The sequence below is a fragment of the Ranitomeya variabilis genome, chromosome 2 (genome assembly GCF_051348905.1).
Source record: "Ranitomeya variabilis isolate aRanVar5 chromosome 2, aRanVar5.hap1, whole genome shotgun sequence".
NCBI classification, from domain to species: Eukaryota; Metazoa; Chordata; class Amphibia; order Anura; family Dendrobatidae; genus Ranitomeya; species Ranitomeya variabilis.
This window is the reverse complement of record NC_135233.1, coordinates 270,021,779-270,093,867: the sequence shown is the minus strand read 5'-3', so window position 1 is coordinate 270,093,867 and position 72,089 is coordinate 270,021,779.

Below are 72,089 nucleotides of genomic sequence, written 5' to 3'. Positions count from 1 at the left end.
AGCCCCTCCTAAGTAAGCCCGACCCTGTGACACATTGGTCTACGGACCACGTGTGCCCCCCTGTGGGCATGACAAATATTTGCCGCAAATGGAATCTTTTGAGAAAACTTGGCAAATCGAGTAAAGTCAAATTTCAAAAGATCCACTCATCACTAGGTGTAATAATTATTCTTGCGTCTATTTGATTATATTTATTCTAAAGAAAAAACTAAACCCATTGCATCGCTCCCTCTTCTCTCTAAAACTGTGGCATGTGGTAAACACCATTATCTGTTTTTGCTGCTCACATTCCATCATGCCACCTTGTTATATGTAATTGAATTATGGATCACAAGTCAACCATTACACAGTGAGATGTCATTAGACTCATTCCTTTCAGCTTATTCAATTTAACAAAATGGAACATTGAAATGGAAGTGCTCTATGGCATGGAAATGGTAATGATAGTATCTTAGCTCAAACTCTACAACTAACTAGCAAAAAAATAAATATTGCCTAATGCTAATGGTGTCTGACAGATGATTTGTATACCAGGCTCCATTTAATGGGAAGAATTGTTGAACTGAACTTATAGTCATACAGATCACTGAGAGCTTTAAACATACTTATGTCCAGGAATATTAAGAAAATCTGTTAAGCTAAAGCTGGAGTCTAACTCTACGGAACCAATTTTGGAGGCTAAAAGAAATCCTACAGATATGGTTGCCTAGCTCTGCATATTTAGTAGTCATAAAGTCCCCATAGCCGGTCCACCTGGAAACTTGTATGGAAGTGCCAACAGTATAGTATGATTCAAATAAAAAAATACCAAAACATGGGAAGCCAGGACAGCCCATAATAAAATCAATTAACAAACTTTATTGATATAAACAATTATAAAATCAATTAAAATCATATAAGGAGAGTAGGCAGCAGAAATCTCTTTAATCTGAGGCCAAAATATACAGACAAAAAATAGTGTCCCTCTCCACTCTGCGACGCGCGTTCTGGCTGATGAGTCCTCAGTCATAGTAGTAACGCATCCTCTAACATCACTCTCTCCGTCCACCCCTCTAATGCATCAGCGATGGACAGCGACTTATGACGTCGGACCCTGAACCCACCAATTCCTGCCTATCGTTGTCTGTCAAAGCTTTAATTGCATTGATTTGTTGTTTTTCCACTCCATATCCTATTGTGGATGAATCTGGCTCCATTTGGACCGTCACTCATTCATACTTATATAAATTTCTTCTGGATTCTACTATTCTAGGATATTGTTCTATTCCTGACCTATTTACTTATATTTTCATATGGGATTTTTTTGGTTTATCCTTTCATCAGCTATTTACTCTACTATTCCCCTCATGCCTGATACCGCTACTATTATTTGTCTGTATATTTTGACCTCGGATTACAGGGCTTTCTTTTGTCCTCCTCTCCCATTACAATTTTCACTGATTTTATTATAATTGTTTAATCAATAAAGTTTGTTACCTGATTCATATATGGGTTCTCCTTGCTTCCCATTTTTTGGTATTTTTTGATTTGGGAAAAGCGCTGTGCTTGTTATGAGCTGTTTATAAGTTTTTATATGCTTCAAATAAGGATAGGCATGATTTTTTTATGTTATATATCACTTGATGACATGGATCCTAGAAGCCATTAGTCCAGATGCACTGTTGGAATACAGCATGGACAGATGACGATGTTGCGAGATGAACTAGTAGAACCAACAGAGGTAGTAGAGGTTCAGTTCTATGGCAGCTGATGGAATGAAGTCTTTTGTGACTGGGTGGTAACTGTAAGAGTACTGTAGTAGACCAAAGGAAAGACAAAGAAGCACTGTAGACTTGTCAATGAAGTAGAGGCCAGTAAAGTAGAAGAGTTGAGTGATGTAGCAGAGCACTGAGGAATAGCAGAACTGGGCATGTCAGGAGAATCACTTGAAGCAATGTAGCAGGGCTCAGCAGAACAGCAGACACTGTATAATGAAAAGGTGCTTTAATTACTTGTACATTGCAAAGATGAAAATGTACAGAATCTGTTTTCCCTTTCTTAGTAGAAATTGTGCTATTGGGCACCTGTCAAATAACACAGCTGCACTGAGTAACTTAACTGTGAGAGTTGACAGCTCTTTATCGCGTATGTTAGCTTCAGGTACAGAAGTGATGTATAATGACATCTGCCCAAACGAAAGAGTTTCCATCTGTGTACCACAGTTTGTTAGCAGCACTATAACAATCATATTTTAACTCAATTGTTTTCTTTGTTTTATTGACTAATGACCACTGTTTGTCTATATGAGAAATATAAAACTTCTAATTTTGTGATCTCTTCCCTTACATGTGTTTGTGCATTCTTAATCAAACTATCTGCATTACAAAGAAGATTATTAATTAATCAGATACCAGAAACTTTTCATACAGTGGCATGTAAAAGTTTGGGCACCCCTGGTCAAAATTATTGTTACTCTAAAGTTGAAAATAAAATTATGTCTAAAAGGCCTAAACTTAAAGATGACACATTTCCTTGGTATTTTAAGCAGAAACAATATTTTCATCTTTTACATTTTAAAAATTACAAAAAGTAAAATGAAATGATGTAAAAGTTTGGGCACCCTGCATGGTTAGTACCTAGTAGCACCTCCTTTTGGAAACATCACAGCTTGTAAACGCTTATTCTAGCCAGCCAAGAGTCTTTCAACTCTTGTTTGAGGCATTTTCATCCATTCTTCCTTGGAAAATTCTTCCAGTTCTGTGAGATTCCTGTGTCGTTTTGCATGCACTACTATTTTAAAGTCTAGCTACAAATTTTCAATGATGTTCAGATCAGCGAACTGGGAGGACCATTGTAAAACCTTCAGCTTGCACTTTTTCAAGTGGTCTATTGTGGATTTTGACGTCAAAATCAGTTTTTCTTTTCTAATAAATTTGCAAAAATTACTACATTTCTCTTTTTTCAGTCAAGATGGGGTGCAGAGTGCACATTAATGACATAAAAATGAACTTTTTTGAATTTACCAAATGGCTGCAATGAAACAAAGGGTGAAACATTTAAAAGGGTGTGAATACTTTCTGTACCCACTGCACATTATGGGGTGCTCTTCCCTGTTCGCCTCTTGAGATAGGACAGCTCCCAGCCCGACATCTGACGCATCCGTCTGGACCACAAACTCCTTTGAGAAAACAGGTGCTACCAGCACCAGCTGTTTACACAGGGCTAGCTTCAGTTCCTGGAAGGCCGTCTCAGCTTCTGGAGACCACTTAGCCATAGCTAACTTTGTCCCTTTAAGGGGGTCCGTCAGAGAGGCGGCTACCATGGTGAAGTTTGGGACAAACTGGCCGTCATTGACCACAATGCCCAGGAATGCCCTCACCTGCTTCTTTGAGAGGGGTTGTGGACAGCCCTTGATCACCTCAACTTTTTTTATCTGGGGCTTTATTTCACCCCTGCCTATAACATAGCCCAAGTATCTCGCTTCCTCCATTCCCATGGCATATTTCTTCAGGGTTTTTGAAAACCCAGGGGCATTGGGTAGGCATCGGTCTTAGAAACCTGCTCGATGATCTTCGTACAACTTGGCAGCTCTGAGAAGAGGTCCCTGTTCTGCTGTAGCAACTCCGGACACTGTTGCTTTTGGGCACGTGACAGTGTCTCTGCCACCTTGACTACTTCCATATCCACTTCAGGCTTGGCTATCAAATACGGAACTTCCACAGGCTACCTACCTTGCCACGGCTTACTCAGATTGACGTGGTATACCTGGTAGGGCTTCCTTCTCCCCATTTGGTGGACTTTGCAGTTGACATCTCCAACCTTTTCAACTATTTCGTAGGGACCCTGCCACTTGGCCAGGAATTTGCTCTTCACCTTAGGTACCAGCACCAGTACTCGATCCCCAGGGTCTAAGTGTCTCACCCTCGCTGACCTATTGTACACCCTTGACTGCCTCTTTTGTGCTTTGAGGAGATGTTCTCTCATGAGGGGCATTACATTGGCAATCCTCTTTTGCATCTGGGCCACATGCTCAATCACACTCCGGTAGGGTGTAGCCTCCGCCTCCAACATCTCTTTTGCTATGTCAAAGAGTTCACATGGGTTTCAGCCATACAACAGCTCAAAAGGGGAGAATCCAGTAGAGGCAGGACTTCTCTGATAGAGAATAGAAGGTATGGTAGTAGACAGTCCCAGTCCCGGACGTTCTTCTCTAAGACCTTCTTCAACATGGCCTTCAAGGTTTTATTGAACCTCTCTACCAAGCTATCCGTCTGTGGATGGTAGACTGAGGTCCAGAGTTGTGTGATTTGCAGGGTTTTTCACAACTCCTTCATCACCTTTGATATAAATGGGGTCCCTTGGTCCATCAGGATCTCTTTAGGCAACCCCATTCTACAGAAGACATGGACCAACTCTCGGGCGATACATTTGTCAGAGGAGTTACGAAGTGGAATGGCCTCCAGGTATTGTGTAGCATAGTCCAGTATCATCAGAATATACTGATGTCCTCTGGAGGACTTGACCAGGGGTCCCACTGGATCCATGGCTATGCTATCAAACAGTACCTCAATAATAGGCAACGGCACCAAGGGGCTATGGAAATGGGCCACTGGGGAAGTCAGCTGGAAGGTGGGACAGAACCTACAGAAATTCACAATATCACGGTGACAACCGGGCCAGTAGAACCTCTGGATGATCTGTTCCTGGGTTTTCTCTATGCCCAGGCGACCACCTAACACATGTGGATGGGCCATGTCTAACACTGCATCTGTATGACCTTGACACCTGTAACTGCTCAATTACCTCCCCTCTCAGCTTAGTGATGTGATATATCATCTCCCCATTCTTGGCAAAATGTGGGTATTGAGTGTCAGCCCTCAGCTCTGGGGCTACACCATTAAGTACCATTACATTATCCAATGCCCTTTTCAGAGTTAAATGCCTGAGTTGGGCAGTCCTAAAGTTCCCCTGGACATCTCCAGCTCAGGGACTTTGGCCTCAGTGGATGCTGGCTAATCCTCATCAGCAACAAGCACACAAAATGGAATCCTGCCATCTGCAGCCTGCGACAAGGTTTCTTTGGGAGCAACCTGGCTCTTGTCTGGACAACCAGACGTTCCACCTTTTCCCCACAAGTCCCAAAATAACACAAAGTCCTGCCCTATTACAATAGGGTGCAATAGGTCCTTGACGACGCCAACCTCATGGGACTCGGTGCCACAGTTTGTTTTTATGACCACCTTGCCCATAGCGTAGTCCTTTGCATTGCCATGGATACAGCGGATGCCCAGCCTCTTTCCAGAAATCAGTCGATGTGGAACTGTGGCCCTCACTAGGGTTACCAATCTTTCTGAGTCCAGCAAACCAGTCACTTGCACCCCGTTTACTGTCACGGGGCATGCCTGCGGCCCCTCTCCCGTTTAGGGGACAGCATTGCAGGCCAGGTATGCAAAGTATGAGCAGCGCCATCCTGTGCTGCAGTCTATTGGCTCAGTGGTCATGAGACAACAGGTGGCTAGGTGGCCAGGAGTAAAACACATCCAAAAAATTACACTATGGGAAGGGACCTTGGCCACTAAATCAGGTGATCTAGGTTGCCCCCTAGGTGTGGCTCTAGCTCCCCTCTTTTGGGTGTCAGCCCCGCTTTGGGAACTCCAGCATGGGGATGCTATGACCCCTTGCTTTGCCAAGAACCTCTCGACCGCCTGGTGCCTCTCCACCAAGCTCTTTAGGTCATCGGCATTACGGGAATCTCCCTGGGCAACCCAGGATTGCACCAGCCTGGGTAGGGAGTGTACTAGTCTGTCCAGACGACCTTCTCCACCATCTGTGCCGGGAAGGAGGATTCAGGTTGCAACCATTTCTAGACCAGGTGTAGGAGATCAAACATTTGGGACTGGGGAAGTTTGTCACTGTGATACGCCCACTCGTACACCTGTTGCACGATTCCTAAACATGCCAATATCTCAGCCTTTAACTTGGCGTATTCTTTTGCGTCCTGCAATGCCAAGTGATAATACATCTTCTGCGGTTCATCTGTCAAATATAGCACCAGATCCTTGGACCACTGCTCTGGAGGCAATTTCTCACGCTCCGCCACCCTTTCAAATACCACCAGGAATGCCTCGACGTCATCCCCCGGGGTCAAATTTTGCAACGCTCTTCTTACCGTCTTCCTAATGTAAGAGTCATCAGGTGGACTTTGGGTTGGGTCACTCGTCCTGCCCTTAAGGGTGGTTGCCAGGAGCTGCATCTGCTGATGTTTCTCCTGCTGGCTCTGCAGGATCTGCTGCCACTGCTTCTACTGGCTCTGCTGGAACTGCTGCCACTGCTCCTGCTGGCTCTGCTGGATCTGCTGTAACAACAGCCTGTTGGTCTCTTGCTGTTGCTGCTGCGCCTGGACCTGGTGTTTCAGCGGTTCCTCCATGTTGTCAGATTTCTCTCCTGCAGCTGCTTTCACCCAGGACATGGGATTTGTGCCTGTGCTTCTAGCACCAAGTGTAGGAGTCCGTACTCACTCGGCTGCGGTTGAGGTAAGCACAGGAAGCGGTATTGCAGAAATGCAATGCAAAGTTTATTAAAATGGCATAAACTGCTCTGGATAAGAAAACAAATGAACAGCCTTTTCTGGCACAAAGTAACAAACAGAAAAATAAACAGTCCATATAGTACTGCAGGTCCACCCACTCAGGTCAGTGTCTTTAGCACACACACAATGGAGGTCTCCACACCTCCAGCCACAGACACTGAATGAGGCGATTGGGCTCCATTTTATTAGCCAAACCACACCCCTGGGTTTGGGATATGTGAGCGGTCATTCCCACCTATCTCTTATGAATGCTCGTAAAACCCGGCCCTGGAATGGCCAAATAACTCTATCAGTACAATATGTGCTGGAGCATACATACACATATCTCCCCTCCAGGACTCGTCCAGCTCCCATCTTACAATAGATAAAAAATATATAAAACAGCATCAGCTAACTGTGCGATTGGGTGCCAAGCCTCCCAGGCAATTACCAAACCTTATATGAAAAATGAAATTTAGTCAGTACTCCAAAAACAAAGTTCAATGTTATAAGACTTTAATAACCCATATAATGACATATTGGTTTATTTTCTGGACCTTTCCAAAGCAAGATAGAATAATAGATAGATGACAATGACAGATAGATAAAGGGGCATAACGATCGCAATCACAAACAGTCCGACTCTCTGCCCATGCGGGAGGGTGGCCCGCCAATGCCATAAAATATTTCAGCTGGATGTGTATTTGTAGATGGACATTCAGCCGAAATGTATTGTGGTGCAGACCACAGCTGGGACCCTGCACTACAATATATGTTGCCGGCAAATCAAAGGCTGGCAGCTGACGTCAGAATACAAGTCACTGGCGGCGCATGGTAGTGACTTCATGCATTGCCCATCTCTTTCATGCTGAAGTCAGGTGACCGCTTCTGCACAGGCTATAGAAGAGGATGTCACATGTCGTAGGAGTAGGGGAAGGCGAGTAGAATCATTTGGGGTTTTTTTACATTTATTGGAGAAGGGTCGCAGAACAGGGACATTACAGCTGGAAGAAGCCCCGAATGGGGCACATAATACCAAGGTGGGGGATATTTATTACTGAATGGGGCCCAGGATGGGGGGCATTATACCAGGATAGGGGACATATATAACTGGAAGGGGCCAAGGATGAAATACATATATTACTGGATGGGAACCAAGATATGAGGGTATTATACCAGGAATGAGGACATATATTACAGGAAGGGTCCCAGGATAGTGGACATTATACCAGGAAGTGGCCCAGGATGGAGGATATTATACCAGGAAAGGGAGACCTTATATCAGAAGGGGATATTGCTAAATGGGGGGCCAGCATATTTGTTTCCAAAAGATCTGGATTGCTACAATGGCCCGTATATCTGACAAACATGTAGGTGGAGGCCCAGGTTCACATTTTGCTTGGGGCACATTGGACTGTAGCTATACTACTGGATAGTCAGAGAGTGAGAGATAAATTTTACATGTAACAGTGAAGTATATGTAAGAAAGTACAGTCTCCTGCACAGTTGTTTTATGTATCTGTATTACAATAATGTCAAATGCAGCTACAAAATTTATCAATGGGGCCTGCATACTGCCAAAAAATGTAAAAAAAAACATGGTGTTTAAAAATGTTTCCATAGTAGGATGTTAGTAGACTATAAAGATATCTGCTGCTCCATGAAGGGTTAAGAGCCAGGGAATACACACAAGAAAATAATGGCATGTGCCATTGAATGTTGGTAATCAGAGTCTGACACTCATCAAACACTAAAACCAAACAATATACAAGTTGCAGCTGAAATAACCGTAACTTTACATGAATCTAATGACTTTGCATAAGACGTTACGGATTAGAATGGCTCACATACATGGACATTTCAAAGAGGAGGCAGTCATTATCATCATCAGTTGATTGAGAATCCTAGGAATTGCCTTCATTTCGGATTCGTCCAGCATTTAATGTGTCTTCAATGTAAACCAGATTTCAGTAGAGTTTGGGCTCCAGTCCAGGAACATTCAGATGAATCCACAGGACAGCCGAAGTCTGCAGCAGCATCTAGTGGTCATCACGAGGAACCGGCCAGCAGACATTCCTACTCTATCCAAAATCCTGTCTTTTGGGGGAAATACGGTGAATGAGCTCGGTTGCCATGGCTATACAGCTCTGATCTTCCCTCTCATTGATTCCTTTTTTTCATTCATTCTCTTCCCACAGAGGAGGACAACTCATAATTTTTAAACATAGTGATTTTTTTAAAGCTTGGAAAAGCAAACAATATTTCGGCCTTTGGTTCACATTCCGTCCTGCAGTGTTACACATTTAGCAATTAGAACTGAGGATGCTCGTGGTTACAACAGGGCTTAAAGGCCAGAAATAGTCAAATTGCTAATAAATAGCAACTTCAATGCTAATTTCCACAGCACAACCATCATTGTCAATAGCAGAAAGTCCAGGGCTCATGTTAGTTATCAGAATATGTGTAAATTAGGATAAAACCATGATAGTATAAAGCATCTTCAAGACTGGGCTCTGGGATTAGATACACAGTTGAATGGGTTGATTATTAGATACTTAGGTTGTGTTGGTGCCCTGGGTGTCACCAAATATGATATTAGTCAATAAGACGCACGTGATTGGATTGGGATCGGGTGTTAGGCCGGAGACACACTGGCATATCACATCCAATGCAAGATGCATTTGTCCGATTTAATCTCAAGTGTGAGCGAGCCCTTAAAGTAGCATTGACATGAATGGTAGGGCCTATAACATAACAGCAGAACAGCGTCCAGAGAGTCCCGCTACCTCAGCTTTCCTGCTTTCGCCACATAATACATCCTTAGAGACACACAGGCACCCAACCCTTCCCATGGTGTAAAAGGAAACACGAATCTTCAGATGACGCCACCTTTTTTCAGGTCCAATATTCATATGACCATTGTAGATACGGTGAACAGGGCTTATGGTGTAACCATTGTTTTAATTTGTATTTGTTTATTTCATGAATCAATATTACAAGTGGGAATAAGAAACTGTAATATATCTTCTGCTCCTCTCTAAATTCTCATTTCACAGGTAAAATGTGTATTCAGTGAAGACAGATTGTTATATTCCTGAGATAGGAATTGGCAGTTAGTGCTAATAAGATTCTATGAAGAGGGGAGAGACGTGGAGAAGTTCCATCCCCAACACTCATTCACGGGGTATCCTTCAGCGATTGTTATATTCCTAACAAAGGAGATGACAGTTAGTGCTATTAAGATTCTATGAAGAGGGGAGAGACGTGGAGGAGAAGTTCCATCCCCAACACTCATTCACGGGGTATCCTTCAGCTTTACAAGACTCCTGACCGATCATCTGTTTAATGAGGCAAAACCCAAGATAAAAGCAGCAAAGAATAGCCATGTAGTAAGTAAGTATATAGTAATAGTACTTGTAAATGACACAAGGAACAAATATCCCCATTGCAACAAGTTGTACCCACTCAAGATAATTTATAATTTTAGTACTTCACTTTTCTATGTGGCAACAGAACTCAAAACAGACAGGGGCAGAGGAGGACCTAGACCTGACTGTTGGGCGCCAGCCCGTAGAAAGCTACAAGAAGCACAGCTCAAAAAGGAGGGTATAGTAATGAGACCACGGATGGCCTAGCTGGATGTGTATCCTAATCCAGTGTAGACAGCAAAGTATTATGCTGTTTATGAGGCACTCGGTGTAATTAGCTGCGCATGAATCAAGATTCACTTAAGCGACAATGAGAAACATTAGCGACGTGCTACATCTAAAAGGCTGGAAACACGATATGAATGACAACGGCATCCTCGCCTATTGTGTGCACAATGCTCGGGTTAGACAGGAGGTAGTCTTCACACATATTGCTCTGTTAATATCTCATTTTATTTTTCACCTGCATTTGCTCAGCATTTATAATACAGAATAAAACAAAGGCAGAAACATAATGATTAAATACCCTGCAGTAAATAAATAAACAGCATAGTGCATGAAAATAATGTACTGTAATTAGTTAACATGTTTTGTGCTTAAAAAAAAAAGCAAAAGCCATCCCACCACTACACGGTGACCGTATTTTTGACAGTCCTAACTCGAATATTAAAAACCTTAACGTTTGTCAAGTGACATGTATGTGGATAAGGGCTGAGAAGGACTGAGTCCAGCTAGTGGACACACAGCCAAAGGAGACCACATCAATAATGCCCAGCTCATGGAAAGGCAGGCCACACCTTTATATGTACATGATGCAGACCAACAGAAAAATGTCAAAAAAATTTTTTTTTAAAATGACCATTACGTCAAAACATAAATCAGGTCTGAACAGGTACTTACCTAGAATCGCCAACTCATATACAATGAAACAGATAAGGCAGCACTCTGTAGCACTATAGTATGCGAACATAAAATATGAAAATTGAATTGCATTACTGCACTAGAAATATGAAAAATTGAGAATACTTAGTGCATGAATTGGCCAATCTCCACAGAGATATAGACTTTAGTCCATGAGAGGATTCACACTAGGTTCCCAGAGAGATGTCTAAGATAGGATTGGCATTAGGTCCAGGCAACGAGAATCGCCTTAACGTGGCTGCTAGGAACACATGAATTGGCCAATTCATGCGCTAAGCATTTTCAATTTTTCATATTTCTAGTATAGTAAGGCAACTCAATTTTCATACTTTATTTTTGCATGCTATAGCACTGCAGAGTGCTGCCTTATCTGTTTCATTGACAGTCAGAAAAAAACCCAAAGATATGACTGGGATATAAACTGGTGTGCATGCAGCGTGTAAGCGCATGTTCACACTAGCCACTGAACAGAATTTTTTTTTATAATATAGAGCAGAGGCCTGTCTGTATATCTGTCCAGCATTTATAATATATAGAGCAGAGACCTGTCTGTATATCTGTCCAGAATTTATAATAAAGAGCGGAGACCTGTCTGTATATCAGTCTAGCATTTATAATATATTGTCAGATACTACAAACAGTCGCGCTGCATCTGGCTGCAGAAGGTCTCTGTGTTTGGTATTGCAGACACCTTCTGAATCCTTCTGACTTTTCAACCCAGTGGCAACCTCCCTCGGGCTCTACTTGACATACCTGGACCTGGGTGTTTATAGACTTCCAGTATGCTTCAGGGAGCCGTCTGTGACATTCAAATTTACCCTTGTGAAGGTTTGGAGCTATAGCAGTTGGCTTATCTCCTAGTGCTGTTTGAGGACGTCTGGTGTTATCTCTCTAGAGTCTGCTCAAGCTAAGATGCTTCCCCCTTGTTTGTCTCCTTTCTTCTCTTTAGTGTACAGTGGGGACTGACCAGTGCCTATCCCCCCTTCCCTATTCAGGGCCTAGCTCTAGTGATATACAGGGCTTAGGTTCCTGCTCGGCGATTGGTGTGGAACCAATATAGGGACCGTAGGGGAGGCAGGGTGCTACTAGATCTGCCTAGGGGGTCTCCATTTCTCCTTAACCTAGCATTTGGGCTTGTTTCACCTTGCATACAAGAATACCTTAATATATATGGCATACAATGGAACCTGCTAAAAAATTGTACATCTCAGGTTAATGCAAAATCACTCAGTATGCCTCCATGTAAAATCAGTTTTATATAGAGCTATAAAGCTGCAATTATTTTTATTCAACCCAATCATCTCAAATGAAGTTTGTTAGCAAAATTTTAACCTTTCTGCTGTTTGCAGTACCTCAAACAAAAATGATTTGAATACTTGAAATCAACTAATATAACAAGTAGTGTTGAGCATTCCGATACCGCAAGTATCGGGTATCGGCCGATACTTGCGGGTATCGGAATTCCGATACCGAGATCCGATACTTTTGTGGTATCGGGTATCGGTATCGAAACAACATTAATGTGTAAAATTAAGAATTAAAATAAAAAATATTGCTATACTCACCTCTCCGACGCAGCCTGGACCTCCGCGAGGGAACCGGCAGCGTTGTTTGCTTAAAATTTGCGCGTTTACTTCCTTACTTGAAGTCCCGGCTTGTGATTGGTCGCGTCGCGGTCACATGGGCAACGCGACCAATCACAAGCCGTGACGTCACGGGAGGCTGGACACGCGCGCATTTTAAAATGCGCGCTTGTCCTGCCTCCCGTGACGTCCCGGCTTGTGATTGGTCGCGTCGCCCATGTGGCCGCGACGCGACCAATCACAGCAAGCCGTGACGTAATTTTAGGTCCTTCATGATTTTAAAATTACGTTCTGGCTTGTGATTGGTCGCGACGCGATGCGACCAATCACAAGCCGTGACGTCACGGGAGGCAGGACAAGCGCGCATTTTAAAATGCGCGCGTGTCCAGCCTCCCGTGACGTCACGGCTTGTGATTGGTCGCGTCGCCCATGTGACCACGACGTGACCAATCACAAGCCAGAACGTAATTTTAAAATCCTGAAGGACCTAAAATTACGTCACGGCTTGCTGTGATTGGTCGCGTCGCGGCCACATGGGCGGCACGTGACCAATCACAAGCCGGGACTTCAAGTAAGGAAGTAAACGCGCAAATTTTAAGCAAACAACGCTGCCGGTTCCCTCGCGGACGTCCAGGCTGCGTCGGAGAGGTGAGTATAGCAATATTTTTTATTTTAATTCTTTATTTTAAACATTAATATGGTTCCCAGGGCCTGAAGGTGAGTTTCCTCTCCTTCAGACCCTGGGAACCATCAGGAATACCGTCCGATACATGAGTCCCATTGACTTGTATTGGTATCGGGTATCGGTATCGGATTAGATCCGATACTTTGCCGGTATCGGACGATACTTTCCGATACCGATACTTTCAAGTATCGGACGGTATCGCTCAACACTAATAACAAGTGGTTTCATTAAATTCAACACAAAATACCTTTCAATAACTACTGCAGTATCATATATCTGTATTCTCTTCATGATAAGTGTCTTTAGTATGTAGTATAGCCCTTTGGGTGTTATAATCTGCTGAAAACATGCTGCATAACCAGCTTCTGGCAATGATCCTGAGAAAGCGTATCCATTCTTCATGGGCAAAGACCTCCAGTTCGTTTTTGGATTCAGTGACCAGTACAAAAATTGATAAAGGGAAGAAACAAAAAGATAGCAGAGGCATTAAATGTTCATATAGATACTGTTGGAGCAAAGTTCACAAGTTTAATTCAACAATGACTACACTACCTTGATGTGGCAGAAAGATGAATTTATCACCAAATGCAAAAGATCCCTTAGGAGGCAGGTTGTCAATTACCCTTGAGTCACTGGACAAGATTGGCAGTAAGATTTGGTGGCAGCAGGCGATATAGTCTCAGTTTACATATTAAGGCACATCTGGAGGAGAAAGAATAAAACATGCTGAAAGCAACACATGCCTACAGTGAAGCATGCTGGTGGCTCAGTGATCCTCTGGAGCTTATTTGCTTCTTCCGGCACTGGAAACCTGCAGTGTGTGGGGAGTAAGATGGATTCAATCAAGTATCAGGAAATTCTAGAAGAAAATATCATGCCTTCTGTGAGGAAGCTGAAGCTTGGGCGTCTTTGAACTGCCCTACAGGACGATGATCCCAAACATACCTCCAAGTCCACCAATGCTTGAGTGAGAAGAAGTACTGCCACAGTAACCAGACTTAAACCGCATGTAAGATGTTAAAGAGCAATTCCTATTTCCAAGATCCTATCTCAATATGTAGTAGGTATAATAATAATATTTACAAACACCTCCAATTAGAGGTATTTCTTCGGATTTGCTATATCACTTACCCCATGTGCAAGATATTGCAGTAGTTTAGGTATACATGATGACAACTACTAACAACTAACCAACTGTCACTATATGAGTGGTCGTAACTAGTGATGAGCGAATATACTCGTTACTTGAGATTTCTCGAGCACGCTCGGGTGTCCTCCGAGTATTTTTTAGTGCTCGGAGATTTAGTTTTTCTTGCCGCAGCTGAATGATTTACATCTGTTAGCCAGCATAAGTACATGTGGGGGTTGCCTGGTTGCTAGGGAATCCCCACATGTACTTATGCTGGCTAACATGTAAATCATTCAGCTGCGGCAAGAAAAACTAAATCTCCGAGCACTAAAAAATACTCGGAGGACACCCGAGCATGCTCGGGAAATCTCAAGTAACGAGTATATTTTCTCATCACTAGTCGTAACCATGATACTTAAACTACTGCAACGCCCTGAGCATGAAAAAAGAGACATAGCTATTCAAAAGAACTATACTACATTTCTAATTGGAGGTATTTGCTAATATTATTATTATTAGGCTGGGTTCACATTATGTTAATGGTGTCCATTAGACGGACTACGTTACACAGCGGCATAACGCGGTGTAACGTAGTCTGTTTAACGCCGCCATTGACTCCAATGTCAGACACATCACTAGCGCCCGCCCACAATGGGCGTGCGCTAGGGATGTGCCATCATTGAGTGACGGACCCTGAGATGCGGACTGCAACATTTCCGGGTCCGTCACTGCTAGCACAGATAGAGCTAGCAGATGCTCTATCTGCGCTAGCGTGCTGCCATACCGGCACTTATGTTTACAGCAGCCCGTTACCATATGTGTTGAATGGGCTACTGTAAACATAATGTGAACCCAGCCTTAAGGTACCGTTACACTAAACGACTTACCAACGATGACGACCAGTGATACGACCTGGCCGTGATTGTTGGTAAGTCGTTGTGTGGTCGCTGGGGAGCTGTCACACAGACAGCTCTCTCCAGCGACCAACGATCAGGGGAACGACTTTGGCATCATTGAAACTATCTTCAACGATGCCGAAGTCCCCGGGTAACCAGGGTAAACATCGGGTTACTAAGTGCAGGGCCGCGCTTAGTAACCCAATATTTACCCTGGTTACCATTGTAAAAGTAAAAAAAAAAAAAACACTACATACTCACATTCCGATGTCTGTCACGTCCCCCGCCGTCAGCTTCCCACACTGACTGTGTTAGCGCTGGCCGTAAAGCAGAGTACAGCGGTGACATCACCGCTGTGCTCTTCTTTATGGCCAGCACTGACAGTCAGTGCGGGAAGCTGACGGCGGGGGACGTGACAGACATCGGAATGTGAGTATGTAGTGTTGTTTTTTTTTAACTTTTACAATGGTAACCAGGGTAAATATCGGGTTACTAAGCGCGGCCCTGCACTTAGTAACCCGATGTTTACCCTGGTTACAAGTGAACACATCGCTGGATCGGTGTCACACACACCGATCCAGCGATGACAGCGGGTGATCAGCGACCAAAAAAAGGTCCTGATCATTCCCTATGACCAACGATCTCCCAGCAGGGGCCTGATCGTTGGTCGCTGTCACACATAACGAGATCGTTAGCGGGATCGTTGCTATGTAACAAAAAAGCGTGATGTTGCAACGATATCGTTAAAGAAATCGTTATGTGTGAAGGTACCTTTACACCTACTACGTATTGGGATAAGATCTTGGAGATGGGAATAATCCTTTAATGGGATTTCAAGAAGTAATTTGCACAACACTGTAGGACATTGCAAAACATTGTAGGACTGTAGTTCCTAGGGAACTCTTCAAGAAGCTGGTGTCAGGTTATGCATCACATTTGCAACAGGTGCTAAAAAGCAAAGGATTCTCTTCTAAGTACTAAAGACATTTGTCATAAGAGCTGAATAATTCTGAGACGGCAGTCGTCATTAAAACTGTCATTTATTGTTGAATTTGGAGAAACCCCTTGTCCTTTTACTTGTCTTGAGCAAAAAAGCAGAAAGTTTGTAAATTTGGCTAAAATACTTAATTTCCAATGGGGCTTAAATAATTTTGATTGCATCAGTTGTATGGGCTGTCACAGATTGATAGTGGCAGAGATGTAAAATTATTAAATGCTACGATTACAATTAATAGGTTTTTAGTGATAATAATGAGTACAACTTATATAAAATGAAATCTAGGAATATACTGAAGGAATCTGAATGTATATTTTCACAATGTTGCACTACTTTACTGTATGCAGACATATCAGAGGAGAATTATGTAACTGCCTTACATCTCTATGCCTGAGGGTGGATCTCTTTTATCTGTCTATTTGTTAATGTGCTTTTGCATGTATTGTATCTTCATGTCTGGCAACCACTGCTGCAGGAGACTTTTGTCTGCTCCTTTGGTTATCATTGTTTGCTTGTCTTTGCCAAACCATGGGGATTACTTGTAATAAGATAGACATAAATGGTAAAATATAGAATTAAAGGGAAACTGTCATGTAAACAAATGCTATTAACTTGCTGATACTTTATGGGGTTATTCTTCAGGTTAGTAGCATTCCTAAGTTGTGCGGCCTCCACATGGGTGAGAGCCCAGCTGCTAGAAGGAAACTAACTTTATTCCTACCAGCAGCCTTGGGCTATCAGTCATACAGGCAGATTCGGCACAGTTTCTACTCAGGTTATAGTGAGCAGCGGCTGTAACCAAATCCCAGCACTGACTGACAGCCAGCCGGCTCTGAACTGATTCACTGCTGAGCCGCCTAGCAGCTGTACAACTTTAAAATGCTATTAACCTGCAGATTAACCCCATATCTCTAGGGTAAGTGTTTTGGGACATGACAGGTTCCCTTTATATCTTTTCCTGGGTGATTGTACAATTTGGTTTAAAGAGGCATTATCACGCTCTCTCACTGTTGCATTTCTTTGTAGAGATGAGCGAATCCGAACTGTAGAGCTCGGAGTTCGACATCTAGTGTCCGCTGCTAAACTCAAAACTTGAAGAATAAGAAAGATTTTTTTTTTCCAGCTCCAAAATTCAGGTCCCCATTAATTTCAATGGGATTCGGGTTCAGGTTTAAGTTCAAGTTCAGTTCTGGCACCTGAACCAAACTTTGGACAAAAATTCGGTTGGATACCAGAACCCAAACTTCCACAGGTGCGCTCATCCCTATTTGTTTGGACTTTGTATCTTGTAATTATTCTTGCTGTACATATTTATATACTACATGTGCATATTTACATAATAAATTATATTACTCATTGGGCAGGATTCATCATTGCACTTTTTGCCAGTTTCTCTGCTTGAATATCTCTCAATTAGGGACTTTTTCATTTGCAACAACTTCATCAGACAATTTGAACCTTTTCGTAAAGTTGTCTTTTCCTGCTTAGTATTTTAGGTAGCACTAGAGTTCTAGTTCTCTTCCTCTCTGAAGAGACAATTTGCATAATTAGCAAATTTCCCAGAGAAGTATTGTGGCTTTAAGTTTCCTCATCTCGGCATGCTTAGCATGTCAGTCTCTGCAAGGAGAAACGATACTTCTTGGATACCAGTGGGACGCCTTTCACACAACCAACCCAGATCTCCACTTTGCGATGAGGGGCAGTACCACGAAACACAGTGTCTGCAAATTGAGATTCTGGTTTGGCTATTATCCTAAGTCATGTGACAAGGCTCTTTAAAGGGTCAACATTGATTTATTTGGTGTAAAACTCATAGAGAAAATGTCACGGGGAGACTAGGTGGGCGAGAGCTAATAACCCGGGCCCCTGCAATTTCCCTCAGACTAGGGAAATCCTGACTGACCCTCTACCTGAAGTTTATTACACTGATGGTGTGCATGTCCAGGCCTCGAACCTCACCCTGCCTCCTGTTTCAACCCTAGGCTGAGAACCTCCGCCCACCACCCAGTGAACACCAATACCCACAGTATGCACAGACAAGGATAAAGGAAAATATACACCATGCTGCAGTCACTCAGGAATACACTATAAATGTGCAGGGCAAAATAAACACAAATATAGGAAGGAGTAAATAAGACAAAGGAAAATACACTATCAGCTACGATTCTCCAACAACCAGCTCTCCACTCCAGACCGAGATAACAACGAACAAGACAGAAGCTATAATCGGCAATGCCCAGAGATCAGCAGAACTATTTAAAGGCAATGGGCAAGGCCCAGCTTGCAATCCGAGGATCAGATAAATTAACCCCGGAACAGCTAGATAAAATCTAGCCGACGCCAATGAGTAAATAGTGGTCAAAAGCGGAATTACCGCTGTCTGTCGGACGACCTGGTCTGAACAGCGTCCGACATGACAGTACCCCGCCTTCTACGAGGGACCCCAGGGCCCTCATGGCTTATAGGACCCGGCTTGTCTGGATGGCGATGATGAAAAAACCTGACCAGCCGATCCGCATGAATGTCCGAGGCTGGTACCCAGGACCTCTCCTCAGGCCCATAACCATGCCAGTGTACCAAGTACTGTAAAGTGCGGCGCACTACACGAGAGTCAATGTGACGGGGTGTACGGCAGAGCAAGAAGGGACAACAGGCCAAGGGATGATTCCACAGATTTATTATCAAGAACGCTGGAACAACACATGCAGGTAGATCTACAGAGTCCACAATTAGTCCAACGGAACAGGTTCGGGGGCACCTCCCGATAATCCTTGTGCCAGCTAACAAAGCAATAGTCCACACGAGTCCAAGGGATCCCAAAACAATCCCACGAACGATGAGATATGTCCTCAGCTCAAGTCTCACCCCAATCGCTTCCGCAGTCACAGATGGATGTGGGGTCTTGCCTCAGCTAAGAATCCCCACTCCTTCTCCTTTAAGGTTCAACTCACATCTGATCTCAAAAATAAGAATGGATTGTCTGAGCTTCTGGGATCCACCCAAGAAGGGGGGTAGGGGTCACACCTTCTATTCAATGGTTGGGTCCACCAGAAGATTCTATGCTGGTCGGCTCCGCTTAGTCTATGTAGTATGTACATTTGACTAGCCACCTGCTGTGAGGAAGAATGGCTATTCCTTCACTAGTTGACAAAGCTTAATTACATTATAGCTTAGGGCTGCAAGTATTGGGGGAAGGAGACATTTTGTTATAGGTGAACTACCAGCACAAGAAAATACATAAATTACAGCTAATAGAAACCAGAGAACAGTTACATACATCAAATGGCTTATTATTCAAATACAGGACAGGGAAAAAGTACATATCATGACAATCCCTTCCCCTCCCAATTTGTGTACGTACTAGGGACCTCTACAGGTCGCTGGTTAAGTACACACAGGCAGAGCGTAACTTACATGTGGCTTCATGCAGCCACGAATTGGCATCGTAGCTCTCCCACATCATTGCTTAGGAGAACATCTGCAGGCAGACCACCCATCACCACAACCACACATCGCCTGACCCCAAAACCAAAGTTCAGATCCACAGTGGCTGTGGGAATAGTCCTCCATTGTCCACCAGCCAGTTCAATGACAATCCCAGGTCCTCTATGGATTGCCTCAGGTCGAACGACTCGAGGATCAGCCAGTGTGAGGAAAGCTCCTGAGTCACAAAATCCAATAAGTCTCTGTCCATCCAGCATGACCTCCTGCAAGTGCTTACCTCGATGAGCAGAAGTCATCATAGCTGCGGGTCGCACACCATAAACTCCTAGTGGTGCAACATGGGTGGGTGAGGCACTAGGCCAGTCCTCACGTAGTGGTGACACGTCTTCCTTCATGGCACTTGGCTGTACATAATTAATAATACGACTGGGTACAGGATCAATCCTCATTTGAACAGCTGGGCAGGAGGCTTGCAGATGCCCCGGCTGCCCACATCGATAGCATCTGTGCTGAGTCTCACTCCATCCAAGGCGTCCTCTTGGGCGAGGGGTAAGGGAACCTGGAGGACGGCTCCCACCTGAAGGTGCTGTAGGGGTTTGAGGACGACTCCTCCATGGGCTGGCTGGGCATGAGGCCTGCAGATGCCCCGGATGCCCACAACCATAACACCTGCACTCTGCTACTTCCTCTCCTCGTCGTATTCCAGAAAATGCAGTAGAAGCAACTGGAGGCACATTTACACGGGTATCAGCATGAGGTGGTGGCTTAGAGGAACGGGGAACAATGGGGACAGAAGAACTGGGGGCCACCGGTGTTGTGGAGCTGGTAGGCCTCTCTCGATCCTCTAACAGAACCCTGCACTGAGGCTTGATGGAGAGAGCCTCATCACCGAGAGATGCAGCTTCTTCCACTGTTGCTGGTCTCTCACGCACCCATTCCCTGATCTCAACGGGGCACTGGGCAAAGAATTGTTCTTTTAGGATAACCTGGAGAAAGGTGTTCCAGGTTAAGGCCTCCTCTGCCTCCAGCCAGCGATGACATATTTGTTTGAGTCTATGAACATATATCTTAAAAGACACTTCCCCATCACAGGCTAAAGTACGGAACTGAGTCCTGTAAGTGTCTGGTGTCACAGCATAATGTTCTAGAATAGTTTGCTTAATCTCCGCATACTCACAGTTCCCCCGAGGGTCCATAGCTCTATAGGCTTCGGCAGCTCCACCCTCTAAGAGCCCCACAAGATGCCTGACTCGCTCCCTTTCCGGGACTTCCATTAATCGACACTGATGCTCAAAGTCCTGGAAGAAGCCCTCAATGTCGCCTGCAGCCTCATTAAACGGCTTGAAGTCTTTGCGGGACACTCTGGGGAGATCCCTCATGGTTGGTGCTGGGGTTACAGTCTGTCTGGAGCTTCTAGCTGCTTCCAAAGCGATCTGCCTCTCCAGCAATGCCATCTCCTGAGCTCTGTCCTTGGCTCTGTGAATGGCCTCCCTCTCCCTCTCCTGAGCTCTGTGAATGGCCTCCCTCTTATCGTCTATGGTGGCCTCCTCTCCCAGCAATGCCATCTCCTCCTCGTACCACACAGCCCACTGACTTTTTTGGGTATTTACCTCCGGCTGCAGTCTTTCCTCCATTTGCTGTGAGGATCCTTCCTCAGCGTCATCTTGCAGGTGAACTCCTTCCAAAGCCTCAATTAGCTGCTCCTTGGAGAGTCCTTTAAAACGGACTCCTACTTCATGGGCCTTTGATTGTAGGCTCCCCAATGTCCAGTTCTTGTACTCTGCGGTGCTGGTTCCCGATGTTGGGCCATTGTCCTCCATTCCATCTGCTCTGATCCCGCTGCTGCCACCAGTTTGTGATGGAGTGTACGGCAGAGCAAGAAGGGACAACAGGCCAAGGGATGATTCCACAGATTTATTATCAAGAACGCTGGAACAACACATGCAGGTAGATCAACAGAGTCCACAATTAGTCCAACGGAACAGGTTCGGGGGCACCTCCCGATAATCCTTGTGCCAGCTAACAAAGCAATAGTCCACACGAGTCCAAGGGATCCCAAAACAATCCCACGAACGATGAGATATATCCTCAGCTCAAGTCTCACCCCAATTGCTTCCGCAGTCACAGATGGACGTGGGGTCTTGCCTCAGCTAAGAATCCCCACTCCTTCTCCTTTAAGGTTCAAGTCACATCTGATCTCAAAAATAAGAATGGATTGTCTGAGCTTCTGGGATCCACCCAAGAAGGGGGGTAGGGGTCACACCTTCTATTCAATGGTTGGGTCCACCAGAAGATTCTATGCTGGTCGGCTCCGCTTAGTCTATGTAGTATGTACATTTGACTAGCCACCTGCTGTGAGGAAGAATGGCTATTCCTTCACTAGTTGACAAAGCTTAATTACATTATAGCTTAGGGCTGCAAGTATTGGGGGAAGGAGACATATTGTTACAGGTGAACTCCCAGCACAAGAAAATACATAAATTACAGCTAATAGAAACCAGAGAACAGTTACATACATCAAATGGCATATTATTCAAATACAGGACAGGGAAAAAGTACATATCATGACAGTCAACCACCTTGGAGACTTCAAATTCCAGGTTACCATCCACCAAGACTGGAGGTGGCATAGGCGCCGCGTCCACAGAACCCACCACCTTCTTTAGAAGAGACCTGTGTATCTTATACACCGTAGGGAGCTCCAGTCGGTACGCTACTGGGTTAATGACGGCGGTGACCCTAAATGGACCAATAAACCGTGGACCCAATTTAAGGGACGGTATTTTGAGTCTTATGTTTTTTGTGGATAACCACACCCAGTCATCCACACTCAGGTCCGGACCTGGCACACGCCTACTGTCAGCCACACGTTTGTACCTAGCACCCACACTCAACAGGCGCTGTTTAACTCTCCTCCAGACTGACGACAATTGTGCTCCTAACTGGTCCTCCTCCGGAACGCCGGAAGAGCCCCTCTGACTCAAAGTACAAAATTGAGGATGTAGACCGTAAACACAAAAAAACGGAGACTCCCCAGATGACTCCTGGCGGTGATTATTGATGGCAAACTCAGCCAAAGGAAGAAAGGTAGACCACTCCTCCTGGTTATCAGAGACAAAGCAGCGTAAGTACTGTTCCAATTTTTGGTTCATACGCTCAGTCTGACCATTTGACTGAGGATGAAACGCCGAAGAATGAGACAACTTGATCCCCAGCCGTGAGCAAAATGCTTTCCAAAATTTTGCCACAAACTGAGACCCCCTATCAGACACGATGTCAGACGGAACCCCATGAAGTCTGACCACCTCCTGCACAAATACCTGAGCCAGAGTCTTAGCGTTAGGCAACGAAGGCAAAGACACAAAGTGCAACATTTTTGAAAACCGATCAACAATCACCAAGATGACCGTGTTCCCAGCTGATGAGGGCAAATCAGTGATGAAATCCATGGAGATTTCCATCCATGGCTTACTAGGTACCCCCAGAGGAAGTAGTGTGCCAACAGGATGGGAGCGGGGCGTCTTAGCCCTAGCGCACGTGGTACAAGCTGACACGTATGAGACCACGTCCTGTCAGATCTTGGGCCACCAAAACCGACGTGACACCAACTCCAAGGTACCTCTAACCCCTGGGTGGCCAGCCAGGACAGCATCATGATGCTCCGCCAACACCTTTAAGCGGAGATGAAGCGGTACAAAAGATTTGTTGATGGGAAGCTCAGATGGTACCTCCTCCTGAGCCTCGGCAATCTCAGCCTCAACCTCGGTAGTGAGAGCCGAAACCACAACACCCTTTTGGAGGATAGGTACTGGATCCTCCCGAGGTTCTCCCCCCGGAAAACACCTGGACAGAGCATCTGCCTTAGTGTTTTTAGACCCCGGTCTGTAAGTGACAACAAAATTGAACCGTGTGAAAAACAATGCCCAGCGAGCCTGCCTGGGAGACAGACGCTTGGCAGACTCCAAATACAGCAGATTCTTATGGTCGGTAATAACAGTGACCTGATGAATCGAACCCTCCAAGAAGTGTCGCCATTCCTCAAAGGCCAATTTGATTGCCAACAACTCTCTGTTGCCGATATCGTAGTTACGTTCGGCGGGCGACAGTTTCTTGGAAAAATAGGCGCACGGACGCAAACCGCTCAAGGATGAGCCTTGTGACAGCACCGCCCCCACACCAACCTCAGATGCATCGACTTCCACCACAAAAGGTTTCGATACATCTGGCTGCACCAGAATGGGGCCCAAAATAAACATGTTCTTAAAAGATTCGAATGCGCGCACAGCAGCCTCAGGCCAAACGGAGAAATTGGTACCCTTTTTAGTCATGTCAGTTAGCGGTTTAGCAATGGTGGAAAAATCCTTGATAAATTTCCTATAGTAGTTAGAAAACCCAAGGAACCGCTGAAGTGCTTTCAGGTTATCAGGCCGTTCCCAATGCAACACCGCTTGCACCTTAGCGGCGTCCATTTTAAAACCAGAAGCAGACACAATATAGCCCAAGAAAGGCAACTCCTGTACCGAAAACACACATATCTCCAGTTTTTCATACAGCTTATTCTCTCTGAGAAGCTGTAACACCTGCCTGACATGATCTAAATGAGTATCATAGTCGCAAGAATATATGAGAATGTCATCAAGGTACACAATAACGAATTTCCCCAAAACATGCGAGAACACATCATTTATGAAATGCTGAAACACTGCAGGTGCGTTTGTCAACCCAAATGGCATCACCAAATTTTCAAAATGACCCTCAGGGGTATTAAAAGCCGTCTTCCACTCATCACCTTGACGGACTCTTATGAGGTTGTACGCCCCCCTGAGGTCAAGCTTGGTAAACCACTTAGCACCTGCCACCTGGTTGAACAAATCCAGTATCAATGGCATAGGGTATGGATCACGAACCGTAATCTGGTTTAACTCCCTGAAATCCAGACACGGGCGTAGTCCGCCATCTTTCTTCTTAACGAAGAAGAACCCTGCTGCCACCGGAGAGGATGAAGGCCTGATGTGCCCTTTGCTCAAACTTTCAGCAATGTAATCCTTTAGCGCTTGTCTCTCCGGACCGGAGATGTTAAACATCCTTGCTTTAGGCAATTTAGCCCCTGGTTTAAACCTGATAGTACAGTCATAGGAGAGATGTGGTGGCAACTCTGAACAACCCTTCTCAGAGAACACATCCACAAAATCCAGAAGTGATTCAGGGACGCTTGAAGTCACAGCAGCAACACATGTGGCCAAGCAATTCTCCTGGCAGAAATCACTCCACTGAATTATGTCCTGAGTTTTCCAGTCTATCACCGGGTTGTGTGTAGACAACCATGGAAAACCCAGAACCAATTGTGCCGGAAGACTCTTGAGCACCTTACATGTAACCTGCTCAGAATGAAGAACCCCAATGTGGATTTTAATCTCAGACACAAACTTAGTAATCTCCCCCTGTGGGAGAGGAGCAGAATTGATGGTGACCACGCGGATAGGATGAGGCAGTTTTTCAATCCTAAAACCAGCTGTGCGCGCAAACTCCTCATCAATGATTTTTGTAGCAGAACCACTATCCACAAAAACAGTGATTGGCAGCTCTCTGCCAGCGACAACAACTTTGGCAGGGAGCATGCACTGAGATACAATCATGGAGGACATACACAAGCTCAGATTGGACTCCTCCACACCCTCTGAGCTTAGGAGTCTTTCCGCCGTTGCGTTTTTCTTGGACAGCAGAGGACAGATATTAATAAAATGACCAGTTTTACCGCAGAAAAAAACAGGCTCCCTGCTTCCTAAGTACAGGAGACCAATGCTTCACATGTGATACCCCTGCGATTTGCATAGGTTCCGTGGGCACACCTGCAGCAACCTCACATAAACCCAAACCTCCTCCCACAGGTGTAAATATAATTTGGCCTGCACTCTAAATTTAGATCGGGGTGCTGGTGAGACAGACCGTAAGGTCTAGTATCCGTATTATTGAAATCCACCGCACTCCCTGTGTGGAATATCTTAGAAACAAAAGGATTTTTTGAAATTTGCTAATTTATTCAAGTGAAAAACAGAAAATCAAATGTGACAGATCAAATAGTAGGCAGTATAAGCGACTGAGTGATTATTGACGTTTCGACACTCCCGGGTCTTACTCCCACAGGTGGCATCACATGCTCTCCCACATGCAAACGGCGATCTATGCGGACAACAAGACTCATAGCGGAATCTAGTGAAGTAGGAGTCTCATACATCAGGAGGGCTTTTTTAACTCTATCAGAAACTCCATGAATAAAATGACTCCGCAGCGGGGAATCATTCCACTGAGTGTCGACCGCCCAGCGGCGAAATTCAGAACAGTAATCCTCTGCAACTCGCTCCCCCTGGCAAATAGTGCGTATCTTAGATTCTGCTAGAGCCATTCTGTCAGGCTCGTCGTAGATGTTTCCAAGAGCAGAAAAAAAACTCTCCACAGAGTCAAATGTAGCAGAATCAGAAGGCAAAGAAAACGCCCATGCTTGGGGATCCCCGCTTAATAATGACAACACCAGGCCCACACGCTGAGCCTCATTACCGGAGGAGATCAGACTCATCCGAAAATATAGTTTGCAAGCTTCACGAAAAGTAACAAATTTACTGCATTCCCCAGTAAATTTTTCAGGCAGAGGATACTTAGGCTCAGCAAAATTATCTGTAACAACGGCTTGCACATTAGATACTGCTAGTCCCTGTTGCTGCACTGCCCCCCTCAACTCAGTGACCTGTAGGGACAGCGCCCTCAACTGGCGGTTTATGGAAATCATGGGATCCATGGAAATAATGTTGGCCGATTATAATGTTACGGGGAGACTAGGTGGGCGAGAGCTAATAACCCGGGCCCCTGCAATTTCCCTCAGACTAGGGAAATCCTGACTGACCCTCTACCTGAAGTTTACACTGATGGTGTGCATGTCCAGGCCTCGAACCTCACCCTGCCTCCTGTTTCAACCCTAGGCTGAGAACCTGCGCCCACCACCCAGTGAACACCAATACCCACAGTATGCACAGACAAGGATAAAGGAAAATATACACCACCCCGCAGTCACTCAGGAATATACTATAAATGTGCAGGGCAAAATAAACACAAATATAGGAAGGAGTAAATAAGACAAAGGAAAATACACCACCAGCTACGATTCTCCAACAACCAGCTCTCCACTCCAGACCGAGATAACAACGAACAAGACAGAAGCTATAATCAGCAACGCCCAGAGATCAGGAGAACTATTTAAAGGCAATGGGCAAGGCCCAGCTTCCAATCCGAGGATCAGATAAATTAACCCAGGAACAGCTAGATAAAACCTAGCCAACGCCAATGAGCAAATAGTGGTCAAAAGCGGAATTACCGCTGTCTGTCGGACGACCTGTCTGAACAGCGTCCGACATGACAGAAACTGAGCCATTTTGAAAAATTTGACACAAAAAAGGCAAAGAAAACCACAAGACTAAAAAGAAAAGTGACTTAAAATCACTAATAAATTCCCTGTCCCCAGTACCGTATTATACTTACCAGTCACCATCTTATTCTCTTATTAATGCCGCTGTGGTCATCTTGTGCAGGTTATGATCTGCTGGATGGATCCAGTGTTTGCTGGGTGAGCCAGAAGTCACAACTCCATGTAAGTCTATGAAAGCCAGAAAGAACCCAGAACGTGGCTCCCATAGACTTACCCTGGGAGATTATGACCATTACCTCACAAGATGGCTGCGCAGGACAGGAGCGGCGCTGGGAAGAGTTGTTGAGCATAATATTGGGGGCAGGAAACCAGGAAACCAGCTCTGCCCTCTCCTAGTGTATCATCACCCATCCCCTGCAGATTGTGAGCCCTCGCGGGCAGGGTCCTCCCTCCTTATGTACCCGTGTGCCTTGTTTTTTGCTCATGTTTAATGTATTTGTCTATATTTGACCCGTATTTCACATGTAAAGCGCCATGGAATAAATGGCGCTATAAAAATGAATAATAATAATAATAATAATAATAAAAGGAAACATACATTTGCGTCGCCACTCAAGTGCTGAAATGAAAAACACCCTCTGGAGTGGTGCTTTAAGACAAATGTATTTCTGAAAATGCAAACGCTCCATAACCCTCTGCCCATCTATTGGATTACTGCATTTCTACCATTAACAGAAAAATGACAATTGCATGTAATGTTTAAGAGTCTTTTTTTACGAGATTCTTTAGTAAAGAACGAGGTAGAAGATCACAAAATGGACAACATTTTGAGGCATAGGGAAAAACTTCACTTTAACATCTGATCTGAATGTGTCCCATTATGGCTTCTCAGACAACACTGAGCGATAAGTATTTTATAGGGTGTGACAATACTATGTTGCCAAATCGTTGGATAAGTGAAAGCTGCAAGGCACTTTCAGACAATTTTGGCTCTATATGTCAATCTCCAAAGTCTGGGCCAAACTTATCTTACCCTCAGGCATCTGCCAGTCTGGTGCCAGCAATGACTTGTGTTGCACTACAATCCTTCCTATGAACTCTGCCAACCCGGAGAAGCCAGGCTCTAGCATTATGTAATGGGGTTTGGGATGTTGACAGGTGGCACAGCCCTGAAGTAAATGGAAAAAGCTTTTTTGGCCAAGCCTTCCTGAAAGTCTTTACTAATAATGACTATTGAAAAAACTCAGGGAAATTGCTCAGCGGTACTAAAGCATTATTACATTATTACCGGCTTAGGAAAGATCCTTAAATGCCTCCATTTCAATAGTGTGCTTCTAATCTCTGCTTCCTGAGCAGTGGCCAATTTGATTAGCTGCTGAGACAGAGGCGTTAAATGGATGTCAGCAATACAACGGCTGGTCATCTGGAGATCTGACTCCAACATCACAGAGCACTGCAATCTGAATAATCATGTCCAAATATCCTCGTCACTATCTCTATATTCAGTTCTCAGGCTTACGATCATTTGCACAGTTTGCAGAGGTTGGCAAGATTGCATATAAAGCATACAGCACTAACGCTCTGTCCTGCTTATTAGGGCATCTGCCGGAATATTCATTCTCATCCTGATATTTACTCATTAGTCCCATTATTTTAGTTTACACTTGTGTTTATTTGAAAATATTCATCTATGTCTATTCATTATCACATACACATGTCCTGGAGCCCAGAAAATGTGCAGTTCATTTATTGGTAGCCTTTAGTGTGATTTCCCAAAGTGTAACCCATGCATTCATGTTTATTTCAGAAATCAATAGTTCACATGAAAATGAGCAACTTTGTAATACATTCTATCAGCTAAATCTGCTTCTTTATCCTCCTTAGTCACATTTACGTCACTTGACATAGAGGTTAGGACCATCCCAAATAGGGTCACTGTGACATGGTGGGGTGACTTTTACATTTTTTTGATCAAAATTATGTTAACCAAGTGCCCTATGTTATTTTTATGCACTATTGCTACTTATCTCTTTACTGCAAGGTATTTTCTCACTTAGTTTTTATTTTAGGTTTTGTCTGTTTAGTGGCCAGTGTGAATATGCACTTACACGTTGCATGTACGCCTACTTTTATTCCTATATTTAGTTTCTTTGGGTTTTTTATAAGATTCTATGTAGAAGTAGCAGGGTAGGAGCTTGATCCAGAGCTCCTCTTTTCTCCTCCCCCTCTGGTATACAGAGCCAAAGTATTCTTTATTTGTTCTTTAGTGTTCATTTGCGCTTTATCCCATTTTGATTTTGATTTTTAGAATTTTTTGTAAATTTATCTGCTTTAAATAGATCTAGACAACCCGAGACTGCTTATGTTTTTCCAGTGGAGTGACTTATGTTAGGAAAAAAATGAACAACATGTCTATCAGAGAGTCAAACTGTGCAGCTGCTATAGGAGCACTGAAAAGAACATGTATAGGTTGTTTTTTTATTTAAGTGGTGAAAAAAAAATGTTGCCATTTTCCGATACCTATACCGTCTCCATTTTTTGTGATCTGGAGCTGGGTGAGAGCTTATTTTTTGCGTGTCGAGCTGATGTTTTTATTGATACCAAGTTGGTGAAGATACAATCCGTTATTGCATTTTAATGCAATGTTATGTCGACAAAAAAACCCTGCAATTTTTGTGTTTTTACTTTTTTTTCGCTATGCTATTTACCAATCGGATTAATTCTTTTCATATCTTCATAGATTGGGCGATTCTGAACATGACGATACCAAATATGTGTTTCTTTTATTGTTTTATTGTTTTACGTTGAATGGGGTGATTTGAACTTTTATTTATTTTTTTATATTTTTTAAAACTTTTTTTACTTTACACTTGCCTGAATAGTCTCCATGGGAGACTAGAAGCTGTGATCACCTGATCACTTGTGCTGCATAGGGCAGGGCTTCAGCCCTGCTCTATGTAGCAGAAATGCTCACTTGCTATTTGCGCCGACCGCTGTCCAGTGCTCAAATCAATCTAGCAATTATAACTACAGAGATCTGCTGCAGACCCCAGGTTGTCATGCCAACCCATTGGTGATATGCGGTCATGTGACACAGGCGCCAATGGACGGGATTAGTGACGTGCTTCTGGCGCAATCACAATAAATGCCTCTGTCAGTGATTAACAGCATCATTTAACAGGCTAACAGCCACAGATGGATTGCGATTCCACCTGCGGCTGTTTGGGGCACATGTCAGCTGTTCAAATCAGCGCCGGAGCCCACATCAAAGGAAGAGATGCTACATGCACTGTACATGTATGGCGCATGTCGTGAAGGCGTTAAAAAAACATTTCAGTGTGTGATATTAGCAAAACATAATAAAGTTATATAAATCTAATATCACTGTAATCACACCAGCCCAAAGAATAAAGCCCTCTTATCACTTATGCTACACAATGATCTGCACAAAAACAAAAATGAGAAACATTCTTGTACTGCTGTCATTCCACCACCCGAAAATCTGAATAAGGTTCGGTTGAAATTTATCCTGCAGTTTCCATGTAAATCCCAAACAACACGGTTCAGACAAAGCGCCCAATGAAACCACTCACTATAATGAGGCAGATGGACTCATTTGGGACTCCATCTGGTCTCTGTTCCAGCGGTGTCCCATAATTTTATGTGTCCTTTTAACACACAATTGTGGTTGACCACAGATCTGTGTACGCCTATAAAGATGGATACCACCAAAACAGATGCCAAACTGAGTCCAAAGCATCTCCATACTGGTGGTTTAATTGTGGGTTCATCTGAATTGCATTTTCGTGGCACATCATGAAAAGCAGACTCACCAAAACATTGCCAAATGACAAATGCACTAGAACCTCATTTAATGTATTATATGCAATAATTTTTTCATCTTTTTATTGCACTTTTTATCATTTTTTAGCAGGGTGCGGCAGGGCCCTTTTATGTTGGCTTTCCTTTTTGTGTGGTGCATTTATATATAGTGCTGGACGGCTCGCCTGCTAATACTATGGGCGTGATCAATAAGCTGTCCAGACACCCTGCATCACACCTATCTGTGTGAGTAGGGTTTTATGCAAGCCTTACCTGTGTGCATCTTTGCTACTAGGCAGCCACCCCTCCATTACTTAGGTGAGTGGCTGGTTGTTCTCATCAGTAGCTTGCACCTGCACTGCTCCAGCCTTTTATCAGTGGGGGCCTGCTGCACCTTGCTAGTGCATTTTTCATTTGACAAGGATTTGGGAGGTCTGCTTTTCATGATGTGTTTTTTTGAGTTTTTCTATGTTAGCTGTTTTTGATATTAGCGTAGGACTCGCAAGTTAATGAGGACCCTTGGCGTTGGGTTGCAAGCTTATCCATTTTGGCCAAAATAGTAACCAATACCTCATTTAATGTATTATATGCATTCATTTTTTCATCTTTTTATTGCACTATTTATCATTTTTTTTGCAGGGTGTGGCAGGGCCCCTTTATCTTGGCATGGTTTGTGTGTGGTGTATTTATATATAGTGTTGGACTCCCCACCTGCTAATACTATGGGGGGCGTGCTCAATAGGTTGTCCAGACACCTTGCATCACACCTATCTGTGTGAATAGTGTCTTATACAAGCCTTACCTGTGTGCATTTTTGCTACTAGGCAGCCAATCCATCTATTATTTAGGTGAGTGGGTGGTTGTTCTCATCAGTAGCTTGCACCTGTGCTGCTCCAGTCTTTATCAGTGGGGGCCTGCTGCACCCTTCTAGTGCATTTGTCATTTGACAAGGTTTTGGTGAGTCTGCTTTTCATGATGTGTTTTTTTGAGTTTTTCTATGTTAGCCATTTTCGTGGCACAGAAGCCCCGTCGTAAGTGCTCAATATAGAACACAAAAATGTTATTCCAGCCTTATACCAAAAATGATCAAAAAATGTAAAGTACCTCAAAATGTTACCAATAATAACCCTAACTTATCCAAAACAAAACCTGCCCCCAACTAGGTCCTTCATCTGTTGCTAGAAACATAGGGGGTTCCCACATTTCTGGTAGAGCAAAGACTCTGGAAAAGCAACATAGCTCCCTCTCCTCTCAAATAAAATCCAGTGAAATCTGCACTCCCTAATTTAAATGTCCCCCTCCTTCTGAGCCTCTTCTTTTACCCTTCCCCTATTGCGCACATTTTCTTTTGGGCCTCTTCACTCCAGGCTGCGGCTTCTGGCTCTTCTAGGTTTTAGACTTCTTAGCTCGCTGTGCTGTCACTTGGCTCACAGTGACATCATAGGCCTAGTTGAGCTTAAATCCCCAGCTTGGAGGGAACAGGCTAAACAGAATACATGCAATGGAGAAATCGGGGAAAGAAGAGGAGCAGAAAACTGTCTGGCAAGCTGCAGGGGCAGCAAGACAGGTGAGTATTATTTTGTTTCACCTTTTACCTGATCTTTCATGACTCTGCAATATGTGGCTATTTTGCCGATTTCACTGGTCGAGAATTGCAAAATATCTGTATTCTGGAGAAAAGAAACTTTTGTAAAATGTAAGGAAAATTCTATTCCACTCAAATAAATTCACTCAACCTTACTATCAATGTATTAGGGTATATAAATGTATCATGGTATACAGTATGTAAAGGTTTTTGGGGGTACTTAGTCTCTTTCACCTTAGTAAATAGTAGCCAGTCTTTTAGTTCTGAACAGTTTAGTTTTGCTGTAACTTCTAAAGAAAAGACTAAATATCTGACTACAATGCAAGCAAAGGAAGATCTGTATGAAAGTAGTGCTGGCGTTAATTTTTATTTCATATTTTCCCATCTATGTGTTTCAGGGTCGAACCAAAACGAACATCATGGTTTTTTTCCCTCATAAGAGTCCATTCGACTAGGTGTGGACATCTCAAATGTAAGTTACTTTTGCTCCACAAATATTTGCATAAGCATTGTCCTTTGCATGTCCTGATTTATGGGTTTAAGGGTACCGTCTCACAGTGGCACTTTGGTCGCTACGACGGCACGATCTGTGACGCTCCAGTGTCGTAGACTGCGGTCACACTTCGCAATGCACAGCGCTGGAGCGATAATTTCATGACGTATTTGCGATGTAGAAGTCGTACGGGACAGTCGTACGGGCATGTCATATCGTGCACACCTTTGTTACACGATGCGATCATGCTGCCACAGCGGGACACTTGACGACGAAAGAAAGTTTCAAACGATCTGCTACGACGTACGATTCTCAGCGGGGTCCCTGATCGCAGTAGCGTGTCAGACACAGCGATATCGTATGGATATCGCTGGAACGTCACGGATCGTGCCGTCGTAGCGACCAAAGTGCCACTGTGAGACGGTACCCTAAGACTTCAACTAATCTTGTGCACCCAAGAGGCAACCTATTTGCTTAAACAGGATGGGCTGAAGCAGCAGGATTATTAGTTTACAGGCATCAAAAGATGTGCTCTAAACACAAATATGGTGGATCGACCACTGAAAGGGAGATCACATTCCTTACCCACCTATAAGAGTTGACTTATCTTTAAGTGCCTTTTCCTTTTATACATCTTCTTCTAGCAGCCTCGTATTTCCCATAAGGCCAACACAGGCTATGAAATAGGGGACAGCAGTCAGGGGGGCACATATACAAAAGAAAAAGCTACATAATATTTACAAATTTTTCAGTATTATTTTAAAAAAGCTATATTTTTAAATATACATTAAATAAATTGAGCAGTACATTTATGTTTCCCATCTCTACAGCTTGTACGGTCTTGCTCAGTCACAATCAAAAAGTAATTGCTATTTCTCTCTCACACTCAGCGTAAACCGTGTGTTAAGAGAAATTTCCGGATTTGGCCTTACAATAGTGATTCCAAGTGATTCATTACGCTCATATTGCTTGACTTCTACACATGTACTGCCATCATAGATGCTTTAAAATACCTCGAAAGTGACGAAACCCTAAAGTCAGGAATTCAATTTGATTCTCAGGAAACTTCAATCTGATGAGACACGTGATGGTGAATTTCGTTTAAGCAGATGTGACAACTTTCAAATCAATAAATTTCAAATCAACTACCGTATTTTTCGGACCATAAGACGCACTTTTTTCCTCCAAATTTAGGAGGAAAGTGTGGGGTGCGTCTTGTGGTCCAAATGTAACATTTAGGGAGGGGGCAGTGGCAGAGTGGGATCGCACTCACAGGAGGCAGGAAAATACCACCACTGCAGGAATCCGCCGCTGGGGAAACCATGTGGTACCGATCCTTAAAGTGAAGGAAAATTCATTAGCCACTTCCCCGCCCACCTGTCAACGCCGAGCAGTAAGCAGGGAGCAGCAAATGAATATTCCTTCACTTAAACAGTGGACACACATGGATCCCCAGCGCTGAATTCCTGCAGCGGCTGGGGAGATCGTGTGTCAGGAGCGAGGTGCCACAGGAGAGATCTCCGCATACCTGCTCTGCTGAGTGCTCCGGTATAGGACCTGTGTGAGGTCACGAAGAGGACGGGCTGGAGTATCACATGACAGCACAGAGCCCTCCCTCTTCATGATGTCATCAGGTCCTGCAGACACTTTACTGAAAACAATGCAGCTTTTTCGGTTGTGATGCTCCAGCCCTTCATTACCTGTCACCACAGCATGGCTGTCTGGCTACAGGACCTGCACAGCCTATACAAATTAGTATAAAATAAAAGTTTATTAATTACAACACATAAAAATGCACTCTGCCACTACTGTGGTGAACTATAATTCCCAGCATGTCATAGGATCTGCAGGATATGCTGGGAGTTATAGTTCTCCCATTGGATCTTAAAGCAGCACTCCAGTGTTATTTTTCAGTGCTTGAGTTTAAGCCCCGTGCCCACATTCTTATACTCACCCTCCTGCGTCTTAATATAGTACTATACAGACACCACACTGTTATTTATTTTATTAAATATTTTAACACATTTTTTGCTTCAAATATTTTTTCCCTATTTTCCACCTCTAAAACCTGGGTGCGTCTTATAGTCCGGTGCATCTTATAGTCTGAAAAATACAGTATTTGAGATGGGAGTGAGGTGGAAAAGAAATATGTGCTTTGGCTATGGTCGTAAATATATGTAAATCTGGCCTTGTTCAATAGTTTTAATTTTTATATTATCATTACAGACAAGCTTTCTGATTAGCTGTATGAAATGCTATACGACCAGACTGCAGATTTGATACACAACTAGGATGCTACGCTTCTAGGTTGCTCACTAATATTCTAGTGCTTACAATAAGAAAAGATAATGGATGCCGTGACCTTGGGTGTCAAAATTAGATCATTATTAAGTTTATTAGGATCATAGTTAGCACAACAGGATATCATTAGTCATCACTTACATACTGAGTAAATTTACTTACATCTTCAGAGACACCTTCTGTGTCCTAGAGACGAATGTGTCTTGATTCGACATGTGCATATCAATCCAAGGTCAAAAGCAAAAGACCTTGTGAAGGTGAAGTTAAAGCTTGGGTGAAAATGGGTCTTCCAAATGGACAATAACCCGAAGCATACCGCCAAAATGGTAACAAAGTGACTTAAGGATAACAAAGTCAATGTTTTGGAGTGGCCATCACAAAGCCCTGATCTCAATCCTATTGAAAATTTATGAGCAAAGCTGAAAAGACAGGTGCGAGCAATTCACCATACAAACCTCGATCAGTTACACCAGTTTTATCAGGAGAAAGTGGCCCAACTTCCGTCCAACTATTGTGAGAAGCTTGTAGAAGGATTTCCCAACATTTGACCCAAGTCATTCAGTTTAGGGGCAACGATACCAAATACTAATGAAATGTATGTAAACATTTGCCTTTGTAGTAAGTAATAAAAATGCCTTAAAACAGTCTTTCTGTCTCTCAATTTTCTTGCATTTGGCAAATATTAATAGTCATAGTAATCCTAATTGACCTAAAATGGGAAAGGTTTATTCTGATTTCATGTCAGATATTAAGAAAAACATACTTATGTGTCTTTTTATATCATGTTTTTTTTAAATTTTGGTTTCAACTGTATATACTCAGTTCAGGAAGGAGATATAAAAACAGGTCCTTTTTTGGCAGAAAAACGTGTCATGTTGAACAGACTGTGTTCTTCTGATTTGGGCTGCACTTTGACAGCACCAGATGGAGCCGGGGCTGGAGGGCAATGCAAACTACTATAAGGAAGTGCATCACAGGAAAGTGTTGATTGTGGCAATCTTGGGGAGAAGGAGGTGAGTGATTGAAGAAGGAGGTTGTGTTGTTTCTCGATCCAGTGCCATCCACAGAGTCGTGAGTCCTAGGGAGATGAAGATAGCACCAGATAACAGAGGATACCATCCTGTTCAAGTTCCACCGACAGGGGAAAAGTTTGTTGTGGCGATGACATGAGAGAATGAAGCCTAAATCCCTGGGAATCAGTATCAAAAACGTATCCGAAGGACCCTCCAGCAGGTCAGCAATGGTACCACGCATCAGCTTGAGATTCGCCATCTCCTGGTAACATAGTCATCAGCCAGGCAGATGCAATTCTGCAGTGTTACAGCGACCACACCCAGGTCGGTAAGTCCTGAGCTCATGCCTCCAGCAGGGATCATGGTGAGAGAGTGGATCTACACACTTAGTTTGGCATTAAACTTAGGCAGATACAGGTACTTGATAGCACCAGTGTCCAGCAGACTCAGCTTCCTGAGTCACCAATGCGTTATGGAGGCTGCAGTAGTAATGTGAAATCTCCCGGATTAGACAGAGGCGTTCTGGGGAGAAGCCCCATTGTGTTTACAGGGTTCTTTAAGTTAACACCACGGTTTATAAACTGTTTTTGATGTGAACTTACCCACACCTAAGATGGTGTTCATTGAGATACACGGTTCAGAGCAGAACGAAATTAATAACTGAATTCTACTTAGGCTGCCTTTTCTCCTCCCCGAGTCCCAACTCCAGATGAGCAGTACTCACTTACCCACTAATGGGGAGAAGTGTATTTAGAGTTATTTTTCTTAGGTTTGTGAGCTGCTGTGCTGCATCACCAATAGGTCATCCCTGACATTCATTTGATTGTTCCAGAGTCTCAGGTAAATGCTCGGTGAACGCACTAAGTGGGTGCATAACTCGATAAATGATAGCATCGTAGTCACTTCCGGGCCTACTGAGTGGTGCAGTGCAGTGGTCCTGGTCAGTCCTGACTGGGTGTGTGTGACTTAACTTGTTTCATTTTTTGAGGTTATTGGAGAAACACTAAATTCATCAGTAAAAGATCAATTGGCAAGTTTGGTGTTGGCTGCTTTGCTTATTCACGGCTTTGCAGTATCCAGGGGAGCCCACCCAATACACAGTCTACAACTGACTTAAAGGCAATAATTCAAAGACGAATTTGTTGTAAATCAAAAACAGGCTAAAAACATCAAATACTCAACAAAAAAGGCACAAATACAAAATGAATTGGAACTAGAGATGGGAGAATCAATTAGCAGGACTACTACTACTATCGGCCAGGTTAGCAATCTGTGACCCCTGAATGGGAAGCCTGTGGCTCTCTTTACGTCTTGTCATTCCAGGCTCCTCTTTTGATTAGCTGGCCTGGTGCGATGTTGTGTGTATCATGTGGCAACTGGAAATCATTATGCTATGCCAGCCCAGCTAATTAAAAGAAGAAGCAGGAATAAAGGGAGGTAAGGAGATTTGCAGGCTTCCCATCAAGGAGCATGGAGATTCACAGGTCTACCATCTAGGGGTGACAGATCACTGACCTGGCCAATACACTGATGTCCTTCAATCGATTTTACCATCGCTAATTGGAACCATTGTATATGCTTAAAATGTATAAGGGTCTGACAGTGTAACACAACAGCCCTACAGAATAACATACTTCATCCCTCTGTCACCTGACAGTTAACTGCTGGGAGACCCTTTAAGATTGTCGGTCAGTCCATATGAAATTGAATCTTTGCCTGACAGTGACTGTTCTTTAAAGCGCATGACCAGCAAAAGACGCTTCTATGTCATATTTACTATATATTGTACTTTATAGGACTCTGAGCACATTGATAGAAAGGGATTTTTCCATTTCAGGCAAACAATTCGGACATTTATATGTACAGTTTCTGTTGGGTTACTTGGGCTGACATTGTGGGTGCTATTTTTAAACTTCAGTGGTTTTAATATAACAAGTTAAAGGGGTTACCTGGTGACAAAAAAATAGTATTTAGATGGTTTGAAAATGTAAATTAATTAGTATGTTTTAATGCTTAATATTTTCAACAATGTAAACAATTTTTAATCTTTCTAGATAATCCCTTGCAAATTGTAAGTCTATAAAGGAACCTAGTAAGCTGAGATAATAGAATTTAAGGATTCTTAAATCCTTATTTTTAATTATAATAATCAATACTCCTAGATACAGTTGTGCTCAAAAGTTTACATACCCCGGCAGAATTTTTGCTTTCTTGGCCTTTTTTCAGAGAATATGAATGACTAGATGGTGGCCCGATTCTAACGCATCGGGTATTCTAGAATATGCATGTCCACGTAGTATATTGCCCAGGCACGTAGTATATTGCACAGCCCACATAGTATATTGCCCAGCCACGTAGTATATTGCCCAACCACGTAGTATTATGCCCAGCCACGTAGTATATTGCCCAGCCACGCAGTATATTGCCCTACCATGTAGTATATTGCCCAGCCACGTAGTATATTGCACAGCCCATGTAGTATATTGCACAGCCCACATAGTATATTGCCCAGCCACGTAGTATATTGCCCAACCACGTAGTATATTGCCCAGCCCCGTAGTATATTGCACAGCCCACGTAGTATATTGCACAGCCCACATAGTATATTGCCCAGCCACGTAGTATATTGCCCAACCACGTAGTATATTGCCCAGCCACATAGTATATTGCCCAGCCACGCAGTATATTGCCCAACCATGTAGTATATTGCCCAGCCACGTAGTATATTGCCCAGCAACATAGTGTATTGCCCAGTCACATAGTATACTGCAAAGAGCCACGTAGTATATTGCTCAGCCACATAGTATATTGCCCACGTAGTATATATATTCTTCTGAATAAACATTGGTAATCATAGAAACTATTGTCTAGAAATGAGACATATTGTCAATTACCCAGTATGAACGAGACTTAAGCCAACTTGGTGATTCTAGAAGGAAAGTTCAGCTAGCTGAGGGTTAAAATTTCAGGACACGTGACAAAAAAAAGGAATTAACTCACCTTGCAGCAAATAAGAATGTTTAATGCTTTCAATTTTCCCCTTCATTGTACACCTTATTTAGTAGGACTTTCTTTCTCTGACAAGATGATGATTCCTTTACAAGGCAAAGCTGAGAGAGCCAGTGCAAGGCCAGTTAACGCTGAGTTAATTGGCTAAATATTGTGAGACTGGGCGATGTCCCAAACCCACAGCTGCTCTTCATGTCAGCTCAATCAATCTCCACATTTCTCCTGAAAGCTGCAGCCTTCCCCATCTAAATTTGCTGCCAGTTTAACCCTTTTGATGACTGTATCAGCATCACCAACAGGCCCTGTTGACATTGCCAGCTAGAGTTTTTTTTGGCTGCAGTTTTAAGGTCTGATGCTATACACATCAGTTTCTGTTTGTGTGTTATTGAGGTTAAATAGGTTGCAGGAGGGTATTTAAGAAGTATTATAGAAGCCTGTTGGTCATCCAAACAGGAAAAGCTTATTAAAAAATATTATTGAACGTAATAGGTGTTTCAAATGAAAGGGACTTTAATATTAATGGCCTATCCTTCGGTTCAAGATATTGTTGGTTGATTATCGTAATGATTATTTTAGGAAGCATGTTGTTTCAAGTGAACCTGACAGCGGATACATAATGCCAAATCCACATTAGAGAAAAATATACTTAAATAGCTGTTGGGACCGACCCGCGCTGAAGACTAAATGCAAAGGATTGAGACCACGCTTGCTTGAGGATAGAAAGCTGAGAGGACCAAAGCTGGTGGGTGCCGAATCCTGCTGGTGGAGCACTGCAAAACATGTAGAGCAGTGTTCCTCAAGTCCGGTCCTCAGGAGCCAAAAAACAGGTCATGTTTTCAGGATTTCCTTAGTATTGCACAGGTGATAATTGCATTACCTTGACAGGCAAGCATTCAATGACCTGTGCAATACTAAGTAAATCTTCAAAACATGACCTGTTGGTGGCTCTTGAGGACCGGAGTTGGGGAACACTGATGTAGAGGAAGAAGATGTGCGGTACATTTACCGGTAAAATAAAAAATCTTTATTGGAACATCTTTAAAGTATGTGGATCCCAACAAAAAAATATATTAAAAAACTGATGTGATTCTGGCAAGATAAATTCCCTTAGTCAAACAGTGACTAAGGGCTTTTGTTATGCCAGAAACTCGTCAGTTCTTTATACGGTTTTTGTAAAAATCCTTTCGTTTTAAAAATGTTCTAATAAAAATTGTTCATTTTACCCAGTGTATGTATGGCATTACTTCCCCATCCTCTACGCATTGGAGACGAGTTGGACAGGCGGGTCCCCGGTGGCTTCTCCCACCTGCTCCTCTGTGGAACAACAGCTGTCTGCCTACATACATACATAGCCAGAGACCTGTCAATCAAATGCAGCAGGAGGGAGAAGTTACTAAGGACCCACCTGTCCAACTATTTTCCAGCCAGGTCACCCTCCAGCGCCTATTAAAGTATGATATTCTATGAATACATTGCATTGTTTCAGAGTCAAATATACCTGGCTAAGATCATCCAGTCAGTGCCTGATACATGTAGTCTGTGGATTGGGCATCATGTGTCATATGTCAGATTCATTTTAAAGAAACCACATGTATAAACCATAAACCTATAATGTCCGATTGGAATAATGTCAAGTTTGCTGAGACATCAATGGTGCATCTTAGAAGTTCTTACAACAGTGGGTACGGAAAGTATTCATACCCCTTGTAACATAGCGCCTACTACGTGTCTTGGGGGACACTCGCTTGGCACGGGATTAACGCACTCGGGCATGCTTTTCTTACAAAACACCGTCTCTTAGGTTTATTTCACATCAGCAAAATCACATCCACAGGAACTTGATAACAGCATGAACACCATCTGCATATATTCAGCTTTACCACAGTTCGTCTCTGACCCCGGTCAGCATAAGACACGGACTTCATCCGTTACCTGCTGGTGACCTTCACAGGTTCTTGGACACCTCTTGGCCTCAGAGGTGCCCCATACACAATGTCTCTCTCCTCTGACCCCGGTCAGCATAACACACGGATCCCTTTCCATTACTTGTTGGTGCCGCACAGGTTCTCGGATACCTCTCCTCCACAGAGGTATCCTTCAGACGTTCTCACTCAGCATTACCCATGGTTATCAGACTGTTCCACAGCACTGGCATGTGCCAGGTCCAAAGCCCCACCATGTGCTCTCCAGGGAGACGACACTCCCAACACATGGGCTCTCCAGGACCTTCCAGCACAGACCATTCAGGTCCAGACTCAGAGCCCCTGTGACCAGACCTCAGTCACATTATATGGAACTAACCACTCCCCTAAATGGGAGTGTGTGTGGCTAGTTTGACCCTCCCATCTCTCATAACTAGCCCTGCCAATCTCCCATTAGAACTATACATTTATATGTGGGACTACTGGTCCCAGACCACAACACAACTTCAGACTGACAGTGCAGAGTATCCTCCTCTGCGACACACATACCAGCCATCTACAATTCTGCCGGACTTTGTCTCATCACAGCAGCTATATCTTCGGTTACCATGCATTCCTATGGCCTCCATACGCCTCCATGTGCACTCTGGGAAGCCCATACAGCGCCCCCTACCTGTAACAGGGGTCACTACACCACACCCTTTAAATATTTCAATCTTTGTTTCATTGCAACCATTTGGTAAATTCAAAAAAGTAATTTTTTTTCACATTAATGTACACTCTGCACCACATCTTGACTGAAAAAAACTCAGAAATGTAGTAATTTTTGAGTTTTGAGTAGAAGCACCCTTTTGAGCTAATACAGCCACGAGTCTTCTTAGGAATGATGCAACAAGTTTTTTTACACCTGGATTTGCAGATCCTCTGCCATTCTTCCTTGCAGATCCTCTCCAGTTCCATCAGGTTGGATGGTGAAGGTTGGTGAACAGCCATTTTCAGGTCTCTCCACAGATGCTCAATTGGGTTTAGGTCAGGGCTCTGGCTGGGCCAGTCAAGAATGGTCACAGAGTTTCAGTTGTCCCTGCAGCTGAAAAATACCCCCATTGCATGATGCTGCCACCACGTCTCACAGTTGGGATTGTACTGGGCAGGTGATGAGCAGTACCTGGTTTTCTCAAGACACCCCGCTTAGAATTATCACCAAAAAGTTCTATCTTCATCCCATCAGACCAGAGAATCTTATTTCTCACAGTCTGGGAGTCCTTCATGTGTTTTTTAGCAAGCTCTATGTGGGCTTTCATATGTCTTGCACTGAGGAGAGGCTTCAGTCAGGCCACTCTGCCATAAAGGCCCGACTGGTGTAGGGCTGCAGTGATAGTTGACTTTGTCTAACTTTCTCCCATCTCCCTACTGCATCTCTGGAGCTCAGCCACAGTGATCTTGGGGTTTTTCTTTACCTCTCTCACCAAGGCTTTTCTCCTACGATTGCTCAGTTTGGCTGGACAGCCAGGTCTAGGAAGAGTTCTGGTGGTCCCAGACATATTCCATTTAAGGATTATGGAGACCACTGTTCTCTTAGAAACCTTGAGTACTGCAGAAATTCTGTTGTAACATTGGCCAGATCTGTGCCTTGCCACACTTATGTCTCTGAGCCCCTTGGCCAGTTCCTTTGACCTCATGATTCTCATTTGGTGTGACATGCACGGTGAGCTGTGAGATCTCATATAGACAGGTGTGTGCCTTTCCAAATCAAGTCCTATCAGTTTAATTAAACACAGCTGGACACCAATGAAGGAGTAGGACCATCTCAAGGAGGATCACAAGGAAATGGACCGCATGTGACTTAAATATGAATGTCTGAGCAAAGGGTCTGAATACTTACAACCATGTGATATTTCAGTTTGTCTTTTTTATTAAATTTGCAAAAATTTCTACATTTCTGTTTTTTTCAGTCAATATGGGGTGCAGAGTGTACATTAATGTAAAAAAATGAACTTTTTTGAATTTACCAAATGGCTGCAATGAAACATAGAGTGAAAAATTTAAAGCGGTCTGAATACTTTCCGTACCCACTGTAAATGTACAAATAGTGCATTAGAACTAACTGTAGAAAAATCTCATATCTTTTTAAACTTTTCATTTGCAACTGAAATTATCTGCTCCTTCCATTGCGATGTTTATTACAAATTTTACCCTGTTGATAATCAATCTTGCCCAATTTCTGCCACATCTCTTTCTGCTAGGAAAAAATGAAAGATTTCAGCCTAAATAAATGTTTACTTCTCGGCATCGGCCTTGTTTCCCACAGCACGGCTTCTGAGTGACTCAATGCAATTTATCTTTCAAGCAGGAAGCAATCCAAAAAGGCATGACTATTTGTCCTAGAGAAAACTCCAGTTTTTAAAAGATCATTTACATTTTGGGGAACTCTTTGTTCTTAACTGCATAGCAGTTATGAATTTTGTACCATGGAATACAAACAATGCCATCTATTCTTTTCCGAAGATTAGTTCACCAAAAAGACCAACTAGATGTTAAGTTGCTCTTATTAGAAACTGGCACAAAGAAGGGCAATACAGCACCAGAGTCAAGATCAGTAGATAGTTCTTAAATGTTATAAATGTATGACCGCAGCTGTCAGAGCATTTTGGGAGTTGTTATGCAACTGTCGGAGAGTCAAGGTTGGAGATCACTCCTTAGGAAAAAGCAATAGAATTAGGAAGATGATCAACAATTTTTTTTATTACTTTTGAATATGACTTTTAATAACCAGTGCTGCACATTATAGAGTGAGTGTCATTGTATTACATTATAATTGCTGTTGATTCTGTGAGCAGGTTGCGGGATGCAGTAACGGACCAGAGGCAAAGCAAAGGTTAACAAGTTTAATAACAGGGGAATACTCCACGCAGGGAGGCAATGGCTTAAACGGGAATAAATGGTTCAGTTTGCAAAAGAAATGCAGAGGTGAAAGATAAAGGATCAGATAATGGCAGTCCCTGTGTAGCACTTGTGTCAGAAGTTCCTCAAACTGTAACTCCTGCTGAGAAGTCAATAGCGCTGGCAACGGCTGTCGCAGTGTCTTTTCCAGGAAGGCCCTTTGGGCAACAATGTCCCGCCTTCTGGTGGCAGCGGTCGGTCTCTGGTACCTTCCGCTGTGCCTAGTCCATATATTGCAATGGCTGACAAGGGTACGGGCCACATTCCTATACTAGCCCATTGTGGCTCTGCAAATATACACTGCTGAAGTCAGGGTGCAAGTGTCTAGGCAAATATTTGCTGGCAACATCAGGGCACGAGTATCTGGGCAAATATTTGCTGGCAACATCAGGGCACAAGTATCAGTCAATCACCGTCATAAAGCACTAAATTCAAAAAATAAACATAATAACCACAATAACACTTAGCATTTAATAAATAATCTAGTGAAATTACCACATAACACATACGACCATAGACTGGTGTCAGTTGTTTGACTGAAAGATACAGGGTGCACAATATCCCTTTTACTCAAACTGTCTATACCCTACCTTGCCGCAGAGGTTGGCACCCTAGTTCCTGCGCAGTGGCGCCCCCGCTCAATGTAGGCTCTCCCTAATTCACCCTGATGGGCCCTGTCATACAGGAAAAGAAAGCAGATCAAACAACAGACCATTCAATCCAGACAAATAAACACAAAAAAGTTGTCACTATGAGTGATTTGATAACATGTGCTCAGATACTGCACATATCCCAGTGCAATATTATGTGCTATAGTTTCTTGCACACTTGCTATTATTGCACCCTTTCCCAGAAATCAGAATATTAATAAACACGGGAAACCTAAACACTGTACCTAGATTCGCCCTGCTTGTAAGCGGAGGTTGGCACCCTTATTCCTGCGTAGCTGGCTCCCCCGCTCGGCATCGTCTAGCCCTAGTACACCCTTCAAAACCTTTTATGTAGGGAGGATTTCTTAGGTATAAATAAAATGTGCCAGTAGTCAAATAGAGGTAGATCTTAGTGTATCACATAAGGCACTACCAGGAAAACAGTGTTCAAAAATACAATTTCACATTAGTGACAGTACCCTCTCATAGTGTAACGTATATCCCAATTGAATTAAGCAATACGTATGTTAAGCTCGATGCGTTTCCCCGAGATTGGTTCATCAAGAGCCATAATTAGCATTAATATTGTCAAAAAACTTATCTGAATAATGTATCAGTAGGATGAGGATCACTCTAGGTTCAAAGAGTGTACCCTGGAATGTAGCGAGGAACGATATCCATCCAAAAACCGCAGGTATCTATCAACCTTCAAGTATTAGTCCCATATGCAGTCCCTCCTATGTGGCACGTGACCTGTAAGCATGGACAATGAGCGTACAGTGCCTTTCTCTTGGGTAGTCACCGGGCACTCTGCACCTCTCTCTCTCTTATCTCCGCTGCTGGTGGCGGACGCTGGCCTGCACAATGCTGGTGCTCCCTGGACGGAGCACTCCTCTGCATGGCTGTCGCTGCTGCTGGACAACCGGACCCTCTCACAACAGCCGTCCCTCTCGTTCTGGTCTGCTGCAGTGCTCCTTGCCATTCTCTCTACTGCGGCCCCTCTGCAGGCGGTGGGGCCTGTTGCAGTGCTGGTACTGTGTGGTGTGACGGGGCGCAGCACTCATCTCATCGCGAGCTGGCCCAGGTTCACGCCAAAACTCCCCTGCTGCACGCTCTCTGCCTTTTTATTTCCCTGCCCCCTCTGTCAGGGGGAAGGTCCCACCTGCTCAAGCTTCCCCCAGGCAAAAGGGGAAGGTCCGCCTCACTAAATCCTCCCCCAGGGAAAAGGGGATGCATCCTTTCTAGTTCCGGACCCGGCACGCAGGTACCCGCGGTCTCATTGTCCCCCTTACAATTCGAGCCTCAATATTTCCCAATTTATAAAAATCACAATCAAATATCACAAGCAATAACACTAGGCCTAAGGTTCCATAGTATGGCATTCCTTGTGCTTCTATGTAGGAGGTCTTCGTTAAAGGGTTAATCCCATCAGAGAGAAAGAGAGATATTTGCCAGCTCCAAAGTTCGAGTCCTCATTGATTTCTATGGAGTTCGGGTCTAGGTTTAAGTTTGGGTACGGTTGTGGAACCTGAACCGAAGTTTGGTCGAACCCTACAAACCCGAATTTTTACTGGTCCCCTCATCCCTAGTCATAATATTAGAAAATACCTCCAATTAGAAATGTAGCATAGTTCTCCTCATTAGCTCTGTCTCTTATTCCATGTGCAGTGCATTGAAGTAGCTTAGATATCCATGGTTACGACCACTAACAGCTAAATAACTGTCACCATATAAGTTGTCATAACCATGGATTTAGGCTACCGCAATGCCCTACACATGGGGTAAGTGACATAGCTAATCATAAGTATTATACTACATTTCGAATTGGAGGTATTTTCTATTATTATTATTATTATTATTATGACACCTACTACACATTAGGATAGGATCTTGGAGATGGGAATACTCTTTTAACCATTACTTCTGGAAGAAGAATGCAGCATTTCATCAATATACTTATAGTGTCTAACAGCATGCCATAATTTGGAACTTTCCTGACTTTGTGCATTATAAACTTTACCTGTGCACATTTCATAAACAGTAACTCGGTATAACATCAAAATCCTGCAGAAATAGGTATATAGATTTTTATGGGTGCACTTTTATTATCTGTACAACATGGATCCATGGTATGGTTGTTTGCTTATTGCCTGAGCTGAAAACTGCAAAAGAAAGTTAAATTGCTTTATAACTATCTATTTATGCTGCTTATTAAAGCCACTTTGACCATGTGTAAATCAGAGGTTTCATCTGATGTCCCAAAGACAATACATGTTTAGAAAAAAAGACCCATATGGCTACCGGAATATACAAATATCAGTTGTGAAATGTTAACTGATCTAAGTCATTTAAGTGCTTTTAACCCAGCATGACACATTAGCATGATACCAGAGCTATTGATGGCCTAGTGAGTTTTACATGCCTTTTAGCAGTATACTTTACATCTAATGCATCATAATGCATATTTTGTGTATACATTCAGCATAAATGGACTACGTTATACCACAAATTACAAGACAATGGTCTGTCTAGCTTTCAGCCACAGAGAATTATAATGGCTTGTGTTATTTCAGGTATCCTCATTTCACAAATAAAGCAATCATAAGACGCTACAAAAGTCTCAACAGAAACTATCATCGTTGTACTTTAATTTAAAATCATAAATCACAGTCTCTAATTTTCTTTTGAAGAAATAGTGAGGGTGATTTATGAATCCCAATAGTGAGTGATTAGCAAACCTGTTTTACAAGTCAACACTTATATATACTGTTATTTTCTAAAAATGTAAACTGTAACTGTGCTACGTTCTCTTCTTGCTCTATCACAAAGACACACAATTTATTTCCATATAAGCTAATGTTTTCTTTAACACTAAATACAGAAAATAAAAATCAATAAGTAATTCCCCAGCAATTCCTCTCTTAGGATATGTTCCAATCTTGCGTTTTTGCCTTGTTTTTCCTGCATATTTATAAAATCTTATGCACATGCTGCTTATTTTCTTCTCTTACAGATTTAAAGCAATTTCACATCTGCAGCATGTCAATTCTTTCAATGTTTTTACCTGTTCTAATGAATGGGGAAAGTCTTAATTACTTACCGGTAATAGGATTTTCAGAACCCATGACAGCACCATGACACATGGGATCTGCCCACCAAGGACTGGAAACCTACAGGCTAAAAAGGGTAACACCTCTCTCCCGCATCAGTTGGATTATAGAGCATGAGAGGAACTTCAATGGTTATTACACAAGCTACAGCAACAATTTAACTGACACTACATGACACCTACAAGTGTGGAATCACAAATCTATTAAAAGGAGAGCTCACCCATACGTAACAAGAGGGAATACAAGGGTGCTGTCATGGGTTTCGAAAAATCACATTACCGGTAAGTAGCTAAGACTTTATCGATCACCCATGACTGCACCACTAGAGAATTTCAGAGATCAAAATAATCTAGTGAGGGGCCACCGTCTGAAGAAACCTCCCAAAGGTGAGATTTGAAGAAACACCCATATCTAATCTATAATGTCTATAGAATGTAGACGGAGAGAACCAGGTGGCAGCCTTATAAATCTCTTCTATCGAGACATCCACTTTTTCTGCCCAGAAGATTTCCACTGCACAGGTGGAATGAGCCTTCAAACCTTCCAAAACTTCCTTGCCGCTTGATTAGCAGGCTAGAGAAATGGCCTCTCTAATCCACCTAGCAATAGTAGGTTTTAAGGCTCTAAAACCTGTCTTAGAACCCTGGAAGGATGTGAACATTGACCTTTCTACAATCCTTAGTAGCTGAACGGTACCTGACTGCACACCTTATAACATCTAACATATGTAATCTCTCCTCCTTCTCGTTCTTTGGATTTGGACAAAAGGAGGGAAGGATGCCTTCCTGTAATCTATGGAGTTGACTCTCCATCTTATTCAGGTAGTCCTGATCGGGTGTAAAGATAACCCTATCATCTAGGATCTGAGTATAAGGTGAGGCTATATAGAGTGTATGAATATCACTAACTTTGTGACTGAAGTTTCAGCTACTAGCAGGGCTGTTTTGAAAAAGAGAACCTTAAGGGTTGCTGACTCTATGGGTTCAAATGGCGTGTCAGTTAAGGCTGTCACAACCAAATGTAAGTCCCACTGTACCAAATTTACCTTAGAAATGGGCCTATATCAAGATGCTTTAAAAAATCGTGATACTCAATAGTTACCCACCAAATCGCAGTTCTACAGAGCTGACAATTGCATTTTTATGGTACTGGTGGATAACCCCAATTCAAGGCCCTTCTGTAGAAACTCCAGAATCTTCCCTATTGGTGCCACCTCCTCCACCCTAGAACCTGAAAAGGATAAACACTTTCTCCATATAATCTGAGTCATGACTGGCTTTCTACTCTGAAGCAGAATGGATATGAGACTAAATACAAATACCACTGATGCATGTCAGTTAGAAAACTCCTAAAAGGGATACACCCTATAATGGACATGAGAGATAACAGGGAAAACTCCACTACTAAGCAAATCCTACAAAAAGGCTATGGAGTATAAATAACCCAGAAGATCATAATGATATAAAAAGGGTAACAAATTTTATTAAATATAATCATATACAAAAAATCATGACAAACATGACAGACAAGGTACACGTTTAGTTCATGTACGGCGGACAAACCACACTGCAAATAGCACCTAGGGCTCAGAGAAGACAGAAACTAATGGCTATTGGGTACATGTTAATCTGTCAGTAACTCATAACTGTGACTGCAAAATGCATAGTGCTCCACATGAATCTCCATGTGCCCAATACCACCATATATGTTTACTACTTAATAAACCCAGAATATGTAAAGGTAATAAAAAAGTTCTGCCAATCTTACCCAAGTTAAATTAGTGCCAGTGTGTGTCCGGTGGCCCCGATGCGCGTTTTGCGTAGGCTTCCTCGGGGGGACTCATGGATATGAGACTAGCGGAAAAACCTTTGCTTTTTAACAGTGTCCTTTCATTTTCCATGCCATTTTCCAATGCTGAGTTTTTAAGGGCATAATCTGGACTTTTCTAGATTTAATATCCAGCCCAGATCTCTTATGATGGTTATTACCTTCGCTCGGTGTTTATGCCATCAAAGAGCAGAGAGGCTCTCCTGGAAGCTTTAGCTAATGCTACATCCAGTCTTGGGGCTTTGTCCCAAAAGATGAAGAAGGTTCCATAAGGGGGTATTTTCTTTTAAAAGAAGGGGAAAGGGATCCCTTCTTTTCTGGCCTCCTCTACTCTTTCTGCACCTGTCCCTGGATCTTCTAATTTAATGGAAAGCACTTACTCTTCCTCTGATCTAGGCCACGGAACATCAAATCCTGCACTGAACTCTCAAGGTTAGCATCAACAATGCTCATGGTGAATTGGACCGCTTTCACAAGTCCATCAACTTCATTCAAAGAAAAACAGTGGCGTCCAGAGCCACTATCCGAGCATAAGGCTGATGATGAGGAACCGGGCGAGTCATCCTTACTGTCTGAAACAAGGGACACATCAGAAACTGGGGAGATCTCCCTTTTCTGTTTCCATTACTTAGAGAGGGCCTTTGTTGATCTCTGATTTAATAATGGGTCTCAAACCAGCAGAAAAAAAACATGGGTCTGCTCTGCCACAGTCTATTCTATGAATGACTGACAGAACTTCTTTTGATAGGAATCCACTAATAGGGTTCTACACAGAGCACACTACTTGTGCTTGGACTTAGTAACACACTTTTTTCCCTGGCAAAAATAAAAAAAGAAGAGGACACCCTATTATCAAGTGAACTTTCACAAAGATCACTTACCACCTTGACTCAATCGAATAATACTGGTTTGGAGGAAGGACCCTTCTCAGCCGGAAGATTTTCCCTGGAGGCTGCAGATTTGTCCACCTTGCTGGAGATTTGCTGACTGGACCTATTTGCAGATCCATGCCTCTCTAAGGTCCGGCTGCCACCGCTGACATGAAGACGACGATGCTCCATTCACTCCTGGGGCTCCCCATGCTGCTGCTCTAACTCCAACTCCATTATGCAATAGAGGATAGATAGACTGGGAAGCACCAGCTTTCTATATACCGACCCTTGCTCCCGGTACCTTGCTACTTCCAGGTCCTGTGACCCCTGCGTGGCTTCTGGCATACCATTGCCAAGACAACCTGCCCTGCCAGCGGGGAACACCTCCCCGCTATATTCAAATGCTCTAGGAGTGACACAGGTGCGACTGCCATATTGGCCCATCACCTGTCACATCAAAAGAGAATCCTGATGATGTCATTGGCCACTCTCCTAGCCATCACTGCTCGTCATCAGCTCGCCCCTCTGCTAGGGGCATGGAATTTCTGGCTATGGTCACCTCATTTTTGCAAGGAGGAAATCCAGGTCACGGCAAGTACTGCATACCTGCCGCCTGAGCCACACCAGAGCTGCTATCCACAAGCAGTGGATGCCATTCACTCTGTGACTACACACTTGTGCAAGCCCCCTTGAGCCCACTGTGGCACCTCCATGAGCTCTTTGCTGGCCGATGCAGACAAGGGATCCCTGCCTGAACCTGATGGCCAGGTTTGGGAAAAATCTACTATATAATTGTCTAAGGGGTACTTCTGTCTGTCCTTCTGTCTGTCTTTCTGTCTGTCTCTCTGTCACGGATATTCATTGGTTGCAGCCTCTGTCTGTCACTGAAATCCAACTCGCTGATTGGTCGTGGCGAAACAGCCACGACCAATCAGCGACGGGCACAGTCCGGAGCCAAAATGGCCGCTCCTTCCTCCCCGCAGTCAGTGCCCGGTCCATTATCCCCTCCAGTCAACGCTCACAAAGGGTTAATGGCAGCGCTAATGGACCGTGTTATGCCGCGGTGTAACGCACTCCATTAACACTGCTATTAACCCATTTTTATCATTGATGCTGCCTATGCAACATTAATAGTAAAAAGATCTAATGTTAAAAATAAGTAAAAAAATAAAAAATCATTATATACTCACCTTCCGCCACCTTTCCCACTCCTCGCGACGCTCCGGTGACCGCTCCATGCAAGCGGCAGGTTCCAGTGCTAAGGATGGTATGCGACAAGGACCTGCCATGACTTCACGGTCATGTGACCGTGACATCATCACAGGTCCTGCGCGCCTGCGTGAGAAGGACCTGCCATGATGTCACGGTCATGTGACCACGACTGTTGTGAACTCTGTTTTTGGGCTCCCTCTTGTGGTCACAAGTGGTACTGTGTGAGTGCTGTCTTTGGGCTCCCTCTGGTGGCTCTTTGTGTCATTCTGCAGGTCTGAGGCTGGTTCAGCTGTCTCGTTATCTGTTAGCTGGTTTCCTATTTATCTCACCTGGACTTTCAGTGGTTGCCTGCTGTCGATGTATTCAGTTTTATTTTGATCTCTCCTGAATCCCTTCGTTATCAGTCTCGCCAAGAGAAGCTAAGTTTCTGTTTGGTTATTTTTTGCTCATCAGTGTTCAATATGTTTCTTGGTTATTTATTTGTCCTTGTCCAGCTTGCTAATATGTGATTTCCTTGCCTGCTGGTAGCTCTAGGGGGCTGAGTTTCTCCCCTCACACCGTTAGTTGGTGTGGGGGTTCTTGAATTCTCAGCGTGGATATTTTGTATAGGGTTTTTTACTGACCGCACAGCTCCCTGTCTGTCTTCTACTATCTAGTATTAGTGGGCCTCATTTGCTGAATCTGTTTTCATTTCTACGTTTTGTATTTTCCCCTTACCTCACTGTTATTATTTGTTGGGGGCTTCCTATATCTTTGGGGTCATTTCTCTGAGGCAAGTGAGGTCTTACTTTCTCTATAGGGGTAGCAAGTTTCTCAGGCTGCGTCGAGACGTCCAGGAATTTAGGCACGTTCACTGGCTACCTTTAGTGTGTTTGGTAGGATCAGGTTGCGGTCAGTCCAGTTACCACCTCCCTAGAGCTTGTTCTATGTTCAGTAACTTAGCTAGTCTATTTTGTGATCCTCAGCCACTAAGGATCATAACAGTACAGCAGGCCAAAAAGTGTTTAATGCATCGCAGAAGTGGGATAAGAGAAGTCCTGAGTACAATTTTATTTTTTTTTCCTCTCCCTTTGCTGCAGTCTGTCCAGCTTCTCTCATCCCCTTAATCTCTGGGTGGTTTTGAGTTCAGCTGCAGACATGGATATTCAGAGTCTGACTTCTAGTGTGGATCATCTTGCTGCAAGGGTGCAAAGCATTCAGGATTTTGTTGTTCACAGTCCTATGTCTGAGCCAAAAGTACCTATTCCTGAGTTGTTTTCTGGAGATAGATCTAGGTTTCTGAATTTTAAGAATAATTGTAAATTATTTCTTTCTTTGAGACCTCGTTCCTCTGGTGATTCCGCTCAGCAAGTTAGAATTGTTATCTCCCTGTTACGTGGCGACCCTCAGGATTGGGCTTTCTCCCTGGTGCCAGGAGATCCTGCATTGCTGAATGTGGATGCGTTTTTTATGGCACTTGGATTGCTTTATGAGGAACCTAATCTTGAGAACCAGGCAGAAAAGGCCTTGCTGGCTCTCTCTAAGGGCCAGGATGAAGCAGAGGTGTATTGTCAAAAATTTCGGAAATGGTCGGTGCTTACTCAATGGAATGAGTGTGCCCTGGCTGCAAATTTCAGAGAAGGTCTTTCTGAAGCCATTAAGAATGTTATGGTGGGGTTCCCCACGTCTGCAAGTCTGAGTGACTCAATGGCTTTGGCCATTCAGATTGATCGGCGTTTGCGGGAGCGCAAATCTGCGCACCATCTGGCGGTGTTTTCTGAACAGAGACCTGAGTCTATGCAATGTGACCGAATTCTGACCAGAATTGAGCGGCAAAATCATAGACGTCAAAATGGGTTGTGCTTTTACTGTGGTGATTCAACTCATGTTATCTCAGCATGCTCTAAGCGCGTAAAAAAAATTGCTAAATCTGTCACCGTTGGTACTATACAGCCTAAATTCATTTTGTCTGTTACTTTAATTTGTTCTTTGTCTTCCTATTCGGTTATGGCTTTTGTGGATTCAGGTGCTGCCCTGAACCTGATGGATTTGTCGTTTGCCAGGCGCTGTGGTTTGGTCCTGGAGCCTTTGGAATTCCCTATTCCACTGAGGGGAATTGATGCTACACCATTGGCTGAGAATAAGCCTCAGTATTGGACTCAAGTGACCATGTGCATGACTCCTGTACATCAGGAGGTGATTCGCTTTCTTGTGCTGCATAATTTGCATGATGTTGTCGTTTTGGGTCTGCCATGGCTGCAGGCTCATAATCCAGTTCTGGATTGGAAAGCTATGTCTGTTTCAAGTTGGGGTTGCCAGGGGATTCATGGCGATGCTCCATTGGTGTCAATTGCTTCTTCCACTCCTTCTGAGGTCCCTGAGATTTTGTCGGACTACCAGGATGTATTTGATGAGCTCAGATCCAGTGCCCTGCCTCCTCACAGAGATTGTGATTGTGCTATAAATTTGATTCCTGGTAGTAAGTTCCCTAAGGGACGACTTTTTAATTTGTCTGTACCAGAACATGCCGCGATGCGGAGTTATATAAAGGAGTCTTTAGAGAAGGGACATATTCGCCCGTCCTCCTCCCCTCTTGGTGCAGGATTCTTTTTTGTGGCCAAGAAGGATGGTTCTCTGAGACCTTGTATAGATTATCGTCTTCTAAATAAAATCACGGTCAAATTTCAGTATCCTTTGCCATTATTATCTGATCTGTTTGCTCGGATTAAGGGGTCCAGTTGGTTCACCAAGATAGATCTTCGTGGTGCGTATAACCTTGTGCGTATTAAGCAGGGGGATGAATGGAAAACAGCATTTAATACGCCCGAAGGCCATTTTGAGTACTTGGTGATGCCTTTTGGACTCTCTAATGATCCTTCTGTGTTCCAGTCCTTCATGCATGACATCTTCCGAGAATATCTGGATAAATTTATGATTGTGTATCTGGATGACATTTTGGTCTTTTCTGAGGACTGGGAGTCCCATGTGAAGAAGGTCAGGATGGTGTTTCAGGTCCTGCGTGCTAATGCCTTATTTGTGAAGGGCTCAAAATGTCTCTTCGGAGTACAGAAGGTTTCCTTTTTGGGTTTTATTTTTTATCCTTCTACTATTGAGATGGACCCAGTCAAGGTCCAGGCTATTCATGACTGGACTCAGCCTACATCTGTTAAGAGTCTTCAGAAGTTCTTAGGTTTTGCTAATTTTTACCATCGCTTCATTTCTAATTTTTCTGGCGTGGTTAAACCCTTGACGGATTTGACCAAGAAGGCTTCTGATGTGACTCATTGGTCTCCTGCGGCCGTGGAAGCCTTTTGGGAGCTGAAGCGCCGGTTTTCTTCGGCTCCAGTTTTGTGTCAGCCTGATGTCTCTCTTCCTTTTCAGGTCGAGGTTGATGCTTCTGAGATTGGAGCAGGGGCTGTTTTGTCGCAGAGAAGCTCTGATTGCTCTGTGATGAAGCCTTGTGCTTTCTTTTCAAGAAAGTTTTCGCCTGCCGAGCGGAATTATGATGTTGGTAATCGGGAGTTGTTGGCTATGAAGTGGGCATTTGAGGAGTGGCGACATTGGCTCGAGGGAGCTAAGCATCGTGTGGTGGTCTTGACTGATCACAAAAATCTGATTTATCTCGAGTCTGCCAAGCAGCTGAATCCTAGACAGGCTCGTTGGTCGTTGTTTTTCTCCGGTTTTGATTTCGTGGTCTCGTACCTGCCTGGTTCGAAGAACGTGAAGGCTGATGCTCTTTCTAGGAGTTTTGTGCCTGACTCTCCATGAGTTTCAGAGCCGGCTGGTATCCTCAGAGAGGGAGTGATTTTGTCTGCCATTTCCCCAGATTTGCGACGAGTGCTGCAGAAATTTCAGGCGGATAGACCTGACCGTTGCCCACCAGAGAGACTGTTTGTCCCAGATAGATGGACCAGCAGAGTTATTTCCGAGGTTCATTCTTCGGTGTTGGCAGGCCATCCTGGGATTTTTGGTACCAGAGATTTGGTGGCTAGGTCCTTCTGGTGGCCTTCCTTGTCACGGGATGTGCGTTCCTTTGTGCAGTCCTGTGGGATTTGTGCTCGGGCTAAGCCTTGCTGTTCTCGTGCCAGCGGTTTGCTTTTGCCTTTGCCTGGCCCGAAGAGGCCTTGGACGCACATTTCCATGGATTTTATTTCGGATCTTCCAGTCTCTCAGAGAATGTCTGTCATCTGGGTGGTGTGTGATCGTTTTTCCAAAATGATCCATTTGGTGCCCTTGCCTAAGTTGCCTTCCTCCTACGATTTGGTTCCTCTATTTTTTCAGAATGTGGTTCGCTTGCATGGCATCCCTGAAAATATTGTGTCTGACAGAGGATCCCAGTTTGTGTCCAGATTTTGGCGGATCTTTTGTGCTAAGATGGGCATTGATTTGTCTTTTTCGTCGGCCTTCCATCCTCAGACGAATGGCTAAACCGAGCGAACTAATCAGACCTTGGAAACTTATTTAAGATGTTTTGTTTCTGCTGATCAGGATGATTGGGTGACTTTTTTGCCATTGGCCGAGTTTGCCCTTAATAATCGGGCTAGTTCTGCTACTTTGGTTTCGCCTTTTTTCTGCAATTCTGGTTTTCATCCTCGTTTTTCCTCGGGTCAGGTCGAGCCTTCTGACTGTCCTGGGGTGGATTCTGTGGTGGATAGGTTGCAGCAGATTTGGAACATTGTGGTGGACAATTTGAAGTTGTCACAGGAGAAGGCTCAGCGCTTTGCCAACCGCCGTCGCGGTGTGGGTCCCCGACTTCGTGTTGGGGATTTGGTATGGCTGTCTTCTCGGTATGTTCCTATGAAGGTCTCCTCTCCTAAATTCAAGCCTCGCTTCATCGGTCCTTATAAGATTTTGGAAATCCTTAACCCGGTGTCATTTCGTTTGGACCTCCCAGCGTCGTTTGAAATTCATAACGTGTTCCATAGGTCTTTGTTGCGGAGGTATGTGGTGTGTTGTGGATTCTGTTTGTGGGCTCCCTCTGGTGGTTACTGCTGGTACTGGGTGACTTTGGTGGGTTGCGGCCTTTGGTTTCCACCTGTCCATCAGTGGCTGGGTGTTTCCTATTTTACCTGGCCTTTCTGTCATTTCCCTTGCCGGCTATCAATGTATTCAGATGTGCTCTGTTTGGTTCCTGCCTACCTGCTCCCAGATCTTTCAGGATAAGCTAAGTGCTGATTTTCAGTTGTTTGGTTTTTTGTCCAGCTTGCTTATTATGTTTCTATGCTAGCTGGTAGCTCTAGTGGACTGAGGTTCTCCCCATGTGCCATGAGTTGGCACATGGGTTCTTGTAATCTCAGGATGTTTTTTTTGATTAGGGTTTTTTGCTGACCGCTCAGTCCCCTTTTGTATCGTTCTGCTTTCTAGTTTACAGCGGGCCTCAATTTGCTAAAACTATATATATCATCTCTATGTGTGTGCCTTCCTCTCATTTCACCGTCAATACATGTGGGGGGCAACTATATCTTTTGGGGTTCATTCCGCTGGAGGCAAGTGATGTCTTTATTTTCTCTGCAGTGCTAGTTAGCTCTTAGGCTGGTGCGTGGCGTCTAGAACCAACGTAGGCACGCTCCCTGGCTATCTCTAGTTGCGTTTGTCAGGCGTAGGGCAGCGGTCAGCCCAGGTTCCATCACCCTAGAGCTCGTCCGTAATATATTTGTACTTTGCTTGTCCTGTGCTATCCCTAGCCATTGGGATTCATGACAGTATAGCCGGCCCACAAAGTGTTAATTGTTTGGGCTGAAGCAGGAGAAAGAGAAGTGTTTAAGGGAAAAATTTTTTTTTTTTTTTCCCTTCAGAGTTTTGCTGCCTAGCCCTTAATTGCTGTCTAGCTGCTTCTTACCTCCTCTTAACCCTTGAATGGCTCTGATCTTAGCTGTTTAACATGGATGTCCAGAGTTTGGCTTCCAGCCTGAGTAATCTCGCGGCAAAAGTTCAAAACATACAGGATTTTGTTGTTCACACTCCCATGTCTGAACCTAGAATTCCTATTCCAGAGTTCTTTTCTGGAGATAGATCTACCTTCCTGAATTTCAGGAACAATTGTAAATTGTTTCTTTCTTTAAAAACTCGCTCCTCTGGAGACCCTGCTCAACAGGTCAAGATTGTAATATCTTTCCTGCGGGGCGACCCTCAGAATTGGGCATTTGCATTGGCACCAGGGGATCCTGCATTGCTCAGTGTGGATGCGTTTTTTCTGGCATTGGGATTGCTCTATGAAGAACCTAACCTGGAGATTCAGGCTGAAAAGGCTTTATTAGCCCTCTCTCAGGGGCATGATGAAGCGGAGATATATTGTCAGAAGTTTCGGAAATGGTCGGTGCTTACTCAGTGGAATGAGTGCGCCCTGGCTGCAAACTTCAGAAATGGTCTTTCTGAGGCCATTAAGGATATTATGGTGGGATTCCCTACGCCTACAGGTCTGAATGAGTCTATGGCTATGGCCATTCAGATTGATCGGCGTTTACGGGAGCGCAAACCCGTGCACCAGATGGCGGTGTCTTCTGAACAGGCACCTGAGACTATGCAATGTGATAGAATTCAGTCCAGAAGTGAACGGCAAAATTATAGGCGGAAAAATGGATTGTGTTTCTATTGTGGTGATTCAGCTCATGTTATATCAGCATGCTCTAAACGCACAAAAAGGGTTGATAAATCTTTTGCCATTGGTACTCTGCAGCCTAAGTTCATTTTGTCTGTGACTCTGATTTTTTCACTGTCTTCCATTTCCGTCGATGCCTATGTGGATTCGGGCGCTGCCCTGAGTCTTATGGATTGGTCATTTGCTAAACGCTGCGGTTTTAGTCTGGAACCTCTGGAAGTTCCTATTCCTCTGAATGGAATTGTCTCTACACCATTGGCTATGAATAAACCGCAGTATTGGACACAAGTGACCATGCGCATGACTCCCGTTCATCAGGAGGTGATTCGCTTCCTTGTACTTTATAATTTACATGATGTACTAGTGCTTGGTCTGCCATGGTTACAAACTCATAATCCTGTCCTGGACTGGAAAACAATGTCTGTGTTAAGCTGGGGATGTCAGGGGGTTCATGATGATGCACCTCCAATTTCAATCGCTTCATCTACTCCTTCTGAGATCCCTGCGTTTTTGTCTGACTATAGGGATGTTTTTGAGGAGCCTAAGCTCAATTCGCTCCCTCCGCATAGAGATTGTGACTGTGCTATAGAATTGATTCCTGGCAGTAAGTTCCCTAAGGGTCGTTTATTTAATCTGTCACTGCCAGAGCATACTGCTATGCGGAATTATATTAAGGAGTCCTTGGAAAAGGGACATATTCGTCCATCTTCGTCCCCTCTGGGAGCAGGTTTTTTTTTTGTGGCAAAAAAAGATGGTTCCCTGAGGCCTTGTATAGATTATCTCCTTCTGAATAAGATTACAGTCAAGTATCAGTATCCATTGCCATTATTGACTGATTTGTTTGCTCGCATTAAGGGGGCTAGGTGGTTCACTAAGATAGATCTTCGCGGTGCGTATAATCTGGTGCGGATAAAACAGGGTGATGAGTGGAAAACCGCATTTAATACGCCTGAGGGCCATTTTGAGTATTTGGTAATGCCTTTTGGACTCTCCAATGCTCCGTCAGTCTTTCAGTCCTTTATGCACAATATTTTCCGTGAATATCTGGATAAGTTTATGATTGTGTATTTGGATGATATTTTGGTGTTTTCTGATGACTGGGAGTCTCATGTTTTACAGGTCAGGAAGGTGTTTCAGGTTCTGCGGGCCAATTCTCTGTTTGTGAAGGGCTCAAAGTGTCTCTTCGGAGTCCAGAAGATTTCTTTTTTGGGGTACATTTTTTCTCCTTCTACTATTGAGATGGATCCCGTCAAGGTTCAGGCGATTTGTGACTGGACACAACCTACATCTGTTAAGAGCCTTCAGAAGTTCTTGGGGTTTGCTAATTTTTATCGTCGGTTCATTGCTAATTTTTCCAGTATTGTTAAACCTTTGACTGATTTGACTAAAAAGGGTGCTGATGTTGCTGATTGGTCTCCTGCGGCCGTGGAGGCCTTTCAGGAACTTAAGCGCCGGTTTTCTTCTGCTCCTGTGTTGTGTCAACCAGATGTTTCACTTCCTTTTCAGGTTGAGGTTGATGCTTCCGAGATTGGAGCGGGGGCGGTTTTGTCACAGAGAAGTTCTAATGGCTCGGTGATGAAGCCATGTGCATTCTTCTCTAGAAAATTCTCGCCCGCCGAGCGCAATTATGATGTGGGTAATCGGGAGCTTTTGGCCATGAAGTGGGCATTTGAGGAGTGGCGTCATTGGCTTGAGGGTGCTAAACATCGTGTGGTGGTCTTGACTGATCACAAGAATCTCATTTACCTTGAGTCTGCCAGGCGTTTGAATCCTAGACAGGCTCGTTGGTCGTTGTTTTTTTCTCGTTTCAATTTCGTGGTTTCATACCTGCCAGGTTCAAAGAATGTGAAGGCAGATGCTCTTTCCAGGAGTTTTGTGCCTGACTCTCCTGGAGACTCTGGGCCTACTGGTATCCTTAGGGATGGGGTAATATTGTCCGCCGTATCCCCAGACTTGCGACGTGCATTGCAGGAGTTTCAGGTGGATAAACCGGATCGTTGTCCACCAGAAAGACTGTTTGTTCCGGATGATTGGACCAGTAGAGTCATCTCCGAGGTCCATTCTTCTGTGTTGGCTGGTCATCCTGGAATATTTGGTACTAGAGACTTAGTGGCCAGGTCTTTTTGGTGGCCTTCCATGTCTAGGGATGTGCGTACCTTTGTGCAGTCTTGTGAAGTGTGTGCTCGAGCTAAGCCGTGCTGTTCTCGGGCCAGTGGGTTGTTGTTATCCTTGCCCATCCCGAAGAGGCCTTGGACGCACATTTCCATGGATTTTATTTCTGATCTCCCGGTTTCACAGAAAATGTCCGTTATCTGGGTTGTGTGTGACCGCTTTTCTAAGATGGTTCATTTGGTGCCCTTGCCTAAGTTGCCTTCCTCCTCTGAGTTGGTCCCTTTATTTTTTCAGAACGTGGTTCGTTTGCATGGGATTCCGGAGAATATCGTTTCTGACAGGGGATCCCAGTTTGTGTCTAGATTTTGGCGGACGTTTTGTGCCAAGATGGGCATTGATTTGTCTTTCTCGTCTGCATTCCATCCTCAGACGAATGGCCAGACGGAGCGAACTAATCAGACCTTGGAAACTTATTTGAGGTGTTTTGTTTCTGCTGATCAAGATGACTGGGTTGCTTTTTTGCCACTGGCCGAATTTGCTCTTAATAATCGGGTTAGTTCGGCCACGTTGGTCTCTCCTTTTTTTTGTAATTCGGGGTTTCATCCTCGTTTTTCCTCTGGTTAGGTGGAGCCTTCGGATTGTCCTGGAGTGGACGTGGTGGTGGACAGGCTACATCAGATTTGGAATCAGGTGGTGGACAATTTGAAGTTATCTCAGGAGAAGACTCAGCAGTTTGCTAATCGCCGTCGCCGCGTGGGTCCCCGACTTCTTGTTGGGGATTTGGTGTGGTTGTCTTCTCGTTTTGTCCCTATGAAGGTCTCTTCTCCTAAGTTCAAGCCTCGGTTCATCGGTCCTTATAGGATCTCGGAGATTCTTAACCCTGTATCTTTTCATTTGGATCTCCCAGCATCGTTTGCTATTCATAATGTGTTCCATCGGTCGTTGTTGCGGAGGTATGAGGTGCCCGTTGTTCCTTCGGTTGAGCCTCCTGCTCCGGTGCTGGTGGAGGGAGAATTGGAGTATGTTGTTGAGAAGATCTTGGATTCTCGTGTTTCCAGACGCAAACTCCAGTATTTGGTTAAGTGGAAGGGTTATGGTCAGGAGGATAATTCCTGGGTGGTCGCCTCCGATGTTCATGCGACTGATTTGGTCCGCGCCTTCCATAGAGCTCACCCTGATCGCCCTGGGGGTTCTCGTGAGGGTTCGGTGACCCCTCCTCAAGGGGGGGGTACTGTTGTGGATTCTGTTTGTGGGCTCCCTCTGGTGGTTACTGCTGGTACTGGGTGACTTTGGTGGGTTGCGGCCTTTGGTTTCCACCTGTCCATCAGTGGCTGGGTGTTTCCTATTTTACCTGGCCTTTCTGTCATTTCCCTTGCCGGCTATCAATGTATTCAGATGTGCTCTGTTTGGTTCCTGCCTACCTGCTCCCAGATCTTTCAGGATAAGCTAAGTGCTGATTTTCAGTTGTTTGGTTTTTTGTCCAGCTTGCTTATTATGTCTCTATGCTAGCTGGTAGCTCTAGTGGACTGAGGTTCTCCCCATGTGCCATGAGTTGGCACATGGGTTCTTGTAATCTCAGGATGGTTTTTTGATTAGGGTTTTTTTGCTGACCACTCAGACCCCTTTTGTATCGTTCTGCTTTCTAGTTTACAGCGGGCCTCAATTTGCTAAAACTATATATATCATCTCTATGTGTGTGCCTTCCTCTCATTTCACCGTCAATACATGTGGGGGGCAACTATATCTTTTGGGGTTCATTCCGCTGGAGGCAAGTGAGGTCTTTATTTTCTCTGCAGTGCTAGTTAGCTCTTAGGCTGGTGCGTGGCATCTAGAACCAACGTAGGCACGCTCCCTGGCTATCTCTAGTTGCGTTTGTCAGGCGTAGGGCAGCGGTCAGCCCAGGTTCCATCACCCTAGAGCTCGTCCGTAATATATTTGTACTTTGCTTGTCCTGTGCTATCCCTAGCCATTGGGATTCATGACAGTGGTGCCTGTGGTTCCTTCTGTTGAGCCCCCTGCCCCGGTGCTGGTTGAGGGCGAATTGGAGTACGTGGTGGAGAAGATCTTGGATTCTCGTATTTCTAGATGGAGGCTTCAGTATTTGGTTAAGTGGAAGGGCTATGGTCAGGAGGATAATTCCTGGGTTGTCGCCTCTGATGTTCATGCGGCCGATTTGGTTCATGCCTTCCATGTGGCTCATCCTGATCGCCCTGGGGGTTCTGATGAGGGTTCGGTGACCCCTCCTCAAGGGGGGGGTACTGTTGTGAACTCTGTTTTTGGGCTCCCTCTTGTGGTCACAAGTGGTACTGTGTGAGTGCTGTCTTTGGGCTCCCTCTGGTGGCTCTTTGTGTCATTCTGCAGGTTTGAGGCTGGTTCAGCTGTCTCGTTATTTGTTAGCTGGTTTCCTATTTAGCTCACCTGGACTTTCAGTGGTTGCCTGCTGTCGATGTATTCAGTGCTATTTTGATCTCTCCTGAATCCCTTCGTTATCAGTCTCGCCAAGAGAAGCTAAGTTTCTGTTTGGTTATTTTTTGCTCATCAGTGTTCAATATGTTTCTTGGTTATTTATTTGTCCTTGTCCAGCTTGCTAATATGTGATTTCCTTGCTTGCTGGTAGCTCTAGGGGGCTGAGTTTCTCCCCTCACACCATTAGTTGGTGTGGGGCTTCTTGAATTCTCAGCGTGGATATTTTGTATAGGGTTTTTTACTGACCGCACAGCTCCCTGTCTGTCTTCTGCTATCTAGTATTAGTGGGCCTCATTTGCTGAATCTGTTTTCATTTCTACGTTTTGTATTTTCCCCTTACCTCACCGTTATTATTTGTTGGGGGCTTCCTATATCTTTGGGGTCATTTCTCTGAGGCAAGTGAGGACTTACATTCTCTATAGGGGTAGCAAGTTTCTCAGGCTGCATCGAGACGTCCAGGAATTTAGGCACGTTCGCCGGCTACCTTTAGTGTGTTTGGTAGGATCAGGTTGCGGTCAGTCCAGTTACCACCTCCCTAGAGCTTGTTCTATGTTCAGTAACTTAGCTAGTCTATTTTGTGATCCTCAGCCACTAAGGATCATAACACACGACGTCATCACAGGTCCTGCGCTCATACCAACCCTGGGACCGGAAGCTGCCACATGCACCGCGCACAGGCGACAGGACTACAAGGGGCCCTCGGAAGGTGAGTATATGTTTATTTTTTATTTTTCAACCTGTGACATACGTGGCTGGGCAATATACTACGTGACTAGCCAATATACTATGTGGCTGGGCAATATACTACGTGGCTCTGTGCTGTATACTACGTCACTGGGCAATATACTATGTAACTGGGCAATATGCTACGTGACTGGGCAATATACTACGTCACTGGGCAATATACTAAGTAACTGGGCAATATACTACGTGGCTGGGCAATATACAACGTGACTGGGCAATATTCTACGTGGCTGTGCAATATACTATGTGGCTGGGCAATATACTACGTGGCTGGGCAATATACTATGTGGTTGGGCAATATACTACGTCACTGGGCAATATACTACATGACTGGGCAATATACTACGTGGCTGGGCAATATACTATGTGGCTTTGCAATATACTACGTGGCTGGCCAATATACTACGTGGTTGGGGAATATAATATGTCACTGGGCAATGTACTACGTAACTGGGCAATATACTATGTGGCTGGGCAATATACTATGTCACTGGGCAATATACTACGTGGCTGGCAATATACTACATGACTGGGCAATATACTACGTGGCTGGGCAATATACTATGTGGTTGGGCAATATACTACGTGGCTGGGCAATATACTATGTGGCTGGGCAATATACTACGTGGCTGGGCAATATACTATGTGACTGGGCAATATACTACGTGGCTGGGCAATATACTACGTGGCTGGGCAATATACTAAGTGACTGGGCAATATACTACGTGGTTGGGCAATATACTACATGGCTGGGCAATATACTACGTGGGCTGTGCAATATACTATGTGGACATGCATATTCTAGAATACCCGATGCATTAGAATCGGGCCACCATCTAGTACTTTATAATCTTCTTTACACAGGTAAGCCTGTAACAGATTCCCCAATCAAGGACAGGAAACCAACAGATGCGGGAGAGAGGTGCCACCCTTTTAGACTGTAGGTTTCCTCTCCTTGGTGGGTGGATCCTCTCTCTCATGGTGCTGTCACGGCCTGGGTGATCGATAAAAAAGCATAAAAATGCATCAAAAACACATGCATAAAGGCTCATTTTTTATGTAGCATTTCTGCTGCCAAGAGTCACGCTTTTGATACTAAAAGATCTGCGGCAAATACTTAACCCTTGAGCATTTCCTAAATCTATTCCTTGTCTTTGACCCTAATTTGTCTCATACTAAAGTAAAAAAAGAAAAATCTTTTCAGAGTTTTTTTTTCAGGAGCTTAAGGTGCATTTAGGTGGCTGATGTTTGACTAATGAGTATCGTATGAACACTCATTCACGACTATAGTGAGCCGCTCAGCTCAATCAATGACCTATCAACATGACTTCAGCACTGCAGACTAACAGCAAAGACCAGGTAATGACATAGAGCTAGCAATAGACTTAAGTAGGGTAAGTAATTCTCAATTTGTTTTTTAATAACTGTCGCAGCTTACAGTAAAAAGTGTCTTAAAAAGATAGCCCCTTTAACCCCTTAAGCCCCGAGGATGGTTTGCACGTTAATGACCGGGACAATTTTTACAATTCTGACCACTGTCCCTTTATGAGGTTATAACTCTGGAACGTTTCAACAGATCTTAGCGATTCTGGCAATGTTTTCTCATGACATATTGTACTTCATGATAGTGGTAAAATTTCTTCGATATAACTTGCGTTTATTTGTGAAAAAAAACAGAAATTTGGCAAAAATTTTGAAAATTTCGCAATTTTCCAAATTGGAATTTTTATGCCCTTAAATCACAGAGATATGTCACGCAAAATACTTAATAAGTAACATTTCGCACATGTCTACTTTACATCAGCACAATTTTGGAACCAACATTTTTTTTTTTAGGGAGTTATAAGGGTTAAAAGTTGACCAGAAATTTCTCATTTTCATAACACCATTTTTTTTAGGGACCACATCTCATTTGAAGTCATTTTGAGGGGTCTATATGATAGAAAATACCCAAGTGTGACACCATTCTAAAAACTGCACCCCTCAAGGTGCTCAAAATCACATTCAAGAAGTTTATTAACCCTTCAGGTGTTTCACAGGAATTTTTGGAATGTTTAAATAAAAATGAACATTTAACTTTTTTCACACAAAATTTATTTCAGCTCCAATTTGTTTTATTTTACCAAGGGTAACAGGAGAAAATGGACACCAAAAGTTGTTGTACAATTTGTCCTGAGTACACTGATACCCCATATGTGGGGGTAAACCACTGTTTGGGCGCATGGCAGAGCTCGGAAGGAAAGGAGCGCCATTTAACTTTTCAATGCAAAATTGACTGGAATTGAGATGGGACGCCATGTTGCATTTGGAGAGCCCCTGATGTGCGTAAACATTGAAACCCCCCAAAATTGACACCATTTTGGAAAGTAGACCGCTTAAGGAACTTATCTAGATGTGTTGTGAGCACTTTGACCCACCCAGTGCTTCACAGAAGTTTATAATGCAGAGCCGTAAAAATAAAATATATTTTTTCACAAAAATGACCTTTCGCCCCCAATTTTTTATTTTCCCAAGGGTAAGAGAAGAAATTGGACACAAAAAGTTGTTGTGCAATTTGTCCTGAGTACGCTGATACCCCATATGTGGGGGTAAACGACTGTTTGGGCGCATGGCAGAGCTCGGAAGGGAAGGAGCGCCGATCGACTTTTCAATGTAAAATTGACTGGAATTGAGATGGGACACCATGTCGCGTTTGGAGAGCCCCTGATGTGCCTAAACATTAAAACCCCCCACAAGTGACACCATTTTGGAAAGTAGACCCCCTAAGGAACTTATCTAGATGTGTTTTGAGAGCTTTGAACCCCCAAGTGTTTCACTACAGTTTATAACGCAGAGCCGTGAAAATATATATTTTTTTTTCACAAAAATGATTTTTTAGCCCCCAGTTTTGTATTTTCACAAGGGTAACAGGATAAATTGGACCCCAATAGTTGTTGTGCAATTTGTCCTGAGTACGCTGATACCCTATATGTGGGGGTAAAGCACAGTTTGGGCGCATGGCAGAGCTCGAAAGGGAAGAAGCGCCATTTGACTTTTCAATGCAAAATTGACTGGAATTGAGATGGGACGCCATGTTGCGTTTGGAGAGCCCCTGATGTGCGTAAACATTGAAACCCCCTACAAGTGACACCATTTTGGAAAGTAGACCCCCTAAGGAACTTATCTAGATGTGTGTTGAGCACTTTGACCCACCAAGTGCTTCACAGAAGTTTATAATGCAGAGCCGTAAAAATAAAAAATCATATTTTTTCACAAAAATAATCTTTCGCCCCCAATTTTTTATTTTCCCAAGGGTAAGAGAAGAAATTGGACACAAAAAGTTGTTGTGCAATTTGTCCTGAGTACGCTGGTACCCCATATGTGGGAGTAAACGACTGTTTGGGCACATGGCATAGCTCGAAAGGGAAGGAGCGCCGATCGACTTTTCAATGTAAAATTGAAGGAATTGAGATGGGACACCATGTCGCATTTGGAGAGCCCCTGATGTGCCTAAACATTAAAACCCCCCACAAGTGACACCATTTTGGAAAGTAGACCGCCTAAGGAACTTATCTAGATGTGTTTTGAGAGCTTTGAACCCCAAAGTGTTTCACTACAGTTTATAACGCAGAGCCGTGAAAATATATTTTTTTTTTCACAAAAATGATTTTTTAGCCCCCAGTTTTGTATTTTCACAAGGGTAACAGGATAAATTGGACCCCAATAGTTGTTGTCCAATTTGTCCTGAGTATGCTAATACCCCATATGTGGGGAAGAAACACTGTTTGGGCACATGGCAGAGCTCGCAAGGGAAGGAGTGCCATTTGGAATGCAGACTTAGATGGATTGGTCTGCAGGTGTCACGTTGCATTTGCAGAGCTCCTGATGTACCCACACAGTAGAAACCCCCAACAAGTGACCCCATTTTGGAAACTAGACCTTCCAAAGAACTTATCTAGATGTGTTGTGAGAACTTTGAACCCCCAAGTGTTTCACTACAGTTTACAACGCAGAGCCGTGAAAATAAAAAATCCTTTTTTTCCACAAAAATGATTTTTAGCCCCAAATTGTTATTTTTCCAAGGATAACAAGAGAACTTGTTGTCCGATTTGTCCCGAGTACGCTGATACCCCATAAGTTGGGGTAAACCCCTGTTTGGGCGCACGGGAGAGCTCGGAAGGGAAGGAGCACTGTTTTACTTTTTCAAAGCAGAATTGGCTGGAATTGAGATCAGACGCCATGTCGCATTTGGAGAGCCCCTGATGTGCCTGAACAGTGGAAACTCCCCAATTCTACCTGAAACCCTAATCCCTAACCCTAACCACACCCCTAACCCTGACACACCCCTAACTCTAATCCCAACCCTAATCCCAACCGTAAATGTAATCCAAACCCTAACCCTAACTTTAGCCCCAACCCTAACCCTAACTTTAGCCCTAACACTAACATTAGCCCCAACCCTAACCCTAACTTTAGCCCCAACCCTAACCCTAACTTTAGCCCCAACCCTAACCCTAACTTTAGCTCCAACCCTAGCCCCAACCCTAACCCTAACCCTCGCCCTAACCCTAACCCTAGCCCTAACCCTAGCCCTAACCCTAACCCTAGCCCTAACCCAAGCCCTAACCCTAGCCCTAACCCTAATGGGAAAATGGAAATAAATACATTTTTTTAATTTTTTAATTTTTCGCTAACTAAGGGGGTGATGAAGGGGGGTTTGATTTACTTTTACAGCGGGTTTTTTAGCGGATTTTTATGATTGGCAGCCGTCACACACTGAAAGACGCTTTTTATTGCAAAAAATATTTTTTGCGTTACCACATTTTGAGAGCTATAAGTTTTCCATATTTTGGTCCACAGAGTCATGTGAGGACTTGTTTTTTGCGGGACGAGTTGACGTTTTTATTTGTAACATTTTCGGGCACATGATATTTTTTGATCGCTTTTTATTCCGATTTTTGTGAGGCAGAATGACCAAAAACCAGCTATTCATGAATTTCTTTTGGAGGAGGCGTTTATACCGTTCTGCTTTTGGTAAAATGGATAAAGCAGTTTTAATCTTCGGGTCAGTACGATTACAGCGATACCTCATTTATATCTTTTTTTATGTTTTGGTGCTTTTATACGATAAAAACTATTTTATAGAAAAAATTATTATTTTTGCATCGCTTTATTCTGAGGACTATAACTTTTTTTTTTTTCTTTGATGATGCTGTGTGGCGGCTCGTTTTTTTGCGGGACAAGATGACGTTTTCAGCTGTACCATTGTTATTTATATCTGTCTTTTTGATCGCGTGTTATTCCACTTTTTATTTGGCGGTATGATAATAAAGCGTTGTTTTTTGCCTTTCTTTTTTTTTTTTGAAGGTGTTCACTGATGGGGTTAACTAGTGGGACAGTTTTATAGGTCGGGTCGCTATGGACGCGGCGATACTAAAAATGTGTACTTTTATTGTTTTTTTTTTATTTAGATAAAGAAATGTATTTATAGGAACAACATATATATATTTTTTTGCATTTTTTTGGAATTTTTTTTTTTTTTACACATGTGAATTATTTTTTTTTACATTATAACATTGCCCCAGGGGGGGCATGATGTTATAGTGTGAGATCACCGATCTGACACTTTGCTGTGCACTGTGTCAGATCGGCGATCTGATGTGCACAGCTCCTGGAGGCTTCCCGGCGCCTGCTCTGAGCAGGCGCAGTGAAGCCACCTCCCTGCAGGACCCAGATGCCGTGGCCATCTTGGATACGGGCCTGCTGCAGGGAGGAGGAGGTAAGAGACCCTCGGAGCAACGTGATTACATCACTTTGCTCCGGGGGTCTCAGGGAAGCACGCAGGGAGCCCCCTCCCTGTGCGATGCTTCCCTATACCGCCGGAACACTGCGATCATCCGTGACAGCTCCTGGCACATAGTGCCGGATGTCAGCTGCGATACATCGCATATGACGTACTATCCCGTCACTGGGAATTAAGTCCCAGGTTACCTTGACGGGATAGTACGTCATATGGGATTAAGGGGTTAATGATTGTTCTGCTGTAGAGCATCCCGGGTGGTAGCTGTGGGTGAGGCAATCATCTCCTTTGACGCCCCGGCATGCTAAATCAAAGTGTGGGTCCTGGCTGAGTGTGTGGACTTGTGCTATGAGGGCATCACGCCCATACAGGCTACATGTAGACTGTGGTGTTGGCTGTTCAGAACCATACATTAAATGGTTCAATAAAAGAGACTGTTGATCAAACATAGAGTTTTTACTGAACGATAATTTGCCAAAGGTTATGTACAAGGGATAGTGGCTACAAAGTCTTTTGGACATTTGCTCTACGGTATAAAGCATTTTCCCCTCATACCGTATCTTTTCTCTGTAGTTCTACTCTAGGGCTTTGAAAACACACTGTTTCATTCTACGTCGCCACAACCCAGTACTGATCAGCAAGTCTCCCTACTTGCTCTGTGGTTCTGCGTCCTATTTCTTCCAGTACTGGCACCCTGGATCTACTGCTTGGGACCACCACCAGTCCCACAAATCCAGTCATGTTTAGGCCTGTTACCTTCGGCGTTGCAAGCTCGGAGGTTCATAACTTGCAGTCCTATTAAAGGATGCCTCCCCTGGAAGGCCACTATGACTTGTCAGTCTCTTCTTCTTTAGGATCTCGCTATCCCTGTCCTTAAGTCTCTTTATTCTATGGATCACCCAATTTTTGGCAGCACTGCTCACTTGACACTCCAAACTCCAACTAGCTAACTACAGGAAGCAGTCATTTGCCCTAGCACTAAGCCCCTCCCACTATAGGCTAGGCCCAAACAATAACTCTATCTTACCCTACTGTCATTACTTAAACTACCATCACCTATCTATCCCTACAGTATACTATATATCTCATATAGTATGTCCAACACTATGCATTCTATACTGTACATTACTAACATTACTTATTTTACATTATACTTTACAACACAATACACATGACAGAATATATAGAAAGATGCAGGACATTATTCTCACACAATGTGATTGGTGTCTTCAGGGGTAGGGAAGTTGCAGCCCAGTCCACCATCCCTACACTGTTTGCATCAGTATTTGCTAGCCAGTATAAACAAGACAGTAATGGAACACCATCGACTTGTATAAAGTCGATATGTGTTTGTGAAGGTACATTGATGAGACAAAATAGGCATGTCTACATGCACAATAGAATTGCTAAACCTTAAATGAAATGTATCAGATTAATTGCTGTGTTCTTTGCAGGATTTCTATAAGGGTACCGTCACACATTGAAATTTTCATCGCTGCGACGGCACGATTCGTGACGTCGCAGCGTCGTATAATCATCGCTCCAGCGTCGTAGACTGCGGTCACACGTTGCAATCACGGCGCTGGAGCGATGCCGAAGTCCCCGGGTAACCAGGGTAAACATCGGGTAACTAAGCGCAGGGACGCGCTTAGTAACCCGATGTTTACCCTGGTTACCAGCGTAAACGTAAAAAAACAAACAGTACATACTCACCCGTCGGTGTCCTTCAGGTCCCTTGCCGTCTGCTTCCTGCTCTGAGTGCAGCCGTACAGTGAGAGCAGAGCGCAGCATCAGTAATACCTAAGCAGAGCACCACATGAAGACCCCCCATGGGCCGCAGAGCACGAGCATATCATTAACTCAAAACTGAAAATAAAGATTAAACAACAACCACAAGAAGGATTTAATCAACCAAGGTATCATTTTAATCAGTATAACGGCGCCGACCTGACACTGTCTGTAGGTTACTGAGCACAATCCTGCTGACAGGTTCACTTTTAGTGCCTTTCTTGGTATTGTAAAGAAACAATAGTTAGAACCTGTGACTGATCTTCGCTCATCAAGTTGTGTCACTTGTCTCTTATTTCTGTAGAGTTGGTGGGGTGGTGAAGCACATTGGGTATGTTTGATTTTGCAGTCTGAAATCAAATAAACGATTTAACACAAAATGCTAAGGAACATCACACATGTAATGTTTTATAGAAATACAAAGAGGTTAGCTTTAAGCATAAACCAGAGTGAAGGTCCCCACACAGATAAGACTAATGTCTATACACTCCCTGACAGAAGTTATGTCGCTTATCCATGTTATGTAAATAAAAGCTTATAACCTGACGTTAAATTCATCCATTGGTTGTATAAATTATTCTTTTGAAAGCTGAAACCCTCCAAAATGTGGTTTAGGTTAAGAAAATAAATTGGCATCAATGCAGAAATATTGATCAGTTAATGGACACAGAATGGTCAGATTTTGGCAAGACAAAAGTTTTGTCGCCCACAGAAATTAATGTGATATAAAAACAAATAATTAACTTAAAATACAAATATATGTTGCATAACATTGGTGAAGGAAGTTGTGGTGCTATTAAGCCTAAGCCATATTTAATAT